Source organism: Oryzias melastigma, linkage group LG3, assembly GCF_002922805.2.
Source record: "Oryzias melastigma strain HK-1 linkage group LG3, ASM292280v2, whole genome shotgun sequence".
Classification (NCBI taxonomy): Eukaryota; Metazoa; Chordata; class Actinopteri; order Beloniformes; family Adrianichthyidae; genus Oryzias; species Oryzias melastigma.
The window spans coordinates 24706289-24758379 of NC_050514.1; the positions used below are offsets into that span (position 1 = coordinate 24706289).

The following is a 52091-nucleotide window of genomic DNA, read 5'->3' on the forward strand; positions in this document are numbered from 1 at the left end:
TTTCACTTTAGAGATTGTGATTTTAGAGCAAATGGCACAGGGGGTCAAAAGGCAAAACACACTCCGAACAGGATAAACATTTATTAAACACACTAAAACCAAATTGGGCTGCACGGTGGCGCAGTGGTTAGCGCTCTTGCCTCACAGCGAGTAGGCCCCGGTTCGACTCCCGGCTGGGACCTTTCTGTGTGGAGTTTGCATGTTCTCCCCGTGCACGCGTGGGTTTTCACCGGGGACTCCGGCTTCCTCCCACCGTCCAAAAACATGCGTCCTAGGTTAATTGGAGACTCTAAATTGCCCCTAGGTGTGGATGTGTGTGTGATTGAGGCCCTGCGACAGACTGGCAACCTGTCCAGGGTGTACCCCGCCTTCGCCCTTCAGTAGCCGGGATAGGCTCCGGCACCCCCGCGACCCCGAAAGGGAAGAAGCGGACAAGAAAATGGATGGATGGATGGATGGATAAAACTAAATTGGTAAAACTTACAAAAATGCAACTTTTTAACGCAGATCAAACCTCGGGACCCTAGCCTGGTACTGCGCCCGGTACCGTGTCCTAGACCTGTACTACATCCTAAACTTCCAGTACAACACATGTTTGACACTGAGTTAAGGTGAGGGTTAGGATACTGGTGCGGCCCACGTCCCGGAACCCGATCAGTACCGATTTTTGGCCTGGAGGTTGAGGAACTCTGATTTAATTAGAACAGCCAGCACGTCAAAAAAAAGTTGGGGACACACTAAACATACATTTTTGACACCGAGGGGCCCTTAACCAAATGTCAATATGTGACGAGTTGGGAATGAGAATGTGTTGCAATATGTTACCAGTGCATGATAACATCGGGCCGTTAATAGCAAAAAAATAAAATGATCTGGTGGGCTGGAAATAAACACCTAGTGGGCCGGATCCGGCTCCCGGGCCTTGACTTTGACACGTGTTTTAGAGCCTTCAGTTTGGTTCATCACCTGTATCTACTGGTTTGTTTTTGTCCTGCTAACAGTACCTGGTATCCTGTATTTTGGGTCCTACTCCACCAGTTTCCAACAGAATGACTTCATCAACCTGGACTCAGCAGGAGAGTCTATGCCACACCAGGATAAGGTTTTCCTACAGCAATACCAAATCCAACCAACCAACCCCTTCCTGAGCATGATTGCCAGGGCCTCACTTCTCTATGTGTCCAGTCCCTGAGGAGGGTCAACGAAGCAGCTCCTCTTCATGCTCCCTGTCCCAGAGGAGATTCACCAACAGTGCTTCCCTTGTCTCCAGTCTCTGGGGAGAGTTGTGGGGACTGCCTATCTTCCTGAGGCGGTGTTCTCCGCCTCTTTTTCTAGCCTTCCTCCAGGATTCATCCTCTCACATGTGTTAAGGTATCGATCTGCCTATTTGGGAAGGGGTTCAGTGAGGAATGTGCCCAACGGTTTGTTTGTCAGTTTTATCCTTTTCTGTTTCAGGCTTGCTTTTTCTCCTGTCAGTCACAACTAATCCTAAACCTAATTCTCCCCTTCCCCCTACCCCTACATTTAGCCCTCCATACGGACAGTAACAGAAAAATAGTATTAAGATGTTACTTCCGCTCGATGACTTTACTAGTAGTCACTGGTCAGCTAACGTTAGCGCAGAGCTTCTTGCGCTTGAATATACATCACAACAGCAGTTTATTATAGTCATTAAGTCATTACTTACATTTAAATGTAAACTTCTGTTCTTCTGAGCACGTGAGGAAAAGTGCTTCTGGGTGGGATCTTAAAAATATATATATTTCGGACACTACTTCCACTAAAAATGACCCTTCAAATTGAGCGTTAAGGAAAAGGGAAGAATTCAGATTGGGCTTAGTCTCCTGCATTTTGGGATCTACGGCACCGGCACCTGACGTCAACTAGAGTCAGGATCACCAAGATTACAGTTATGCTGCTGCAAATATGCTGAGTTAAATTTAATTCATTCATTATAGGCAGTATATACCCTGGACAGGTAACCAGTCTGTTGCAGGGCTGAGTTAAATTTAAAAAACATTTTTATAATGAATATTTATGTTGCTCTGTAATGAACTGGTAATCTGTTCAGGGTCTATTTCACCTACACCCCGAACAGGAATAAGCAGATATAGAACAACTTTCCAACGTTTTTACATAGATCATTTTTTTGTCAGTTTTGTTTGGATATGTAAAAAACTTTTAGTTGGAAATCTGAGTGAACAAGTGCATTTGTTTTGTTTGTTTTTTTAGGTTCCTTTGGGCACAGTGGGACACATCTGCTCGTTTCCACCCCACAGGTAAAACAGACAGTTTCTCCAAATATTTCAGAACACTCAGCATGATTTCTTTTTATTCACAAAGGCCAGCTTTTTTAAACAAGCTTAGTTTATGTCTTATAGTGCAAGAAGAAAAGGGAAGTGCCTAAAGGCTTTAAAAATATCAAGCTGGCTTTTATGAAAGGGATAATATTAGTGACACATCACATATGTCAAAAGCATTAAATTTGTATTAAACATCCAGAAAAAATACTGGCGAGCATGCAGGTGTGGAAAGGTGGATGATTATAAATGATCCACAGAAGAATGTTTCTGAAAGTGTACACAGTGTACTATGTCAGAGCTTCTTTATTTAAAAATAAAAATATATATATGTGATTTTTGGTTATTTGATATTAGTTGCTACAACGTAATGCACCTGCAATACACGGTTCTAAGGTTAAAATCTGGGATCTCTATGTTTCTGACTTTGATTTTCCAACAGTTATACCCATTCTCTAAAAAATTAACTCTTTCCTCTGAGCCTCTGATACCAGAAGATTTTAGATAATTGTAAGCAGTGTGTGAGTGCACACATGGGGTTGTTACATTTTCTGGTGAAATTCATAAATACGTCTGTCCTGTTGTCATGATCCAGTCTCGAAGGAGCTGCATAATGACTTACCTGTGACTGCTTTTTTAAACAGGATCTATAACCAGCAGCCAGAGACTCTTCGGATACAGGAGAGGACTAGAAAGGACTTCACTCCTCACTATCCGGAAGTACCTAGCTGTCCTCCCCTCCTTGTGTGTCCCCTTCTGGATTAAGCACACACTGTATCCATTAGACTTACTAATAAACTCTTTTTTTTTTTCTCGTGAAATCTGAGCCACGTGGATTCTGGGATCTATTTCTCTCAACCAGACACCTGCTGCTTAGAAATAGAAGAAGCCCAACTTCTTGGAATCATCACAGTTCTAAGCTATACAAGTGTGTCTTGTCAGCCATCACAGAACAGAAGCACCAATTCATCAGGGAGTGCTGCACTGTCATGAAGCCACTTACAGTAGCCTTGGAAATTCTTTGAGGAGAAGACAACTGTTTCCATGGCACCCCTCTACTCACAATGGAGGCTTTGATGTCCAAAACCCTGCCTCTATTTAGTGGCTAACAAATATTACTACCTTACTTGTCATAGAGACTAACTACTAAATCATAAAACCTAACTGAGGCAGTTGCCATGGTAAGGAAACTATATATATAAATATATATATATATATATATATATATATATATTTAGATGTTTTGAATTTAGGTGAAAATTTTAAACAAAATAATGTTTACACTACTTTACTTCATATTGCAGAAGTAGTCATAAGCAAACAACACAATTTAATAAACTAAAAACATTTTTTTTACCTTCACTATATTGCAATCAAGAATATTTTTTGATATTCAACTATAAAATGTATTTTTGACTATGCCAACAAGACTTGAACATGAATTACAAATAGACACATTGTGTATGGTATTTGTATTGTTTATTTCGAGGGAAGCGACAGAAGATTTGCAAAAGGATCTGGAAAACAGTGTTGCATCTTTGGCCTTTAGGACTTTATAAATGAATTGTAGATACGTGATATGAAAGGCAAGATCAAGACAGGTCTGCTAGCAGAGTAAAGGGAGACTTTCTTGGACCAAAACTAATAAGCAGGTACCAAAACACCGACGTGCCATCTCAGCACAGAGTGAGCCAAAGATTTGTTTATTTTTACCTTTGAGGATAATGATGATAATTCACTTACTGTTGGAAATCAAATTATAGGTTGTCTTAAATTAGAAGCACAAGGAATGGAGTATTGTAATGACTTTGCCCTAATAAAGAATGTAGTCACATCATTCAGAACCCCAATAGAAAGAGTGTTCAGCCTCAGGAAGCTAGCTTCTGCTGGTTTATTTATTGTTAAGATGCTGAATTCTTTAATGGTAGAAGTTTTTTCAAACAGATAGAAATAAATGTCTGGGGCATAAACTCAACAATATATTAAAAAACAAATAACAAAAAAACATGATTAATGTTTCCTTGAAATTAAGTAGAATTGCCACTCTTTATTTGGGCAGTTGCAATACCTTTTTTTTAAAACGCTAGATTACATTTGGAGGTCTTCTTTAAATGAGTACTCATGATTATTATGGTAACAGCTTTTTCTTCAACAGCACACGAGTATTAAAGGAAATATTTAACCCACAGTATTTCAGCTATTTTTTCCAGATATCTTTCATTTAAACTTTAACAAGAGAATTTTATTTTTTATTACTTTGATAGGAAAGAACGTCAAATATTTTAAACCGTTTATTTTTTGTTATGTGTAAAAACTTTTATTGTGGTTTGGTATTTTTCCACTGTGAACTGTGACAGTAAAACATAAGGTTTCTTTTACAACGGTATCCAACAATGGAGAACCCATAGGGTCCAAATTGACCTCCCCTTTTTTCACTTTCTATTTTTATAATGTGTTTATTTAATTTTTTCCCATTTTTATTCTTTTATTTTCATTTTTTTTAAACTACTGTTAATTGCTTCTATCTAAAATAAGCAACAACAACAAAAAAGGCAATTTTTTTTTTTTTAACATTAGCAGAAAGCTGTTTTCCGGTTCTCCAAGATTAAAATAAACATTAAAGTAGAAAACAGTGATTTCTGGGGAAAAAAAGAAAAATATAATTTACATATTTCTGATTAGTTCATGTTTTATTTGTTTTTTTATGAGACTTCTGTTCTAAAATTGGAGATGTTTAGTTGTGCATATATATTCATATTTTTTGCTGATTCAGCATTACAACTTTTTGTTCATCCCCATGACAGATGTTGGATCTCACTTTAGAGCTTTGCATTAAATGACTGTTATATAAATAAAACACGTAGGATTTCATCAGCAAAGAGCACTTGGACATGGTATCACTGCATCGGTGTCAGACATCCAGGAACTTTTGCTAAATGTTATTGAGTCGCACGCTGGAAATGCATTGGTTATGCCGGGCCTCCTTTCCAAATGTCTTTATGTTAAAAGAGGTCAGAAACCTCTTGGATTTCAAGCTGCCAAAGCTTGAATCTGCCGAATAAAATATCCAACTGTAAAAAACAACACTGTGTTCCAGGGACTAAACCTGAACTTTTGTTTAAGAGTGTTAAAAATATTAAATATACAAATTCTTTTGTGGTTCTTTGGCTTAAATATTTTATTTTTTACTACCAGCTCATGATCAACCTGTAACACAGGGTCTTATGAGAATGATTTTTTCAAATATGATATTTAATCAAGATCCAGACTTTTTCTTTAAGCATAATTTATTTAAGTGATGGAGTTGCCATTCCATGCTTGATGAAATTTATATTTACATTCATGCCTGGGCAGCAGTCTAAAAATACACCAAAAAATATTATTTTAAGAAAAAAAAGCAGATATGTCAAAAGAAAATTTAATGTTTTTACTTTTAATAAATGTTGATAATGTATTAATTTAAAGTAACTTTCCTAAAATGTTGCAAATTTCAAGTTTTCAAATTCAGCATGAAGACATTTCTTTTTCTTTTCCCCATGTGATCACTTAGAAAAACGCCCTCTAATGACTAATATCTCCGTTTTGCATCAAAGCTGAAATGTAATGAATAAACAGGGATCATCACAAACAGGTTTTGCTTTGCTTTTATTTTTGTTTATGCAGTTTATGGAAACAATACTATAACACTTTTTTTGTTTCAGTTCACTTCCAAAGTTCTCATATTTGTTGTATTGCTGACATGTTGTGCTGCTGCTGCACAACAAGTCCTTCACCAAAAAATTATATTTTAAAAAGAAAAAAAGACTCAAGTATCAGTAAACCAAGATAAGAGTCTTTCTTGAGAGAGAAGGTCAGCTTGAATTTCAGGGGGAAGCATGGCACATTATTGGGTGCAGCATAAAAATCAGTTGGGAGTTTCTGCCTGGTCATTTAATTTCCGCTATTTCTGCAAAAAAGCGTGTAAGTTCAAGTAATCTCATTTTCTATTTGGACTCAGTACTGACTCAAAACACAAGTGTTGCCTAAACGACCCAGACAGAACGCTCAAAAATACCAGATTAATGGCAGTGAATAATTGTTGGGATATTTCCAGGAAACCACAGCTTACCCAACAGGAGAGGTAGGTCGACATTGCTTTTTGTCTCTCTGCATTAATACACATCATTGCATTATTATTATTATTATTATCTGCATTTTTTTAACATACTACTTGAATAATTCAGAATAAGAAGCGGAAAAAAAAAATTACAGTAACATGAAAACGGTTGAAGAACTTACAGTCAGTTACATCAAGTTAATACCAATCGCTAATGTCATGCATCAGTGGAATATTTGAATAAACATTCTTTAAAGGTATAGATGACCTATGTGCCATCTGACCAGTGTTGGCAGCTGAGCAAGAGACAACAACACACTTAGTTTTTAAAAGCACCTTTTCCTGCCAGCTGAGCTTCTTGTTTCTGTTATACTTAAATAAGGAAATTTAGGGGTTAAACACGACTAAATTTGTCCTGCTGTCTTCCTCTTGTAGCTAACAAATCATTAAAATGGATGTGCCTGCGGAGTCACAATTTTCCAGCCTGACCAGCTAAAGAGGGGAAGTAAGAAAAAAACAACAAATACAAAACCCTCATAAAGTTGTTGTACTTGTGAGACTCTTTTACTTAAATTTTTACTACACTGCAGCTGAACTCACACTCTTGTGTGAGAGGTTAACACCTCCTTGAGAAGCCAGTGGGGTAAACTAGCATGCAATCAAATTAAACTCTTCAAATAAAAAAACAGAAGACTACTTCTGTGCAAGGCTGTGACTCATCAGTTCATTTCTGGAATAATGACATCCAGAAATACATTAGGCAACCATTTTAGAGTGTGCTTGTTTACTCTAAGCCTCTACATTCTCAGTGGAACTCAATCTGCAAGTGGGCTCAGTATCCTTAAAAGAAACCTAAAAGGGAAAAGTGGGGAAAACAGCTTGATGTGGCAAACAAAAAACACATGAATTCCATTCACATTTCAATGGAATAGCAATCAGGGTCACTCTGATGTGGCAGTCTTCCAGTGCCAGATCAAGACCTGTAAGAGAGACAAACAACAAACAGTTTCTGTCAGAGAGGCTACTGTGTTATTGCTTTAAACAGGCTCATGAGCATGTTTTTGGGATCAGATTCATACATGTTATGTGTTTTTCATATATTAGCTTATTATATACTAACTGAGAAACATGTTATGAACTATGTTCATTTTCAGCCTGAGAATAATTAAAAAAAATGTTAAAGTCTCACTCCAACCACATTTTTTCTATTGTAAAATCTTTCCCAGTGGTCTTTTAATTATGATTAGGAAGTTCTTGCCAAAATCAATAAGCCTTTGTCATTTTTTAAGGTAATATTTTACATACAGTGGGAGTAGCTCATTAGAGATACAATTCTGGGTTGTGGGTGGGACTGTTTATCCAGAGCAACCCGCCCCCTCCCCATCACTGAGAGCGCCCTCACGTGCAAGCTTTTAGCCTCAAGCTAACATTAGCGGTGCAAAAATAGTGATGAGAACTATTGGATTAATCCAGTCATGTGGTTTTGAGCCAGAATCTCAATTTGCTACAACACGAGTGTTGAACGATCATCATGTCTCGCACAGGTGTGCAGTGGGAGAGGTGTCTACGTCATTAGTCTGAACATTTTCAAGCATCCGGTTTTCTGATCCAACGTGATTTGAATTAAGAAATAATTAAAAAAGGCAGTTTTAATCGTAATAAAAGTAAGAAAATTGCTACAAGAGTATGTTTAAAGCACAATTTTCATTGAAGTGTGTCTTTAACTGGAGCTGCCAGTTCTAGCTTTTTGTACTGTAGATCTTTCTGAGTCACGACATTGCTGGAGCCAGTCCTGACTACTGTTAAGTGAAGGTGGGGTACACCAGTTTGTTGCAGGACACATAATCACTCTTACATGCACACTTGGAGACAGTTTAGAGTAACCAATTAACCTTTGAAGCATGTTTTTGGAATGTGGGAGGTAACCGCATGCATGAGGAGAACAAGCAAACTCCACTCAGAAAGCTCCCAGCCAGGGTTCACACCAGGGTCTTACAGTACGGCCCAATTAATTGCAATTTATTTCAAAATCTTCCATAACTTTTAAAAAAAAATTCAAAGTAGTTTAGTCATTAATTTACAGATGACTCTTAAATATTCAGCTTTAGAGTGGTACGGACAAAACCAGTGACAGGTTAGGTTTGCCTCAAAATTATATTGTGAGCTACAGCTTTATTGAATATATAACATAAAAAAGGAAAACACAGAAAACCTATATTGTTGACGAGTTTTTTTCTAATTAAACTAAAGGTTTTCTGTTGCTCTCTGTAACACTCTGTTCTCTTCTTTGTCTCACTGTACGGTTCAGTCCAGTCTTTTCAGAGCTCAGTGGTGTTTTTGCAGCCTAGAAACTCTGAAAGTGAGGACACACAGCAGGGGTCCTTCAGCTTCTGATGATGGCATACAAGGGGCCTTACAAACAGCACCAATAGAAGTGTTCCTTTTGGAGACAATCATTCCCACTGGTATCTCCTTCAAGCCTCGTTGCGCTGGGGTTGTTGCACCACATAATAAGGGAGACTGGCTTGAACACTTAAAGTTCTTTATAAAAACAATTTTCGACAGAGTATGATTGCAATTCAGAGCGCAGTGATATACTCCCTAATAGCAGTATTAGGAAGTTCAACACCCTTACAATTTCCCTTTGAGGGGAAAATATCAAAGTTCCAGAGGCTGTTAATCTTAATGGGAAAATGAGAACATAATTCATTAAATCGTCAAATTTTTCAGCCAGGAACCCATTAAGTCCACTAAGTGCCCCAAAACACTGTGAGGCTCTTTAGATAATTACATTTAGCCATCACCCTGTCATATGGCTGTTATGCAGCCTTGGGCAGTGAGAGAATGACACTAGTTTTTATTAACCCTACTGAAGTTTTTATTGTAAAAATGAACTGCAGGTAGAATTTAGGTCCAAACATGTTCATCTTACTTACTGTGCTAACTTGCAGTTGTTAGTTGTCACAAAGCGTCCTGTGTAGTGGATGTTACACCGAACCACATTGTTTGTGTAGTCAGATTCCCGCACCAAGTACTTGGGATTAACAGTAAGCTGGAAACAATAGAAAAAGTGCACAACTCAGTATAAATCAGCAAAAATAGCTTAGATTGACTGAAATGGCATAATAATAATAATATAAAAAAGCTTTACATCAAGTCTTTTTAGTGCTGACCAGTTTAAATATGTATGAAAAGCAGATAATAAGATAATAAGCAGTCACTGAGGAGCAACTCCTGTTAACAAGATACCTGAAAACTTTATAGCTTGGATCAATTTGTTATGATGGCCTCACTCCCGTCTACCTCCCTCAAAATATGACCTTGGAGGTGTTCACAGACCTTAACGTCCAAGTATCGTACCAGCAGTCTGGCTAAATTCTCACCTTAAGTATGTAGTTTCCAGGCTTGACATCAGTGATATCGATCCACTGGCAGTCGATATCAGCATTGTATGTATCGTAGCAGCCTGGACTCAGACCCTAAAGAAACAGTGAGGATACTCATCTGAGTCAGATGCAATTATAAAAAGAGGAAGTATCAGATATATACAGGAGAAAATGAGAGCTACAAATCCATTTGCTTTGGACTCAACTGTTGTTACAGTTTAAATAATCTATTATATGGCGAGTGAATCAATAGTAACGGAAGGTCTTCATCAGATTCTTCTCTCATGTTTGTCTGTGATGTATCACCTGAGTGTGAGAGGTGCAGGCGTAACGCTTCAAGTGGCCAAAGTCACAGGTGGTGTCCTCCAGACAGAAGCTGGCCTTGTGCCCCTCTGCCACTTTACGGCCAGTGTTGACCTCCAGTAAATCATAATGGCTGAACTCATCCATGCTGTGGAAATGCCTGTCAGAACAAGCATAAACAAGAGATGCAGTTAAACATCATCTTGGCCTAAAACCAAGGCTCTGAGGTCATTTTTAAAACAAGGTCTTTTTTAAAGGTCTTTTTGTATTTCAAGACAAATATTTCACAGTTAACCAACAGTTCTTTTTTTTTTTAAAGCTGCTTTTTTAAAGTTTACACAACCACAAGAGATCAACAACAGCATTTGGAAAGTAGTACATTGATATAATGTCTGTGTTTCATTAAATAAGCAATACACGCATAGTAACTAACATCTATAGGGGGGCCTGTCAAATCTGCTTTAAATGACAGAATAAAGTTCTCATTCTCTTTGGATAATAAATTGAGTATTTCATTGAGTATTTCATGGATAAAAGTTTAAGAGTTAGGCAACAGATTTGTATTTAAACTTCATTTTATTTTATTTTATTTTTTTTATGAAACAGACTGCATTTGAACAGAATCCAAAACAATTATTAAAAAAAAACAGAAAAAAAAGACAAAACGTTTAAATAATAATTTAAAAAGCCATTTCTATGAAAGTTTTGTCTTTGTGCTTTAGGTGAATAAACTTGTCTCTTGTTTTTCTTTTACTGTTGTACTTCAAGACTAAAAGTATGTATAAATACCCTAATTTATGTGCACTGATGTCATGCTTTTAGCTGCAATGTTGTGTCTGGAGTTTCAGGTAAGTCAATCAAGAAGACAAAGAAATGACTGAATCGCTTTAAAAGTTGAGATGGAGGGTTGGTCATGATGAGTGAAACTGCTCTGAGATGTTATAAATGCTGCAGCAATGCAAAAGTCTCGTCTATAACTTTTGTATTTTTTTTTCTATAGAAGGTGAAGAAAAAGTGGAGGTTGGTGCAAAGGGAAAGCTAGGACCTTGTGTCTGTCAGGAAGTGGCTGTGGAGGACCCAAATGCAGGAGACCGGGCAAGATGGGAGAAAAGTAAAATATTTAATAAAAAAGAAAAAACTGGAATATGACAAAAACCACAGGAGCAGCTAAAAGGTATCAGAACAAAGCAGATGACCTGAAAAGCAGACACTTAAATGGACTGAGGGTAATTAACTGAAATGAAGACAGCTGTGGATCATGAAAGACTGGAACTGATGTGACTGAAGGATGATTCAAAACAGAACATGACCAAAAACCCACAACATCACTGACAAACACCAAACCAAAGTCCACAATCCTCAAGTTGATTGCTCAGACAAAGTCAATTTGATAGTGATTCTGACCCAATTGACACAGTATGTTTTTCAGAAGGCAACAGCTTAAAAAAGATATGTTCTGCAGACAATTAAAGTGGAACCAGGTTTTTTGTCAAAGTATGAAAGAGGATTGCAGACTTTAACATTTTGTGAAAAAATGCTAAACTTAGTTAGCAATTGTTGAATATAGAGCTGGGCAATAAAACAACAACGATATATATCGCGATAGAACTTTTTCTCGATAGAAGAATGAGTCTATCGCAATAGACTTTTATTTTGAAGGGTCCAAAATTGACACTCGCTATTAACGAGCATTTTCACCTTTTTGGCAAGTAAAAGTTAGAGAGTTAGTCGCCACATGGCTAGTAAATGGTTATAATTATTTATGTTTATTAGTACTAATTTTGGTCATTTTTTGGGACCTCTCGACTTCTCCACTCTACTTAATTAAGTGGTCTATTTTATTAATGTTCTCTTTTGAAACTTGAACGTTTTTGCGTAAATTTTCTGTTTAGTTCATATATATATATATATAAATTGAAAGGAATATTTAAATCTAAACAACCTGCTGATTATTTTAAATTTCTTTTCTGAGCTGCAGTGTTTACATTTGACAAATATAGTTATTTGGTTTATATCATGATATTTGTCGTTATTTCACAATATGGAAAAAAAAAAAAAAAACAATATTTCGATATTTAAAAAATCCATATCACCCAGCCCTATTTGCATACAAATAAAGTTCTGTGCTGCTTACTTGTTAAATTACTTTATGATCCATCCATCTTGCAAACTCACTTGGACCTGTTCAGGGTCACAGGGTTGCTGGAGCCTATCCAGCTACTGTCAAGGCGATATACACCCTGGATAGTTTGACAGTCAGTCACAGGGCTTGATCAGCTATATTTCCTTATTTCTTTGCTCTTTCCTTTCTTCTAACACACCTCCCAGGCTCATAATTGTTAGGCTGTGGTCTGTCATGTCAAGCTGTGTTGACACATCTCCTCGCTTGGCCATGGAAAGGTATTAAATGTGTCTTAGCTTGGCCTTTTTTCAGTACTACATCTCTCCAAGATATTTTTTTTCAAGCTGTACAACACTAGTTAAAAAAAAAGGCAGCTTTAAATGTCATTGAAGTGTCTAAAAATACATTCTCTGCCCGTCTCTTTGCTTTAATTAACTGGATTTGCTAACCTGCAAAGCAAGGATTTATGTGGTTTATGTTGAAGCTGCTGACCTCATCTGCTGACATTTTTGTTAGCGATGATGCACCTTGACTGAACAAGCCAGGAATCATCAGTGGTTAATAGATAGGCCTGCTAATTAATAGCAACAATAAAATATTGCTGAGGCATGGAATTAACTCCCTAATGATGTATGAATATTGTTAATTAGTTTGTACTGATCAGCAAGATCAGAGTTGTTTGTGTGAGTTTGTGTGTGTGTGGGGTACAAATTTGTTTGTGTGTTTATTGCTGTGTGTTTGTATTTGTACAGCTGTAGCAGCTCAGGAAAGGCTGGATACACAAGGCCACTGATCAACTAAACAGGACAATGATGCATCGGCGTCTCTTGGTGAGTGACCGTGTCAACAAACCTGTCCAATAGAAAAGCATCTGCAAAGTTTACTGCTGTATGAACTGGTCTGCTTCCAAACATGAAAGTGACCCCAGGATGCTTTTCACTTTTACAAGCCTGCTGTGCCTATAATTACGGTACATGCTGGCAAGTGCACATTTGCACAGAGAAAGATGACAACATAATTCCATGTTGATGAAGAAAGGTCTATTTTTGGTTCAATTTTAATTTATTTATGCACAGCAGAGGCAACTATGAGCTAATAGACCTCATGCACGCCACATACCTATGACTTTTCTCTGATATTTGACTTTGGCTTGAGTTGTCTTCACTTCTCCATGGTCTTTTGTCTCCATGCACTTCTTATATACTTCTAATGTAATTCTATTCTCATGAAAAAAATAGGTTTTTGGTTTAATAAAAGGTTAAAAGGACATTCAGAATACATGGATCATACATCTAGTGAATGCAATTTTAGATTTAGACATGCATTCATGCTATCAGATTATGAAAAACACACAAAAAAAGAAATTCAGTTTGGCTGGGATAACTAAATGATGATCATGAAAATGAAATAGTTTATATACATCTTTTCTAAGAAACTAACAAAAGCCAGTAACAGTTTACAAAAAAAAAGGGTTGGACATTTTTTCTTGAAGCAAGTCAGTTCACTTTAATCTAAGGGTGTATTCAGTCTGGATTGGACCGAGATTTGCCTAATTTGGTCCGGATCAAGTCCAGAACCTTGAGTTTGGTCTGTATTCAGATTGCTGTCCACCAGACATTTCAACCTCGAGCTAAAGCCTGGAAACAAAACCATGTGACTAAAGATTTCTTCAGTCATTGGTCAGGAATTACAAGGGCGGGGCAAAGCAACGAGAGAAAGAATAATGCAAGTCCTAAGCTTTGCAATCCTTCTCCAGACCACCCCGAAAGATGGCTCAGATTATCATGGAAAATAACTCTAGTTCACTTTAAGCAAAGCAATTGTACCAAGTTTGATTACACGCTTAAATTTTATTTTTACAAAAGACTTTTTTTTTTTCTTCCTTTGGTTAGATTTTAAGTTCAACATAATATCATTGTGGGTGAATTCTTATCAATCTTGTTCTTTCATTTTATCTCTGGCTTTAAAATTGCTCACAAAAATATTTATGGGCTTTTGATATATGGGTAACTGTTGCAACCTTAGTCCAACTGGAGCTTCCCATTACATTTTAAACCACTGTTGGACGTTTTATTCCAATTCCTTTTGCATTTTCTGTAATGCAGAGGTTTGGTGAGGTTAGTTCAAGGGTGGGAATATTACGACCCGGGAGCCATATGTGGCCTTTTAAACGTTGTAATTTGGCCCACCAAACTGGAATAAGTGATATTGATAATGCTTTTTTGTTTTATTTTTCTTGTAATGTTGGTATATTTCTATGGTGCACCACAAATACATTGACCTTCATTTAGGTCCAGAAGGCTATTCTGCTTTCATGTGGTATTTGAAGATTATGGATATATGTGTTTTTCAAGTCTGGCAGCCATTTTTAAATTAATTCCAACACGTGAACGAAACATTGTTTATGTTTTTCCCTGATGGACAATAACCCACTGATGCTTTTGTCAGTGAAAGGAGAACAAAAGTCACAGGTGTGGCAATGAACAAAATGACCAACAATAACCAAAATGTTGAAAACCATTCCTTGGGTTGGCTGTGTAGACATGAATTAAAAAAAATAATATAAATGCAGGTAAGTTGTTTTTCAAAGTGGTCTAAACATCAGATTTGGACTAAGAAAAAAGCAGGAAACAAAGGCAGGATCATACCAAGGTTGAATTAAAAAAAAAAATAGTTAGAGAATCAACCTCAGGTGTGTAAGTGATTGACACACCTGACTCTGATTCCCCTCCAGGTATGCCACTGAACAGATTAGATGACAAATAAGAAAGAAGAGAAAACTAAGAGCCTTAAAATCAAAATGTAAAACTCAGCTAAGATAAAACCAGAACAGAGGTAGATGATGACAAATGGGCAAAAAAAAACATATTTCCTTCACTTTTTTTTTATAGCAAAAGGAGAATCTCTTTTAATGATCGAGGAAACCTATTTCTGTATGTCATTATTTACCTTTTACATCAACAAAGAGATGTATCCTCTCTCTTTGGCTTTTTTGTTTAACAATGTTCATACACAGTTCTCTTATTGACACAGTGGATCCTTTAAATCAGGCTGTCTGGACCTCTTTTGATTCAATGCAACATTTATTTTTCTTCCACGTCTCACAGCTGCAAATCAAGCCCATTATTCTTTGAACGGCATACTTAACAGTCGGGGTGATGTGTTTGTGCTGGTGTGCTGTGTTTGGTTTTCCTCAAATGTGACACTGCCTAATTATGCTCAAATATCTCCACTTTTTTCAGAGCCCCTGTGGTTTGATGTCACTTTGAGAATCTAAACCGTGCTGCATTATCATTTTTATAGGCGAATGGCTTTCTCTTGGAAATACGGCTCCTTCACTTAACATGCTGCTTTTTAATTAGCTCGGAGTATTTGTTAATTATTATAATGATTTAACTTTGTAATTATTCTGTTGCCTTTCTCTGAAATTAAACAGAACTTATTTTGAGTTTCACTAATCTACATGAATGTTCAATGATCAATAATAAGAAGAGAACTTTGAAGCCGAAATCACAGAAACTTGATGTCAGCAGTCATATTTGGTCTTCTGATTGGAATTTTGGTATTTTACTGTGGCTTGAAAAAGTATTCATACCTCTTGAACTCTTCCACTTTTATTCACATTATGACAACAAAGATCATTTATTGGAGTTTCATGTGAAAGACTAACACAAAGTGGCATATAATTATGAAGTAGAAAATATTTGACATGATTCCCATTTATTTTTTTACTTATAAAACTGAAAAGTGCAATATGAAAAAAGTATTCAGCACACCAAAAAGATCAAGGATAAAGTTGTGGAGAAATGTAAAGGTTAGGCTATAAAGAGTATGGGGCAACATGGTGGTGGCAGCACCACCAAGTTTGACTGGTCAGCTGGTCAGTGTTGACGGAAAGATGAATGGAGCCAAATACAGGAAACTCTTAGAAGAAAACCTGTTGGACTGAAGCAGAGATTCACCTTCCAACAAGACGACGACCCTAAACATAAAGCCAAGTCTACAATAGAATGGTTTAAACGAAACATATTCATGCGCTGGGATGGCCCAGTCAACGCACAAACCTAAATCCAATCGAGAATCTGTGGGTCAAATTAAATTGGCGTTCACAAACGCTCTCCATCTAATATGACTGACTTAAAAATGAATTAAAATGTAGCCCAGTCCAAATTTTCAAAAATTAGACTAAGCCATCAAAGTAAAAATAAGTTTAAATTAAATTAAAAAAAAAGGTAATCAATAAACTTTATAAACTTTGTTAATAAAATAGCAAAAAAGTTAAAGATACTTTCATAGTTCTGAATGATAAATACTCTAACTGAAAGTCTGTTAGTTTTCCTTTCAAACTGTGTGTGTATTAATTTGTTATTACCAAAACTCAAATTAGGTTTAAATATTTAAATTCAAACTATTCTTTGTTGGAAATTTTTCATTTATACAAAATTCGTGTTGATTGGAGGCACCACCAATGTTCATCCTTTGCTGTAGTTTAAATTAAATTTGTATTTCCTGTTTACCCCATACAATAATCAAAATAGACATACCCAGGGCCCTCCCATAGTACTGAACCCATAACAACAATGGGTTGTTAACCTAGCTACATGAGATGCGTGTTACACAAAAAAGAATGGGTACAAGTTTTAGTCTGTGGAAGACTTGCAGCTGTAATTGCAGCAAAAGGGAGTTACACAAAGTCTTGACTCAGGTGGGCTGAATACTTTTGCCCTATTGCACTTTTCAGTTTTTTATTTGTTAAAAAAAATTAAATAATATATAATTTTCTCTCCACTTCACGGTTGTTAGCCACTTTGTGTTGCTCTTTCACATAAAATTTAATAAAATATATTAATGTTTGTGGTCATATTATGAAAAAATCGTAAAAGTTAAAAGGACACTTTTGCAAGCCACTGGATTTTACTATGATTTTACTAATAGAGCCTTTCCAGTCAGCAGTGAGCTCACCAGTAAATTGTATTTGATTTTCTTCCTCCCAAATTGATCCTGCATTACATTATATCCTACAGGTGGTAATTATTTTCCAGCAAAATTCTTTGTTTGCTCTCTTTTCTGAAGTGGTGTTGACTTGAAGTGGATGAGGTAAGCACTGGATCCTATTCAGTCGGTCTAACTCAAGACTATAAAAACACTGCTGCCCCTTCGCTCTCCTTCACAGGCCATGCTTCAGCACAACGGCGGCCTTTACTGGAAGAGTCATTAAAGACTGACGAATGACTTGAAGGGGGAAACTTTCCAGTAATGGAGCAAGTGACCATTTAAACACTCATTTATTTCATAAGAGAAAGGAGCTGTTCTCAGGTAAAAAACCTCTCCGATGTTATCTCAAGTCGAACACTATCTTCCTTGTAACTTTGAGCAAACATGCTTTTCACTCTGAGTTGTTATCTAGGCTTCTTTGCCAGGGCTGCACATGTTCGCCTTCAGAGTCCCATTTGTGTTCTTGGGGATCTTTGTGTTCTCAAAAAACAAAAAAGAATTCATTTCAAGGCAGCCTTGAGATGATTATGTTTAGAAAAAAAAAAACGTGTTTGTGTGTGGAAAAGCAGGAGGGGCTTAAGACCACAAGATGCCTGGAAGGGTTTCCTTGTCTCCTTGGGTCTTTTCACTATGTCAACTTTAGAGAATGTACTGTTGGAAGGACACATGCAGATTTCACAAGAAAAGCTTCTCCCAGTTTTGAGTCATTTTCAGTTCTGCTGCAGCAAACAAGGCTTTAAGGATTTCAGTGATTAAATTTAACAGTAGGTTTGGTGAAAGTTTGTTTTCAGTGTTTGACTGTAAGCCACTAAGACAGCAACTGTCTACAAACAGCAACTGTCTACTTCAAACTCAAACACCACAAATCTTTAAAGTTTGTGAATGAATAAATCGCAAGTTACACAACTCCCTTTAACCTATAAAAATGTTTGGTTAATGACATGTTATCTTTATCTACAGCAAAACAGTTTCCTGTTTGTGTTTAAAAAGCTCAAAAAATATGAAATACAAAAGAGAGTTTGATACTCAAGTGTAAAAAACAAAAAAAGGGAATGTGTCACTTCTCTTTTTTTGACAACAATATAGGGCAAAAAAGTTTATAGTGAGATTTTTTTTTATAAAACAATACACTGCCAGACTAACCAGCATCTCTCTCACTGTTGGTAAGTGTTCTAGTGTGACAGATTGAAAAAAAAAATGGATTGATTTGACATTCTGATCACACAGCTGCTGGAATGATGTCTTTGGCGCTGTGCCTCCTGGGAACTGCCGTGCAAATGTAGACTGAAGTCAAGCAGCAACAACACTGTCAGTCTTCTGACGGCCAGTCGACATTCCTTCAACATGAGAACAGCTGCACCGTCTGGATCTTGTGTAAAAAGGCAGACTTTTTAGAAGTTATGTTCAAAGGCCAGGCTATATGAAATATAATGAACGATAATGACGCTGCCAGAATGTGATCATTCTTATCTCTCTGTGGTAGTTCACCCTAAAAGAGTGCACTTATACACATAAAAAAGTTATTTTCTTTTTTTTTAAACACTGACCTTCACATTGAAAACCCGTAAATGGTAAAAAACATGAAAACCCAGAGCATGGTTTCATAGCGTTAGTCCAGCGAGTGATACTATGCTTGCAATTTCTTAAAAAATCCGTATATTTAATAACACTTAAAAGCACATAACCAGCAAACAGTATTGACCTTATTTGATAAAAGAACTCTAGAAATATTTCTCAGATCTCTAGCAATTGTTACAAATGAGACAGTACATCTTGTTTCTAACCATAAAACACAATCAATATTGCTTTCATCATCATGTGGCATCCGCCATTGTTAAAAACATATTTTAATCATTTTTTTGCTGATTGCTGAGATACTTTATGCTTAATAATGCTACAAATCAAACAGATAATACAGTAGTTTCTTAGTTTTTATTGTTTTTTTGTGTTCAGTTTTGTTTCATTATTATAGCCTTCTTTTAGACTACAGTAATTATTAGGTATCATGCATGGTACCTGCAGTATACCTACTGGGTATTTACACGATACTTACGTTGGTATTTATGTGACACATAAACTTACCATATAAATTCAAGGTACTTTAAAGGTAGTTTCTGTGTACCTACTGCCGTCTTACACATTGTCAGTACCATGAAACATACAAACTTACCACATGAATTCAAGTACTCAAAAGCTACTTTTTGTGTACCTACTCTCTTAATTCACATAGAAATTACCATAAAACACACGTAAATGTATCACGTGAATTCAAGTACTGAAAAGCTACTTTTTGCGTACCTACTCTCTTCTTACATATAGTAAGAACCATAAAACACACAAACTTATCAAGTGAATTTAAGTATTTAAAAGCTACTTTTTGTGTACCCACTCTCTTCTTACATATGGTAAGTAGCATAAATCACACATAAATTTACAGCATAAATTAAAGTACTCAAAAGGTACTTTCTGCGTACCGACTCTCTTCTTTCACATGGTAATCACCATGAAACACGTGAATTTACCACATACATTCAATTACTCGAGGTACTTTCTGTGTATAGTCTTTTTGTGTATAGTCTGGTAAGTAAGTACAATAAAACACACATAATAAGGAATCACAAAAGTAGCACATAATTGCCAACAATCAAGAGACACATCAACTTACCATGTAAATATCTTATAAAAACTCAACAGGTACCATGTAAGTAGCATGTAGGAACAGTTAAGTATTTAAATACACAGTAGGTAAAATCAAGAACCTTGTAAGTACCATAAAGGTAACATATGATACCCAGTAAGTACCATACCGTTAAAGGAACTGTTAGCTTTTTGATTTTACTTATTTTAGTAAAAAAAATAAAAATAAAAAAAAAACACCCACCCACAGAGTGTGTAAGTTTCGACTTCATCTGCATACTACTTTAGGAGCTCGATTGCCTTCAGCATCTTATGAGGTCTCAAATGTAAAAATAACATTGAGCTAGTTAAAAACAAGAATTCATATTTATTTATAAAATTTCTTTGCAGTTTTTTGGTATTTGTTTAATATATTTGCATCTGCCTGTATTAACATCAGGAAATATCACTTTTTGTTCCAGTTCAATCTTTGACTGCATAAGAGAACTGGACTGAGAAACCCCTCCCCCTCATGTTCCAAACAGGAAGTACCCGCTGGTCTCAAAAAGCTGAAATCCCATAGACTTCTATTGAGAAAAAAAAAACTCCTATTACTCAGTTGTTATTTTTGTCAGATTAACCAGTCCTGATTTGATACTCTCTTTAACATGTTCTTTCAAATCATACATATTTCATATTTATTTTCAGAGTCCATCTAGTTATAAACTGACCAACCAGATAAAAGTAGGTGGTCTTGTGTCAGATGTTCGAAGCGTTTGATTGACAGATTCTTCTGAGCCTACTTTCAGTGTTAGGGGTGTGGCCTTCTAACAAGCTCACTCCTGATTGGAGAGATTGGTTGCCATGATAATGTAGACTTGCGGCGATGCGGGCCAATTACTGCTTAATGACGACGTCTGGTTCCAACATGGCTTGAAAAAATGGCAACTGAATTAATGCGATTTTGTTGGAACTGGAAGCAAGTCGTTTTCTAAGGGTGACATCACACTCACTCAGTCCAGTTATCTTATACAGTCAAGGATTTTAATATAGCTTAGGCCTAATTCATTTTCTATAATCTTTGTCTTTTATGTACCACACTTTGAAACCACAAATGTTAGTGTTTCCTTACAGTCCAGCTTAGAGTTGGAACTCTGTACAGCGAGCTTGAATCTGATCCAGTAACGTCTGCCATGGGTCAAAGGAAAAGGACTTACTGATGACAGCTGTGCCATTCCCAGGTATGACGTGGTCTGTTAGGCATGAAGTCTGCTGTGCCCTTGTTCTTCACCCTCTGTGGAAACCTCAGCAGGACCCTCACGCTTAGGTCGGTGATGTCAGGGCCGTATGCAGAGCTGAATGCCAGACACGTGGACACAAATACATCAGAAAAACATGCTTAGCTGCCTGCTTAAAGAATGCCGGCACGTCTGTTTTTCATAAGTAAAACAAAAGCAGCAAGACATGACAAAATATACGGTCGGACGGCTCAAATGTAGCTGCTAAATAATTCATTGTAGAGAAAATAGCCATCACTCCAGACACACTGTTTCAACAGGGAGCGGAGACAGAACAGATCTGTGTTGCACGATTCACATTTTTTGTGAGAAGATGGCATAACCTCGAGTTCACCACCACTAAAGATCTAAGCCATTCATCCTGTGAGTGTTGTTGACTTTGGAGTGTATGGCAAATTACAGCAGCCCATCTGTGGGTGATTGCAGCAAACCCAGGCAGGATATGAAAGGGCTTTAAGGCACGGGTGTGCTGGTGATGGGAAGAAGGCAAACACAGCAGCCACACACTTCCATCATTTTGCTGCTGTTCAGTGCAGATGCAGTCAGAAAGATCCTGCTGAGTCTGGATGCTTCCCACTAAGACAGACAAGGAACTTAACAAAGTCTTTGCTACTTTACAACCATTTTCATTTGTATTAAAATGATTTAGTGATAGAAATGGTATGAAGGGCAAACTAATGAGAGGGAATGTTTAAATGAAAGGTTTAAAAAGAAAAGTTGACCTTTTAGAAAACAGAAAGTCTGTTTGGCACTAAACTCTTCTAAAAAGTTCAGAGGGAAACTCTTAGAAGTTTGTGAAACTGTTTCAAACCTGAGGCAAAAAATTGATTTTGGGAAGACCAAGGGAGCAACAAGACACATGATACCACAGATGACTCAATACTCTCAACACTATTTCACTTTTAATCAGCTTTTTTTTATGTTCTGTGCTTCTAAACTTGTTCTCAGCGAGCAATAGAAGAGTTCAGACATCAAACATATCTCCTTGTAAACTTTATCACTTATTGTGTCTTTAAGGTATGCAAAACTGTTCTGTGTGGTCTTTTAATTATGGTTATCCCAATTTGGGGCAAAATTAAGAGAAAACAACCTTGTGTTTATAGGAAATAGTTACTATAGAGAAAGTTTTTCTTTGAAAATTTCCCTCTGAGTTGTGAGCAGATTGTTTGGCACGGAGCAACCCCGCCCCCTTTCCTCTCAGTTCTCTTTTGGACATTCTCTACTACTAACCAACCAACCACAAACTTTTTCAAAAGACATTTTTTTGTTTGCTCCTGATTCACAAAAATGTGAATAAAGCTTAATGTTCTTCATTTAAGTCCTTTATCATGGGAAAAATGCCACATGAAAATGTTAAAAACACCCAAACACAATTTTCTTTGGAGTGAGTCTTTATAAAAGAGTTCTTTTGTCTTCTGCTCCTTTTCATTTATTACCTGTTATAATTTTATTTTGTATTTTGATACTATGTATTGCTCTGATATCAAAGAATGAAAGAAAGAAATCCAATACTTATGAAGTTATTTCTCTTTAGATATAAGATCTGGTGGTAACATTTTTAACATACACGTGATTGGAGGAATCAAACACTTAAAAGTTGTCTTCTATAGTAAAAATGTCAATTTTAGTGAGAGACAAATTGTAACCCAAATAAATTTTCTTTTTTTTTACTTTTGCAATACCTCCATCTCCATAAGAGGAATGATTTTGATGTTTAGCCAAAACGAAAATGAAAGTAGTTCTCTCATCCCAGTGAACATTTCAATGTGGGGCCCCCATTTTAATGTTTACCTTTAGGCTGAACTGGTGGGCCCCAGGTGGGTCTGTCCGCGGGTTCCATGGTAGTCCCACCTGTGTTTACCCACACTGGCTTGAGTGGGCGCTCAGTAGTCTGGCTTTCCCCCTGGCGGCTGGTTTTTGTAGGGACCAAGACCACTGCATTCCCATCTAAGCCATTGTGGGCAAACATAGATGGGGCCTCCATGGAACCTGCGGACAAACTCACCTAGGGCCCACCAATTAAGCCCTAAGGTAAACCAAATGGGGCCCACATTGAAAAGTTCTTTCGGATGGGAAGTAATTTGTGAGATTATTGGCTTCAGCAAGAAAGAAACATTTAAAATATTTTTTTTCTTCCCCTCAAACATAATATCTTCAGAAGCAAAAACAATTACGGAAACAACACAACTGAAATAATTTTTAAAAAGTGTCCAGACATGAGTTTACCTTGACAAGCATTTTTCTTCAGCAGCACAACGCAGAGCATACATGAAGGATGTCTGGATGTATGTGGACGCTTGAACATAGTTGGGATCAGGAACCAGGTCAGGCAAACCTAAAAGGAAGGGAATACTGCTTTTAAACATTCTTATTGCACCACTGGTCCAGTGTTACATCAAATTCGATTTGTTAGTTGTTCCCAATTCAGAATGAAGTTTTAAAACTTCTTAAACTTTGATTTTTCCAATTTGAATTCAGATTTTCCACAAAAATGAGATGGGTTTACCTTCTAAAAGTTGCATTTTCCCCCAAAAAGGTGAAAAGGAAACCTGTACAGTATAATATTTACATAAGAAAATGTAAATTTCAAGGCTGGCGAGGAAAACATTGAGAGATGATAACCCAAAGAGTGTTGATGAAGATGATTGCTGCCAAAATGGCCTCATCTGGACTGTATGTGTCATGGAAGATTGCAGAAAGTCCTTATGGCCTTCAAATCATCACCCAAGAAAAGTAGAAATCCCACAAAAGCCAGACTGTGCTCACTCAAATGTTTTCATAATCTCACATTTTCTTGAAAATCTATTACTGCTGATGGACAATGATGAAGGGACTACTGAGTGACAAGACCAGCAAGTCAAGAACGGGTCACAGTGGGAAGACTTATTAATTAATGTGCCATCCAAATTACTTTTAATTTTAAATGAAACCTGTGGTTGGGTGAGGATGGAAGGGGACGTTTAGAGGAATTTATGTGCAGAAAATCCCTTAAATAAAACAACTTTGGGTTTCTTGCAACTCCGCCTCTGTTTTTAAAGCTTCGGTTCCTGAAAGCGAGCGACAAGCTTGAGGTTTGCCAAGAAAGAGAAGGCCTTGTCAGATGAATGTTTGTACAAAACATTCCCAGAAAAAAAACATGTCAGCTACCCTCGGAGGCACCGTTAAATCTGAACTTTTTTCCACCATATGACCGGTAAGTGAATGCAAAAACTTGAGCTCACCCTTTAATTCTTGACAGACTAATTTAAAGCCATAAAATAAACTTCCTCCTTTATATTTACCCAGCATTTAACACCCAGATGACTCTTCCCTCCCCACCTGCAAGTTTAAATACAGGTCCTATCTTTGTGGACAGAGTGTCAACATCCAATCTGACATCTGAATCTGAGACAGACATACAGACCAGGAGAAAGCTTCTTTGAGTAGACAATGCAAACACTGTAAACCACTGTGAAACTGAGGTTTCCCAGTAGTACTTTCAATCCAATTTTTCCTCTAACCCCTCAGAAGGCTTTGTTCTCCGTGCTCTAATCTGTTAAAATGTGAAAGTGGGTCTCTTTCAGAGGGATAAAGTGTATTGAGAAGCCAAAGCTGATCGGCTCTCAGCAGCATGTGACAAAGCCACACATTACACTCTAAGTGGGGCATGGAGAAGAGAAACCCAGACTTGCCAGGCTTTTTGGGCCATCTTGTATGGCATAACAAGAGACAAGGGGGGATACAGTGAGCTGAACACAGATTAAAATACTTGAAATTCAGTGAGCTCAGCTTAAAACTCTATCTGGTGATCAAGTAACTTCTTAATTCCGGATTCCGAGCTTCTCTTGTCGATTTTCTTCCGTCCATTTTTTTTACATAAGTCTCTCAGAAATGTTACCCTTTGATAAGGAAAGCATTAGTTTCTATTCTCATTTAAAGTCCCACTCCAATCATCTTTTGATCTCTTTTAAAAGTGTTCCTTGTGGCCTTTTAATTATAATTGTGCCATGTTTGGCCAAAATAATAAAAAAACATGTCATTTTCTAGGACATACAGTAATTTTTGCAGGTGGCAGGAGTTCATTAGAAATTTGTCTGAGTTGTGGGCAAGACTGTTTGCAGGAAGTAAGCCTGCACTTTGTTCCCATCATCCCTTTGCTCACACACTGTCCCGCTAGCTTACAGCCCCTTACAACTTCAATCTAACATAATAGGTGCCACAAAATATCCAGTTGTACAGTTTTAAGCCAGATGTCAACTCGGACGAGGAAGAAGAAGACATACATGGATCTATAAGTTTGGCCAGCCTGTTGGAATTTGTAAGTGTCGGCATGTCAGGGTTCTGTCTCACCGTCTGATTAACTGAATTTTTTTCACAACCCCTTCTTCATAAATGCAGTTTTAATCTTAGTTTTTGTTTATATATGTCCTCTATAATGAGAAATAATGTTACTAAAACAACTTAAAACCCCCAAAAGATGATTTCCATTTAAGTGGGTCTTTAAAAGTGCTGTTAGATATTCAAAAAATAGTCAAAGTATTGAAAAAGATGAGGCTGAGTCAACATACAGACTAATAGTCTTCAAATCAGCATTCCAAAAAGCCTGCGCCTGTTGAGGAAACTATGTGAGTCAGAGTTGTTCTATCCCATTAAGTCAGTTTTGCAAATCAACCCCAGTGTAATCGCAATACTTTCTGTGTTGTCCTGTAAAACATTGCACCAACACACATACACACACGCAAAAAACAATGTCAAAAATGTAAAAAGAAATAATGCGCTGCAAAAACCAGCACTTAATGCTTTGTAGGCAACAGTTTAAAAGCTTTGAATTTGTCACAAGAGGCACTGTGCATGATGACAGCTTGACACAAGAAGAGTTAATTATAACAAGAAACATCAACTAAGTCGATCCTTTAACTCCGACTGGCCAAAATCATTTCATATATAAAACTGCCTTTTGTGTTAGTTATTAGTGAATAAAATATGAATATTCAATTATGTGTTTTTTTCCCCAACGGTGCATAATGGCAGAATCTAAACAGCTGTGGTTATTGAGTGCCATCAACCCATGTTGACCTTTTGTGCTGAATGGTAGAAATGGCTCCCGGCTCTAATGCTACTGAACCATATTTGGAAAGCACACAGAACAGCAGAGAAAGGAAAGCAAAATGTCTTCTGAAAAAAATACTAAACCTGCACAAAAATGTCTGATAGACTAGTTGAAAGTCCCAGTCTTTCCCCAGCTCAGAGCAGCAGACACATCCTCTGGCACTCTGAGCTTCGACATGTTTGCAGTGAGTCTTCCTCTCACTCATCGTCTTTCTGTCTTATCTTTAAACCTCCTTTGAGCAATAATAAACTCAACAGAGGTGACTGGTATCCACCAGATTGGAAGGAAAAACTGTCTGCTTAGTCAAATAAACATTTTAAGAAAGTGCACCGCATTCTTTTACTCTCCACACCCCCTTAGTGCTCCGCCTAAATATTTATTTGATTTCCTGCAGCCGAGGCAATGGACCCCATGTGTTACGGGGACTTTCCACCGTCTCCTTTCCCCCCTCAGGGTGTGGCTAAGTACTGTATCTACGTCCTTTGCCCCCACACTCTGCTCTTCCTCCCCCGAGTGTGCTACCAACACCCTTTGACACCAACCCCACCACCCCAATGAGGTCACCGCCACCATTGCCAAACGCTAAATACCTATTGAACCAGTCTGTTTTTTGTAGCACTAACTAACTGACTGCCCCCACAAAAACAAAGTGGGCCTTGTATCTGGACACTGGCAGAGTTTGCACAGCACCTGGATCCAATAATTTTTTTTTTTTTTGGAGGGGGGGGTTGCACTGCTTGCGATCAAAGATTTTAAACAAAGGCTTCAGCTTCAGAACCTCACAGTCTTTACAATGACTGGAAGTTTTTTTAGACATTAGATTTATTTATTTAGGGGGGAGGATGTACCAACTCAGAACGAAATGTAGAAAATTCACAGTTTTTTGTTTGTTTGTTTTGTTGCAATATGACAGTTCTTTTAATACCTTGAAACCTACATTTATTTCCAGCAATGAAGTTTTCTGATGCATATTTTCATTAGTTGGGGTGAAGGGGTTAATCTTGTGTTATTAATTTTAGATCATAATCTGAATAAAATTCAAATATTCTAAATACCAACAGGACAAAAGCTTTTCATAATTCCCTCATACCCTAATAAAAAAGCATACTGCACCTCTTTGTCCCCTCCGGTACACACTCCCAGCGTTTGTGTTGGAGCTCTCAGGGGCAGAGTTTGCAGAATTCCTGCTCTGAGAACCTGACTGCATAAAGGGAGGCTGGGGTCTTCCAAATGGGGGGAACTGCTCATACTGAGGGCTTCGGACTTGTGGCTGACTGGCAGGTCCTGGTCTGTCCATTACAAGGCCCTGGCTCGCATCAGGGACAGGGACAGCAGGAACTGATTCCTCATTGTAGATGCTGTGAGTGTATCGGTGGTCCAGACCATCTCTGAACGGGGGCTGGGCAGGGGCCACAGGATTGGGTCCATACCCATAAGACTGGAAGTAATAGTAGCTGCTGTCAGGAACGTCGGCTGGAGATCCTGGGAGAACAGGGCCGAAGCTTCCTCCATATCCACCTCCATTGTAGCCTGTCCCATAGCCTCCACCACCATACGCACCACCGATGGGCTGAAAGGGGGGCTCAAAACTTCGAACTGGTACATCTGGATAATTAGGGTCAAAAGTTTGAAAAGGAGGCTGTTGTGGAAGTGGAAGCTGTGGATATGATGGTACGTTGTATGAAGATGAGGAGAAGGACGACGATGATGATGAGGAGCCTGTAGATGGACGGAGGCGACTGCTTGAGGATCCCTGAAACCGACTGCCACTTGAGCGACCTGTGGTTTGCCTCCAGTTGTCAGGTACATGTCCAAAGCCAAACGGATGCCTGGTCTGCCCGCGGACGGTTTCAGAGGATCCGCTGGACGGAGCCTGCCTGCGAACAAAGCCTCCCTGAGGTCTGCGTGAAGAGCGTGGACGGGATTCTGCTAAAACCACACTGGGGCCTCTGTCTTGAACCCCCGTCCCCGCAGGGACATATTCACCTCCACTGTTCAGCAGGCTGTACACCTGCCCATTGTTCTCCCACTGTATCACCTGTCTCCAAGGGTTGTCGGAGCTGTCCTGCCCCTGACCCTGACTCTGCTCCGGAGTTTGAGCAGCAACCTGAGCCTCCCCAGATCCCAGCAGGAAGAATATCGCACATAGCACTCCAACATATGACATACTGGTTCCAAAGAGGCAGCAGCTCACTCCAAAAGAGAGGGAGAGAAGTGGAAAAAAATTCCAGTCAACCAGCAACTCGCTTGAAACACCTGTAGTTCGGTCAATAAAACATGTGTATCCTTTTCCCGTGGGTACGGCTTTGGCTTGTGCGTGGAGACAGATGCAGAGTTGCAAAGTAAGCGTGCAGTTGAGTGCATCTGTGGCTCTTCACTGCCTGCAGTAGAGAAGCTTGAATGTGCATTCAGGAGCAATCACACCCAAGTGACTGGAAATAAGCTTCAGAAGACCCGCTGGTGCTTTAGCCCTCTGCCAGTGCTATAAGAATATATCCTTGTGGGTCTGTTTCCTCTTCTGTCAGTACCCTGAGCATTGCTCTCTACCTTCTGAAAAGAAGTGCACTGCACAACTGCAAGCTTCTATTTGCCTGATTGCTTACAATGGGCTGTGAAAAAATGTCAAACTTTTTTTTCCTCCTTTTTGTAAGGAGAGGTCCCACATGGCCCTAGTGCTAGTGATGTTTCCTGGCCCGAAGCAGCCAAGACTGCATGACTCTTCCAGAGTCAACATTACCATCTGTAAAAGGCATTTGAGCATACTGTACAACTCACCTCACTCTCTGTGACTTTTCTTAGCTTGTGTAACATTGAGAGAAAATGATCTTGATCTCTCCACAGATGCTTCAAAGAGCTGTGGTGCTGCTGCTCTGCCTGTAAAACCTGAAACCAGAACAACCGTGTGCAGACGGTTAATCTCTTTACTGTTGAACATTCATTTCTGTCAAAAGGAACCATATGTGCGCCGAGCACAGTCAAGAAATGGATGTTGTAACTGCGTTCGGCGAAACAGAACGCACTGTCTAAACCTAGTATCAAACATATGCAGTTTCCTTTGATACATGTTAGAAAAAATGTATTTGTTACCCTTACAAACAGAAAATCAGAGTTCAAAACCCTCCTTTTATAAAAAAACATGCACACATTTTCTCACAAATACAACTCCCTTCTCCACCCCTCATTCCCTTCGCATCTTGTAATACACTGAATGAACAAAAAAACAAGCATGCAGAGCTCCCAGACCAGCCATGGATGTGTGTCTGTGTGTGTGCATTGTTATTTATAAAAACTTCAAACCGCCTCTGAGACACCTTTACACAAATGTTCTGTAACACCAGCCATTAGAAAACACACACACATGGGACCTGAAACTGCTCAGTTAATGCATGCCTTGATGGAGTGCGTGCAGAAGGGATCTGATTTCCAGCTGTTATCAAAGTCAGCAGTTTGTCAGTATGTTTCTTGGCACTGCTCTTGAAGGCAGGGACTGACTGCACTGTGCCTCAGTGCAAAGAAAGGACAACATTGTTGCAGATCTGAAACAGCAAATTCTCAGTTTGTCTAAAAAAAGGACCTGATGCTTATTTTAACATTACTTACATATGTTTATAGAGAAAAGAGCTTTACTATGTCAGCCTGGATTTGGATTAATTAGTATTAACAATACAATATTGAATACCAAGTCTGTATATAGTACATTTATTTAAAAAAATGTATTTTTTAAGACTGAAGTTAAAGGTTTCTGAAATTGCCATTAATTGACACGCACGTAGGTGAGTGACATTTGTTTACATTTGACCAATCCTCTGGGGGAGCAGTGAGCTGCAGTCACAATCGGACTTGGGAACCATTTGGTGGTTTAACCCCCCAAATCCATCACCTTAATGCTGAGTGTCAATCAGGGAGGCACCGTGGCCTATTTTTAGAGTCTTTAGTATGACTCGGCTGGGGGGATCAGCGCAGACACTCTTTCACAGGGCCACTAGACTATTAATTCAGTTGTCCCACTAAAACAATAAAAGGTAGGAACTTGCATCGCAAATCATACTGCTTAAGTACAATAGTGTATTGAAATAAAACAGGAAGTACCCTTTGGACAAATAAATATTTTGTCCACTGTTAAACCCTTTGGACATCCTTAAATTTGTCCTTTAATGAAGGCCACGGGCAGCATTTTTGTCCTTTTCCCCACAACTGCCATAAAGATATTACAAACAACAACAACCTACTTCTGCTTGATGTACACACAGGGGGGAAATTCTAGTACCACTACTTTAGGGCATCTTAGCCCCCCTTCTTCCCACCACACACACAATTATGGGTGGTTAGTGGTTTTTCCAAGTCTGAATCTCTCTTTTGTACCATCCTCCCTCACTTCAGCACTGAGACTCATGTAAAAACAAATAGTTATAAACTAGAAACTATTTCAGCAGCAGAACAGGAGACTATTTATTAGTGAAACACACAAATTGGAGGATATGATACATTCATCAATATATGATCACACTGCTAGTAAAATATTAAGCTTAAATCTCACAATATCTTTTAACATAACCAATTCAACTACACATTAAAATTTGATTTAAAAAAGTATGTATTACATCTATAAATACATTCCCCTGACCATCAGATTGTCCTATGCTTTATTCTCTCTAGTTACTTTAATTGTCATGTATCTGTTCCATCAACTAAAAAAATATAACTAAATACAATATTGATACACAATGAACTGGTTATGTTATTTAAAGATCATTTATACAATTACCTGAACTCCTTCAGAAATAAATTAACATCCATCTGAGGAGAGGATAGAAAGGGGCTTGTTTGCATTTGGTATAAAACAAAAAGAAATTCATTATCCAAATAAATAGGGTGCTGTTAAGGTATCATTATGCTGAGCTAAACCTAGAATTGTTATGTGTACAAAATAAAAAAGGATCTCCACTTTTATTATAGATCAAACGAAAGGAAAAAAAGATGTTTATGCCATCTTAACCAGCAGTTAGATGAGGAAAAGAAAAAAAAAATCTTAAAGAGTTGTAAATTGACAACCCATTTGTCTCGCCCAATGACTCCTGTAGTAAACTGTTTCTTTTGATATTATCATTAATTTTTAATTTTTAGGTTGTCAAGCACCCCAAATTAAAGTATTACTCCTGCACAGGGCAATTTTAAGTTTGCTTTTCTTTTTTATACTACATGCCAGGTCTTTGGACTCTGCTATTTTATTATATGTTTAGATCTAGTTATACAGGCAACATTTCTACCAAAGTAAAGTAAGGCTAAAATGTCTTAACTTAGGACAGAATATCGCTTGAGATTTGAACCCCTAACCTGAGCTGGAGAACATATGATGAGGCCCTTGTGAGTTTAATGTCTGCATACATTCTAACAAATAAAAACAAGCAATAAACCTGGGAAAACTAAATCAACTTTCTTTAAATACATTTCATAGGTTAGCATACATTTCCAGAGAAAAATATTGAGGAATTCAAAGTACTGAATCTAGTGAAGACTTACAAATGAATATCAGTGCTCTGTAATGAACCTTGTTGCCATGAATTTGACATTTTCAGGTTAAAGTACAATTGGCATTTTGATTGCCTTTAATAAAACTCAAATTTCTTTTTAAGGTAGAAAAAAATAATCCGTTTTGTGTAAAACTGCTTTTTTAGACTTTCTATACCATTAAACTGACCCATGCTTGGTAGTTTCCTTAAGGTCCCATTCTAGAGGTTTGCCTCCTCCTCATCTGGTGGATGGGGAGGTGGTCTACCATCTTCCAGCTTCTGGTCTCCCGTAGTCTGGTGCGGTCTACAGTACTAAGGTCTTATGGATCACAAGTGAACTCTGGTTTGTGACATTCTGGACCGGTCAATTATCACATAATTTCATCTGGATCAGTGGGGTTAGCCAGGTTGCCAGTTTGGTTTAGGGAGTCGCATGTTTTGGTGTCCGTGTTTGCTGCAGGCAGTTTTGGCTGATTGGGTGCAGCTGTTTTCAGTTTGTAACTACACATGTTTTAGGTGCCCTGCTGGTGTTGAAAAATTGTGTTTGTCTTTTCGTGCTTACCTCTGTTTTGGATTATTAAAGTCCCACTCCAATAATATTTTGATCTGTTGTAAAAGAGTTTCTAGTGGTCTTTTAATTTTATGCCATTATTTTTTTAGCCAAAATAATAAAAAAAAAAAAAAAATTTTTTTTTTTTTTTTTTTTTTTTTTTTCTAGGAAAGAGTCTGTGTAGCATAGCAGAAGTTCATAAGACATTTGTCTCTGAGTTTGGGGTGGGACTGTCGGTGCAAAAATAAGCTTCCACTGAAATCCCATCATCCCTTGTTTTTTTACACTCTCTCCCGCTAGCTTACAGCCCCTCACAACCCAACCTAATATTAGCAGTGCAACACGAATGGTGAGCAATATCAGAGCTATCCAGCCGTACAGTTTAGAGCCAGATACCAGCTCAGACAAGGAAAATGAAGCTGCTAATGGATCTATCTGTCTGCAAGTGGATGCATCGGAATGGAGCAGAGCAATGAGATTTTGGCCCGGCAATTTTACTCATTGTTAACAGGTTTTCCAAACGGCATTTTTTTTTTCCCATCAGCTTCTGATCCGTCATGGCTTGAATAAAGAAATACTCACAAAAAAAATGCAGTTTTAATCTTAAATTCCTTTATGTATGTCTTTCATCATGAGAAAAAAATGCTACAAGAACATGTTAAAAACACAATTTTCATGGAAGTGGGTCTTTAACCTTCTTTGGTCCATGGGATGTTCTATAGTTTAAGATAACTTTCTAATTAACCATAACAAATAGGAGGGAATACTGTCGGGAGCTCTGAACCTTAATGTTTTAAAATGTTGTCACTGAAATATTCCACAGATCCCACATGTCTAACTACAGAATCTGGGTGGGTTGTTTTTGCTTGAATACTCTGTCTCTTGTCTGCTGAAAACACCATGTACCCTGGAAGTGAAGTAAGGTGAAAGAACGTATTGATCTCATTCAAAATGCAGCACAGCAACAAAGTCGAGAGCAGGCATCCTGCAGAGAGCAACCTTCAGCTGCAAAACATCAGAGCCAAGGGATGCTCCAGTACTGTACGTCTACAGAGCTACAAATGTGCAGATATTTGCAGAGCTTGCTCATATGTTGTTGAAACAAACTTGTCAGGGCTTTAATGCTTTTGTGATAGTGACAGCTGTGTTTCTGTGTCTTTCTATTTTTTGGTTGTTCACCCACTTCTGGTGGCCTTTTGGGGATTATTATTTTTTTTCAAACAACAAACAAGCACTCGCTTGAAACCAAAGAAGAGCTGACTGGGGTTTATTGATCGATACCTGTCTTCTGCTTTGTTCACAATACAAAAGCAGCATCCATGACAGAAGAACACAGACATGATAAAGAGGATGCAACATGTAATTTTAAGAGTCAAGAGGTTGAAATTTGACTTTTTTGAGACACCAACAGATTTAGCAAAACACATTCCAGTCCATTCTTGATGAGACAAGTTAGGACAAAAGAGATAGTCAAACATTTATAGACATAGAATGAAGTTTTCAATTAAAGTTTGAACCTTTATGTTGCAGATATGAAAATGTGATTTTGAAGACTGTAAGGCTTCAAAGAAGATTCATTTAGATGTTATTTTTGCATCTCTAACACTGATTTTGCACTGCACCCGGAAGTGTCACAAACCAGAGTCTACGCGGAATTCGCTTTACCTCCAGTTCACACAAACACGTTTTTTTTCGCGACAGTCGACAGGTTCTTCTGCTCAGCTGTGGTTATTTAGAGCTTGTACAATTAATTTAGTCTATTTTGATTTGTCACCAACTGCTCTCTGTTGATTGTGTTTTTAGACATCCAGAACCACACCCCCGCTCTGTAGTCGGTCCACTAGATCGATCTTTGTTTTTTCAGTCATTTGACTCCCCCGATTGTCACAAAAACATAGACAACTCAGGATGCTTGTATGAAAATTTTGCTTTCAAAGGAGCTTCGGGAATTTCCCAGGAGGGGAGCGCAGTTGAAGAGCACGCCAGCCTATCCACTACACACATACACAGCAACTCTGCATGGAGAAATGACATCAGCTGACTCCGAAGCAGCTCGAAATATCCTGATAACCGTGGAGGGTAATTCTCACCCACAGCAGGTGTTTATTATGGATGAAACCAGCAAATTCTAGATAGATATGCCCTCTCGCACATATTTCATGAAGAAGCCACGCGGTTTTTTAACGCACAGAGACAAAGTGAGTCTTCATGAAAAGTTTGTAGTCTATTGTTCCGCAACAGACCGCGGCACTTCGCGTCTGGTGTGAACTAAACCGTGGGCTAACATGGGCGTCAAATGGTAGCAGCATCTGGAATAATTACTATTAAGGAATAAAAAAAAACACAACAAAACAAGGCTTTGCCAATACGTTTTAAGTATCTAAACTGTTGTTTCAAGCTTGTCCCATTATCATGTCACCACACTTAACACTAAGAGTGTGTATTGGCAAGAATCTGGCAGTATGATACAAATTGCAATACGGTATATATCGCAATATATCTGAACACTGCCCCAAAACAAACGTTCTCTTTTTTTAAGAGCATGACTAAGAACAAACTAAGTCATACTAAGTAGTACGTGTCTCATAAGAATAAAAAAAAAACCAAGAGGTTGACTGAATATTTCACACAAACGGGTTCTCTTGTTGTTCTGGTGCGATGTAGAGCTGCTCAAAGTGTGTAGTGCTGCCAACTAGGGGTCAGGAGGTTTAGATGGAAAGCAAAATAAGACACTGAAGGACGCTCAAAAATAATTAAATAAGGTCCTGTCAGCATTTTTAATCGATACAAATTAAATATGAACTACCGCAACGAGGAGAGTTGAACATGGCACCGAAGAAAAATCTTGAAGCTGATCTGGCAGAGCTTAAAACCGCATTAGCCGACATCAGTCTAAGCTAACCCCTATTCTTCTGCATGATGCTAAGCTAGCAGCTCAGCTAGAGCTTGAAGCTAAGCTAACACCACTGCTCCAACTCTTGAAACTTGATTGCATTAATGATATTGATGATCCTCAATAGCCTGATTTTATTAATATTTGATATTAAGTCATGAACCGGATATTGATAATTCGTGTAGAGAAAATGGTATGGTCGAGTCGGGGTGGGATTATATAAGTTTGTTTCCTTCCACTCCCTTTCAAGTGATCTACTTGTGATTTATTAAGTGAGATGTTATGTATGTATTATGACCTGATTGCTTGAAATAAACCATTTCATTCATTCATTCATTCAAATATCATGATACATCGTCAAACAAATTTTTCCCCGCACCCTTACTTAACACCATGCATTCAAATATTAGGCTTCAGAATGAAAGTTTTTATGAACAAGTTCCTAATTAAATGTAAAGTTTAACTAGGCACTGACCAGGCTGGTGGATCACAGTTTCTATTTTTTTTTTGGACAGCTGGTAATTTGTTTGAAATATTGATCATGTAGAAAAATTACATATATTCCCGCCCCAGAAGAAAGTAAGCAGAACGTAGTAATTAGATTTTAGAAAGGATTAACTCAACGTTTTTCTTAGCTTATAGTTTGCCACACAGCACATGGTAGAAGTATCAAGAGTCTTTTTGTCAGGTTTTAATCAATCAGAACACATTGGATGAGCTGATAACATCAGTGGGATCTTTTTATTAAGTTGTTGGGCACAGGCTGAGTTTTATCCAATCTCCTGTTCAGTAAAAACATCAAAAACAGCATTTCCTGTCGAGGATCTTAGATGGAGAATTTATGCTCAACCATTCTGAACTTGGCTCCGAGCCAAACTGACACTGTGGAACTGGAACGCCATTTTTCAGGCTGTTGTCTTGATGAGGGAGAAGGCTTGTTGTGACAGCTGTGATTTGCAAAGTTATTTCAAAGAGTTCCACCTTTTAAATTTGAACATTTTTTTACTACCCAGATAAAAGGTACTCCAGATTATGTTTTTTATTTTTTGGGCTGAAACTAAATGAATTTGGAAAAGATTTTTCCTTGGTTGTGTTCTTTTGAGCTTCATTCTACTTAAACCTGATGCAAAGCATTTTAAAATCATCTGGTCCTGGAGATTTGTACCACGTGTCTGTAATTGGTTATGAGCCTGTTGTGTAATATTTAAGAAATCCAATATGTATTTAACAGATTTAATCTTTGTTTTTTGTGTTTTTATCAGTGGACACAACAATGTCTTTTGTTAAATCACCTTTACCACTGGATTCAAGTGTGTATCCCTTCCTATAGCCAGATCTGTCCACTCAGTTTCTGCTTTAAACTGGGGTGTCAGACTTCAAGCCTTGAGGTCCGACATCCTGCTGGTTTTTCAGAAATCCTGCGTTATCCGCTGCCGATTACCTGGAGTGGTGTGTTTAGCCAATAAGGAGATTCAATGGCAGATTAGTTGGAAAACATGTAGGATTGGCATTTGACACCTGTGCTTTTGATGGCTTTGCAGCTCTGCCAGGTTGTTACCCTCAGCTTTAAGTGTCCCAGTGTTAGATTTCTGACTCATTCCTGGACCAGGAAGTGAGTTTTTTCTCAATCTGAGTATTAATGTTGTTGCAGCTGATTACAAGAGGGGTCTGTGTCCTTTAAAGTTGACGTTCAGAACTCTCTGTACTACAAGCTGCTACAGACTGCTACAGACTAATTATCCACTACAGGTAAATCTAGTCTTACAATGTGCAGACTTGATCCTTTTTTTTCATACCAGTATCTACACAAGTGTCTGTTTTACCCTTCAAAAGCAAATGAGTAATTAAAAAAAAAGAATAACAAATCAAACTTTCACGTATGGGTTTACACTCAAACTTATTGTCCTACATTTGTATTTAAAGCTTGAGAAAAAAAAACACAATACAGTTTTTTTATAGGGTCAGCACACCTGTAAAAACAATGCAAACATTTCCTTAATGGTAAAAAAAATAGATATTTTTTTTATTGTCAGACATGATGATGAACCACGTCCTAAAGTTGCCTTAGAATATGACCCATTCAGCACTTTGCTGTCCTGCAGCTTTCATTCCCAGCTGTAATCTGTTGGAGAAACATAAAAGATTGCAGCGACTGCATTTTCTATGGAAATGGGTCATGTTGGGGATTTTTTTATTATCAAACCAAAACATTAAAGAATGCTTCGCCTTTGTTGTTTAGGAGCATTGATTTGATCTGTAACGTAGGTGTTAAAATAGGTCAGTGAAACTGTTTAAACATTGCAGCAATAAAATAGCTTTTATTAATGCAGTGAACACAGAAAGAGCACAGTCAGTGACAATAGCATGGAAATTACAAGGCCATAAATGCTTGGCATCAATGTTCAACCACCAACTGTATCTGCAGTTTGACCCTGTATTGACCACTCCAGTGAAGCTCATCAAATCTGCTCCTTTATCTTCACTCACAGGATTTCCAATGATAAGTAATTACTTCCACCTAAGTCTTCTTCAGCATGGAGGAAACACAACAGCTGAGGTATGCCATTGCACGCACATTTGGTAATACCACTGGACCAGTGTGCCTTTGAAGTGCCCACCTGCTTTCCATTAATTTCATTTGAATTCAAGGAGAGTCATCAGACACCTGCACTCTTCTCCTGGCTCACCATCAGATACCAAGAGACAAAAACTGTGACATTGCCTTCAGTCATAGGATAACCAAAATTAGTATTTTTCCCCCCTTCTTATGCAAGATCAAATTAAACTGCGATTCTCCAGTTTAAAAAAAAGGCTCTTGCCATTGACTCTCGCCTTCATTTTCAGCCTGCTGCTGCAGCAAATAACTTTTCATGGAGAATACTTCTTTGTTTATGTAGCCGATGTAACTGGGGAATTTGTTTCACTTTTGAAATGTAATCGCACAACAATAGTAGTTATGAGGTCCCATACGGTGCATCTGATTACTGTACGGTTGGCATTGAGAATGGCTTGCTGTTATAGAGAGATATGGATCTTTGTTTAAGTTTTTGGAATCTCTGTGCATACCGATGCATAACTTCTTGCAATCATTTTGCAGAAAAATCACTTTTTTAAAAATGTCTAAGTCCTATGTAAATCACAAAACAAATAGGAGTTTTTGATATGATTATTTTGGGTCAATCCCTCTCTTTTTTTATTAAAATGTCACATTTAAACCTGTATTTCCACCATGGATGTTACAATTAATCCACTTAATTGATGAGGCGATTTACATTCTTATGATTCAACTAGATCAAACTGTCAAACTCAAGACTCACACTGCATCCAGTCCGGCTCTGGTGCAGAGGTCGGAGTCTTTACTTAACTTGAAAAGTGCAAGAGGAACTCACACTGCATCCAGTGGCCTCTCTGGCAGTCCTAATCCCTTTTGCTGGCTTCAAATATTTGCCAGATGCCGGAGCACTTTTTTTGTGAAATTGGGGCTATTAACGACCTAAAACGGAAATCATGTGAGCGAGTGTTTAGTGCATCCAATATATTTTTCAAAATAAAGCCTATGTTCTGCTGTACTCTGTGTTCTCACCGTATTGTAAACACTACATAATTGTGACAACCAACCTTGGTTTCCCCCACTTGTTACACAACACATGTAACACTGTCAAATGTGTACATCTAAGCCTATATAAGACAAAAATATCAATAAAAATTCTGTGCTCATCCATTGTATGAAGTCAAGTTACACAGAAAAAACAGTGTTGTAAATATAATTCAAAACCACGGCGGAATGAGGGTTTGTTTACTAGTACTTCCTATATAAATGGCAGGTTATCACGTGAACCTACATGAGTTTGGAGTTTCTTGAGGTTGACAGCAGAGCCCATGGCTGCAGCAGGACCGCAGCCATTCGTAGTCAAAGTGATCACTCTGGCGTCTATACTTGAGCTGGACCGGATACAGTGTGAGCCCGGGTCAGGCATATTGTTGATCAGATTGACCTATACCACAAAAAAAAATAATGTTTCAAAATGAAGGAAATCTATTTAAATCGATTTTGGAAAATACAATTTGGTTTGAGAGTTTTTTTTAAAATGTTTTTTTTTTTTTTTTTACTTTTAAGTCAAAATAATCAAATGTCATCACTGCGGACAACACACATGTGATGGCAGCAAAAAATGATCAAGCTATTATTACAGTCTAAATACAGCCTAATACAGTGTGGAAACACTTAATTTGCAAAGACATGTGACCATTCAGTGTGGTATATTGTTCTAATAATGTTTCATTCATATTATTCTTACGTGGAAAAACAAAAGATGACAACACTTTTTGTTATTGTTTACTTATTTGTCTGTACACATATTTCATTTACATTGTATTATCTTGCAAGAAATACGACTGGTCTGGAAAACTCCACCTATACTGTTCAGTTCCCAGTTATTTATCTATCACTTTTGGCTAAAAATGTGATGGATCGATTTTAGGTCAGTGAATCGGATCGTTCAAAATGAACCAATAAATACTATGAACCGTATCAATAAGCTAAAAAATTATCATATAAATCAAGTCATTGTTAAAATGAATCATTACACACCTAATTCCCACCATAAATGTTTCCTTTTTTTATTAACCTTGGTCTTACACGAGCTAAAAGGACTGAGCAGGATGGATAAAGAGTTAATTGTCCGACAGGCCGATCATTTGACAGCAGCTGCCACCCCCACATTACAAGAGAGTGATGGGATTGAAGTGAAACTCTAGTTGAGGTTAACCACAGGAACCCGCAACTGCATCAACCTCAAACCATGAATAGAAAAATCTATCACATTATACTGAAATGGACTCTGTTAAGTAAAGCATTGATATGACTCTCCACACATGCAACCTACCAGGCTCCAGTAGCAACAGAAAGGTAATAGAAAAGCAAGAATGCATCCAAGGATCCCTAAATCTTCGGCATTCGCCTCACGCTCTCTCCATAAATAAGCCAGATTCAATGAGTTATGAGCACTTTCACTTTCCTCGTTACCATACAAATGTCCAGATGGACCGTTAGATGGTGGTTTTCACTCTTCACACAATGTCAGAGAACTCAGGGGGATATTAATCTACTCAGCTGTTCTGTATTTTTAGTTGCGAGTCTCTGACCTGTAACTTAGTGTTTCAGACGGAGACCCCCTCCCCATCCCCTTCCAATGGTGACCTTTTACACACAAATCCCAACCTGGAGGGAAGGACACTGAGGCAACACACAATCTAAATCAAAGATTATAATGCAAACAGCCCTGTGGGGCTCACTAATGACTAAGGTGAGCCTGAGATGCAGCTTCAGCTCCGCTTTGGAATATCAATTAGGTCTCTGAGGGATGTGGAGATGGAAGGAAGTGACTGGCATAGTAAGCGCCTACTGCTTGTCTCAGGGCGCCTCTGCACACACTATGCACCAACATCGCCTGGCAATTTTGAGCGGAAAGGAAAGGACAAAAAAGAAAAGTCAAGAATTATAAAAAAAGGTTTGGGCAAGTGATGCAAGAGGAAGGATTCCATTGTCATGTGGTTTCCAAAGAAACAGGAGTCTGTACGTTTGGAACAGCCTACTCAATTAGCTCCAGATTTGTTCACAGCTGGTCCCCGGAGAATGAGCTCCACAGATGTGTCTTGGGCTGTTGTCTTCACACCCCAGATCAGCACTATTCCTCTGTTCTTCACTTCTCAACTCTCTCCTCATTTTTGCCCCAAGACAACACAGCAAGGTCCTGAGAAACAGACTGGTTAAATGGATATTCACAGCCTGGACGCAATCTGAAATCATCTCACACCATCGCTTGATATTGTTCAAGGAGAAAGAGTCACCCAAGGTCTTGTTTAGTTCAAACACAAAGACAGGCACGCTTAAATACTCCCAAAATACAATGGGAGAGAGCTAGCACCCACTGAAGGCAGAGACTTGTAGCCTCCCCTCAAAAAAAAAAAAAAATACCACTGTGTCTTTGATGTCATTCTAGCTGTAACCAAAAGGGATATAAAAAAGTAGGTTTACTCGGAATTATCCGTTATTTTATCTAATATATTTTTAATCAGATCTTACAAGTTTAATCTAAAAGTTCCAGTACAAGAAAAATATTTTACCTTCTCCATTCTCATTTTTAAATTGTAAAGAAAAGTCTAAAATAAAAATCAAATTAATTGTCATCTCAATTATAAAGAAGTAAAAATGGTCACAAACAGACAGGACAACCGGCGTGTAGCACAGCTAAAAGTCCCCATAGCTGAATCAGGCAGAGGTCAAACACAAGCATGATGGATCAGGGTCATGGCAGGGGTTGAGGCAGAGTCAAAGATGAAGCAGGATCAGATGAAATGGAAGATCAGGTCAGAATGAGAACGTGATGCAGGCAGAGTGGCACAAACAAGACTTCGCACTGAGCAGACTGAATACTGCTGGGAGTGATTGCACTTGGAAAATGGCTGTGGGGATTCTAGGAGTGACGACAGGGGGTGATGGCAAGTGTAGTGAGGAGAGACCCAGGAAGTGCTAGTACTTAAGTATAGGGTTGGGCACTGATTGGGTTTTATGCAGTTCCGGTGCCAAAGCGGTACTTTGGTTTCGGTTCCTAATCTGCGCCAATTTTGGTACTTCAGTAACAAAAATAATGCCTACATCTTCTCAAACCAACACATTTTTATTCCCATGTCACATATTGACACATGGTTAAGACCTCTGCGCCAAAAACTGGCGTTTTGACTGTCGTCGTTTTTTGACGTGCTGACTGTTCTCATTAAATCAGAGCTCCACAACCTCCGAGTCGCAAACCGGTGGTCTGCCCCTCTTTCAACGCACAGAAAATTCACTGCTCGCCATCTGTCAAACATGTGATCCTCAGCTAGTCTGAGGGGTTACCGGGGCTTTATCTCACTCTGGGGTGTGTCTGGATGAAAGCCGCTTCCGCTGTGTTTCTGTGTCTCTGTGACTGAGATTGGCGGCTGTCTCGCATTAACCCGAGAGAGGGGGAAAATAGGGGACTTTTTTTAAATTATTGTCTAGACGAAAATAAGAATAATACCACAGTTCAGGAGAGCCAAGCAGAGTGCCCGCACTCCCCACTGCGGTTGTCTCTCTACCGCCGTTCCAGACATTTGAGCGCTGCGCGGCATGTGCTCACTCTCGTATTCGCCCCGTCAGCGGTTTTATATGAGCCCGCTCACTATTGGCTAGTACTTTAGAGTACTGAACGGAGTAGGTGTAAATGACATTTCCTAAGACAAATAGACCTTCAATGAATCTTAGCACCAAAATGTGGCACTGTTTTTGCAGCAGCTTCTTTCGGTTTCGGTAGAAACATGAAACATCTATCATTCCACTGAGTTTAGCTTCCTGAACTTAACTGAGTTCAGTGTAGTGAAGTAGAAATACTTTAACTTTAAGTACAATCAATTCTTTTAAAAAATCGTAACACTTCTCTAAAATGTAGTTATTTTAGTTTATTTAACCTTATGAATGTTGATTTATTGCTTCATGTCATAGATTAATGACCCAATGTGTTATTTTTTTTTTTTTTTTTTTTTTTTGTATTTGTGGTTTCACAGCATTAATGTTTTTTATGTGATAGCTTAAATTTAATGAATCTGTGAGTGTTTCACATATTAAACGGTTAAATTTCAAATAGTTTAAAGGGTTTTATAATCTTAAAGGAAAAGGAAACAATTGCTTTTTAATAAACCTTTGTTGTGGGTCTATAATGGATGTCTAGTTTGATGTGTGGATAAAGAACACAACCCCACTACACACACAAACACCCTCACACACACCAACAGCCAAAAAGAGTTTTATTCTGCTTTTTTCCCCTTCCCTTTGAGGCCAGATAGGTAAGAAAAATGACCATTGATTATTGTTGAACTGAAGGTAAGCCCTCAGTGCATTTAGATGATTTCAGAAGGTTTTGTTCGATTTTATGGTTGAGTTGCTGACACGAGTTTTGAAAAATCAGCTTTATCTCACATTTTTCACTGTAGTTTTTGCTCTTACACGGAATCACTTGAGCTGGAAAAAGCATTAGCTGCTGCTCCTGCTGCAATTCCTTTTAGCTTCACAAACTACATGTCTTTGCTTCTTTTGTCAGAGACGTTTCAACTGAACAATACTTGAACAGAGGAGGGTAGTGGTCCCGATAGCAAGTTATCATTGTCATTTGAAAGCTTCATTTTTAATTTTAACACATTACACTCAGAATTGACTCAGATGTTTTTCAAACATTTCACAAAATAATGAAGTAAAAATGTATGGATTAAAATTTTTGAGATTTTTTTTTATGGGAAATAGTCTCATCTGATTAGTGTGTGCGTAATTCTTGATTTGTGACTTATACATATGTAACTTTATGTACTTCCGATTGTATATTTACATGCACAAAAATGACAAAATACAATTTACGCACTCACAACTTTAAAATGCAACAGCGTGAAACTAAATACACACACATTTTAAAAAGTACACCCCAATCACCTGATACACACACACACACAAAACCTCATCTACGCACAATCTACTCTCTCTCCATTAGTGCTTGTATACAGAAGTGCAAAATACTAAAAAAAAAAAAATCTTAAAAAAAAATAAAAACAAGTTTTTATTGTTGTTTTTTAGTTAGCGTTATATATATATATTCAATCCTTTAATTCTCAATTTAAAACTGTCACTCATGTTTATGTCTTCAGGTCACTGCTTTGGTTTGTTTCCCACATTTATTTAGAAAGTTGTGACGGTCATCCTGCCACCTAACCTAACTTTTATTTCAAAAATAAAATAACTTCTTTAATTTGATTTATAATTTTATTTTTAATTTGCACAAGTATTCAGTCTGTTGCTTTAACTTGTGCAGCTTTTTTGTAAATTTCTGCAGTCTTTGTGGAGTTTTGTTGGATGAGTGAAGTCCAGAAAGGGCAGGTTTAACTTGCCTTTAAGGTCATATAAAGAAAAGAGTCATAAAGAAACTGAGGTTGTGTCAGAATTTCCTTATTTGTCACTACCAAGTCTAGCTATCTGGAAAAAAAAAAAACTAGTGCCCTAGAAATTTCCCAGAAGTCTCTCACAAAATAACAATGTTTATCAGTGCTCACTTTACGTGCAAATATAGAGGCATTGAATTTCAACGATTTGTCAGTCAAGTTTTCATCCTCAGAACACAGTGGGTTCATAAATAGTCTTGTACATTTATCAAATGTATAATGTTTTTTCTTAATCAAATAGGCGATGTCGTATTTAGCCTTAAAAAAGAAAAAAAGTTCCACACTATGTATATTGTAGGGTAAAGAATTCCAACATAAAGTATCTAACTGATATAAAACCAGGAGCAATGCAATATGTATCAATAGTAACAATAATACATTATTTTTTTTTTTTATTTGATTAGAAAAAGTACATATTTTTGCAGATGGAATTTTCTTATTAAGACAATAAACAGACAAATAAACAAACAAGAAAACATAATTATAATCATTTGAAGACAGTCATGCTGTTGTGACATTTTCCTATTAAAACTGTCACACATGAGATAGAAAATGTGACTTCTAACCATTGTCATAATCAATCAATCAAAACACATTTATACTGCACTTCACTCACAATAATGATTCACAGGTGGAAAAACAAACAACGGAACAATCCTCTTTGCCTTTTGGCTGTTCCTTCTAGGAGTCGCCAGAGCGACTCATTTGCTTTAATCTATCTTCATTCTCTGCATTTTCTTTGCTCAGAACAATCATCCTCATGTCCTTTCGTAAAGCAGCTATTAACCCCATCTTTGGCCTTCATCTGTGATTTTTTTTTTCCTGGTAGCTCCAACATCAGCATCCTTTCAATCTCAACGTGTCCATCTCAACTCAGCTTCCCTGCATTAACAGTATTTCAGGAACATCTAACATGAGCTCTCCTCATAAGAAATAAAAAAGAATACCTCTAGGATAATCTATGTTACCCCAATTTCTGCTAATTCAACCGGTTCTTACACATTTTCCAACAACTTTGTACAATTATTGCAACTTTTGCCAGTTGCTTTTAATTTAAAAAGTTTCACCAGTCAAACTGGATAACAGATTTAAGCATGTTAAATGTCACAGATTTGTTGTTTTTGTCAAGGTTTGTTCCTCAAGTTCCATCAAAACATTATAAACATTTAAGGTTATATCGACTTTAATAATTCCAAAATGCAGCACTGAACTGTATCCATTGTTAAAATATAGAGTTTTTATTTATTAGACAATTATAATTCATTGTTATAGTGCAACACAAAGCAAACATTTAAGTGGAAACTATTAAGAATTTGTCTGTGTTTCAAAATACATTTTTAATAGAAGCAAAAACCTGTTTTTCTCCCACCCCCCTTCCTTTTCTCCCAATTCACCCAGAGACAGAGTGATTGATCTGATACGCCACAGAGTCAGATTACATTATGCAGTTCTCTCTGATAAGACAAGAGTGAAACAACTATTTTCTTTCCCCTTATCTCCTCCAAGAGGCTGTGTCTCTAAAAGAAGAACCAGCCTTAGCGGCCAGATATCATTATTCATTTTGAGCCTTTGCCTTCATTGCTCTGATTACATTTTATAGCCCTGCATATTTTACAGCAGTGGTCAGCAGCATCTCTGATGCGTTTTTTTTTTTTTTTTTTCTCCCAAAAAAATGAAAACCAAAGGATCACATGAACTCAGTTTACAGGATGGTGCCAAAAATGTAAGGCATCTTAATCATTTCCGTCCCGTGTTGAATGTGGAGCTTCGAACAGAAATTCCACCTTAAAAGCTGGGTTCAGATTTATGGGGATAGAGGGTGGACACGGAAACTTGAAGCTTAACACATTCTCTAAACAACCGAATGGTTTGTGGGGTGACTTATCATGTGAGGAACAGAATAAAAAATCGAAGACGATCACAAAGATTTCTTTCTGTAAACCCTGGATTTTCTGCAAACAACATGTGCTTTTCCCTTCAACTGTCAGAGTCACATGTATCCTTTTTGAAAACACCAGCTCTGATATAAGCATCATCTGCTGAAACCTGGTAAAACTTCACTGAAAGGATCAGTGACTTGCTCAGGAGCCCATTTAATGGGTTTTTCACAAATGTATGCTACCTTGGACCAGTGCACGCTTACTAGCATGGGGAGAAAAAAGAAGAAGAAGGAAAAAAAAAAACACCCCAAACTGTTTTTAAGAAAAAAAAAAAAAACTCTTGAGTGTTGTGCAAACGTGCTGAAGAGTCCAAACCAAATAGAATACTTGATGTGGAATGCCTGAAATATTGTTCTGGTATTTCAGATGAAGACTGGCAGGTTAAAATACATTCCAGATATTTCCTGCTGATTACACTGCGGGAAGACAAATGTCGGCTGTCACAAAAACCTAATCACATGACCTAATAGATGTGAAGAAATTACATCATGCTCCCTCCTCCTTCTCTGTATGGAGGGTCTTAAAAAAAAGTTGCACGTGTGTTCATAGTGTCATGCAGTGATCGTTTCTCATGGTTATTCTCGCACGTGTGTGACAGCAGCATTTGTGTGTGCGATGAGGAACATGACAGACTTTTTTAACTTGATGTTTGACTTTTGCCAAAAGAGTGCAGATAAATGCCACCTCGTGAAGAAACAGGATGCGTGCAGACTAATGCTCGGTGTTCACTGATGGTTTCTTGTTCCTGAACATTTATTGTGCTTGTACAGAACAGAATAGCAAAATGTCTGCTTCCATTAAACTATTATCTAACAGTGCACATCCTCTCATAATGGTTTTACACACAGCTATATTTCTGGCATCTACTGTTGTCAGAGCAAAAAAAAAAATGTTTGTTATCCTGGGGATTATGGCATGTTAAAGACATTTCTCTCACTTTGAAAACCTGAAGCAGAGGTCTTATCTCCTTCAGAGAGACGTTTATAAATTGCATGGTATGTTTAAGGACAATGAGCTAACACTTTGCTTTTGTTAGTGGAAGATAAGCAAGTCGCTGCGATGGGGCGATAGTGTGCTTCTTCCTTCAGGCCCCTCAGGAGAACAGGCTGACAGTGAGGCTTTTTACTGTCACCGGACCCTCGTCTTTTATGTGTTAGATACTAAAAGTACTGCAGTTTGCAGGTTACTGCTGCACATAAAAAGTAAGCATGGAGATGCCGTGCTACTTAAGACCTTCTCTACACCTTTATCTTGAAATTTTTATAGTAAAAGAGGCTCCCCTTGGCAGGCATTATTCCTCTGCAATGCTGGCTGGAGGTGTGTTTTCCCACACCGCCACTCTCACTAACTGTTTTAGGTGTTGTACGAAAGTAGTTTCTATTTGACATTAAAGCAGTTCATACATAAAAACAGACCTTGAGTATGATAGTTACTAAGTCAAACTAAGGTTGACATTGCGTTTCTGCTCACACGTTACGCACACATGCACATACTGCTGCGCTGCTAATCAAAATCTTAATATCATTTAAGCAAATGTCAGAGCTGGACCTTATCAAGGTGCAAAAAGGAGCAAGAGAACAAATACTTTTTGGCTGACAATTTAAAAAAAATCAAAATCTTTGTCTATGATCAAAGGTTTAAGACCATAGCATTTAAAAGGCAGGATTTGCATCAAAATGTGCATTTAACGACATTTTCTAATAACTAAAGCCTTGTTTCCACTGAGCAGTCCTGTCTGGTAAGGAGTAGAACAGCATGGACCAGTTCATTCTGGCGAGCGTTTTTACTCAGTTAAGCCTCGCTTCCACTGAGCGGTTTGTTTTCACGGCGTATGCGTGGTGCAGACTGCTAGTGTGTCATCTAGTGTAACCACTAGAAAAGCAACAACAATGGAGGCAGTGGCGGTTCTACACTGAATTACTCCATGGACAGCGTACAGCTGTCAATGCAACTAAAGATAGTCCTAAAGCTAAGTTTCAGGAGAAAATGAAAGTTTAAAAAATAAACAATGATGTTGATTGCAATGTTTAGGCTTACTTCAGTTTTGGTCATCATCTGCCCCAAAAAAAGAAAAAAAGTTGTAGCAGGTAGCACTAGAAACATGCATCTTGAACTATGAGGACATAGCCTTTTCTTTATCTCATCTTCTTCATTTCTCTTTTTCTAAATTGGCACCAGATGACTGTTTTTTGTCAATTTTTCTGGCGTTTTGGCACTTGGCAATAAATTTCCCCACCAAAGGCGTCGACTGAACCAATTCTTCACTTGGTGATGACATGTGCCATGTCACACAAACATTAACAAAAAATTCATGAATTCTATATACCTGTATTAAGATGTTGGTCATAGAATGTCACGGTATGACAGACTTTTAAGAATGTTATAAAATAGATTCTGCCCCATGCCCCTTTCCACTTAATTTGGGAGAGACCCGCAGTTGAACTTATTCCCTCCACCCCTCCCGTTTTCTTCACACACCTTTCCAGCACCTTTTTAGCCGACAGGAGAGCGTGCACCTGCAGGGGGCGCCAATTTGCTGTTTTCAGGTTACCCAAACATGTTGTCATATAACAGGTAATAAAAAACTAGAACAGTTTTTTTTTCCCCAGCTGCTGACCCGGCGCCCCCTTTGAATTGCCGCCCCGGGCGGCCGCCCATACTGCTGGTACTTAAAACAGTTACTGAATGGAGGTCCCCCGAGAGGTACAGATTGGAACTGTTTAATGATTCCATTTTACAATGGAAATGCTCAAAATACCGGATGGAACTGGACCATACTGGTCTATAGGAGTCATTTTTTTAAATTAAAAATTTTTTCACCTTCATAGTTGAAGAACTTGTCGCAAAACTGGAACATTTTATATGGGGGGTTCGGTAGGGGGCCAAAAGAACTTTAAGGATGGCAAATGAGAACAGCAGAGTGGACGGCCCCCTGGAAATAAAAGGATCAAAAATATATATGTAATTTATATGTCATAACATTTTTTTAACATTAAAACAGCAGTCCTTTTACTGATGCATAAAGAAGCTTGTAATGTTTTTTCTTAATCTTGGTCAATAAAGATACTTCTGTAATTCTGATATGAAAAAAGAAAAATATTTTTTTTTTGGTTGTTTGCTTTTTGCTTGCCCCTCTTATAGCTCCACTTCTCTTAATGACAGCAGCATTAATTTCATTAAAAAAAATAAAAAATAAAACGGACGCAGTTTTTTGTGACAAAAATAGGGCAAAAATTACTATTGAAAATTATAGAAGTGTCAAAAAAAAAACACAATTGTACAATATTTGCACTAAACCATTACTATGTGAATAAACACAAACTAACTCATGCAATAAGTCAATCAAAAACATGGCAACGGATGTGAACAATTGATTGACAACAGATGCAGCTGTGCAATAATTGTTGGTCAGGTTATTCAATTAATTAGAGCAAAAACGATTTTCCATTGCAATTTTGTGAAACATGTACATTTCCACCTCCTCCAAGTGCAAAAACCTTTTCAATAAATATGTTTTCAATGAATACATTTTTTCAAAATTGTTGTGTTTCCATTGGGCAAATTTGTTATTGCAAATCCATTTTTTTCTATTTTATAATCAATAGAAAGGCAGCTATGTACAACATTTTTATTCCATCAACGAACAAAAACAAAAAAAATATGAAATGTAAATGAAAACACAAGACAATTTACGTAATTTTATCTAAATAATGTGAACACCAACAGTAAAAATAACACCTCGCTTTGTGGCGTTAGACACAGCTTTCAAGAATTAATACTTGTTTACTGACCAACATTGCTTTGTTTCTGTCTCTCAAAACAGATTTAATTTTGGAAAAAACCTTAAACTGGCTATCGGATCGGGACCAAGACCTGCTAACTGCATGGACAATGAAGGAAAAAAGTAAAGTAATACAAAGGCAGGTAGTGTACATACCGTTTTGTGTACTTTTACTAGGGGGTGGGAATTTTCACACCTTTCACGTCTTTCAGTGCAAGTGGCTGAATTTTTGTAAGACGAACAGATTCTCTCTCTCTCTCTCTCTCACACACACATGCACACACCCCCACCCACCCCCACACGCGCACACCCCCCCCACACACACAAAAAATGATCAAGAGAGACCCTGGTTGCTGCTGAAAATGTCATTTTGACCCTGCAATAAATAACATGGAGTTGTGACGTGTTTACAGTGAGGTGCGTCACTGTTATCCACGCTCCCTCATGTGTTTAGACACTTTTCTATCTCTACAACTCACAAAATATTGTCTTTCTGTTACTAACTGTATCTTCCCACATACTGTCTGTAAAACATCATCGTCCTGAGCACACACTCCAGTGAAAGTAGAGTTAGAGACAGAATTTTGCCTTCATTAGGTGACAGTGGCATTTCCATTCTGATGATCTTTTGATCTGTTGTAAAAGTGTTCCTAATGGTCCTTTAACTGAGTTTATGCTGTTTTAGCCAAAATCCTAAAAACCGTCATTTTCATGAGACATTTGTCTCTGAGTTTTGGATGTTACTCTTGGCGGGTAGTGAGGCTGCCCCCATTTCCCATCATCCCTTTTGTTTACATTCTCTCCCTACACCGCCTCACAAAACCAATTTAACAATACGGGTGCTAATGTCTGAAGACACGGATGATGTTTAAGGATCAGATTTTTTTATGTTTAAGGGTCAATAAAAACACATTTTGGTTCAGGAGATCAATTAGAGACTCTCCAGTACGGTGAGCTTCACTCCTGCTGCCGTAGCTGGGTCTGGAAGACAGCTGCTTTTTGCTGTGTCTCTTAGGGACGCTGTTCGAAAGCTTCCTGACTCACGTCAGTCCAAGAGGGGAAAAAAGAAAAATAAGAAATAAATTGGAGGACTTTTTTTTTCAATTATCTTCTCGATGAAAATAGAAAGAATGTCAGAAGTCTCAGGAAAAGAACAACATGTTGGATTCGAACTACACCCACTGATGGAGTCACTGAACATGCCACTTGCTCAAAGCCGAGTCCTCTGAATGGTCCATGTGAAGCTGTACTAAGTAAGTAAATCTTTATTTACAAGCACCTTTCACAGAGGAGAACTCAAAAAGTACTTTGCAAAACCTAAAATACAAGACAAATCAAAAGCTTTTCTTTAAAAAATAGCACACACATCACCACTACAAGCTTTTTCATTTTTTTCGTCTGCTTTGTTTCAAAATGATTTGAATAAATGCATATTCAGAACAACTATTTCAATTTAAATTGACTTAATATATATCCTCTATCATGAGAAAAATGCCACAATAATATGTTAAAAATAGGGCTGGGTATCACCAATAATTTAACAGAATCAATTCGATTTTGATTTTGTTCCTTTATTTATTCCTCAATTCTTTTGATCCTCTCAATTCAATTCGATTAAATTCAATTTAGAGTTTACATGGTTTACACATTTAGACACATTTGTTTTGTTTAGAAATACATTAATAATAATCTATATGTATGTTTATGTGTTAGATCGATCTCTACTTGTATGGATCGATTATTAATCTATAAATTTAGATAGATTAATCGATTTTATCAACCTAGTATTAGTTAAAGACAGCAAAAACAATTTTCATTGGAGTGGGTCTTTAAATAAATATACGGTGTATAATTTTAATTCTGTAATCACAAAATCCTGGGGTTAAAACTTGGCGTTTGTTCACATCTTACATATTTATTGATCCGTTGTAGTTATTAATTTTTATGTCTCTTTGCTTTAAACAAATGTGTTTTTTTTTTTTTTTTTGCTTGTTTCTTTTCTTCCAGCTCTCACAACCAATCGCATGAAATTTGTACATTTCCTTATTGCGTTATGGTTGTTGCAGTTACTAACATCTACGTTGTTTTCTAACAGAAATTCGAGTGGTCTCAACATTGTTTATTTTACGTTTTCTCATTACTGTATGTTTGTGTGCGTATTTTATTTATTTATTTATTTTTGACATGTTAGAGTTTTCTAAAGTGGTTA

The 52091-nt window shown here is 37.7% G+C and overlaps 1 protein-coding gene across 1 annotated transcript; it reads right to left on the reverse strand.

Annotated features, from left to right (window-relative positions):
• Nucleotides 1–5926: 5926 nt before the first annotated feature.
• Nucleotides 5927–28804, reverse strand: loxl1 (lysyl oxidase-like 1). The gene is made up of 7 exons (XM_024295144.2): nucleotides 27319–28804; nucleotides 23343–23451; nucleotides 21036–21173; nucleotides 10089–10245; nucleotides 9780–9875; nucleotides 9333–9448; nucleotides 5927–7376 (listed from the first exon to the last, which is right to left on the reverse strand). Exons 1-7 carry the CDS (start codon nucleotides 28370–28372, stop codon nucleotides 7370–7372), a joined length of 1677 nt encoding a protein of 558 aa, XP_024150912.1. The 5' UTR covers nucleotides 28373–28804; the 3' UTR covers nucleotides 5927–7369.
• Between the last annotated feature and the right edge of the window lie 23287 nt (nucleotides 28805–52091).

Bases quoted from the DNA above. Each gene is read 5' to 3' on its own strand.
- loxl1 (XM_024295144.2), bottom strand. From the start codon at position 28,372: ATGTCATATGTTGGAGTGCTATGTGCGATATTCTTCCTGCTGGGATCT. The intron at 21,174-23,342 runs GTAAACTCATGT...TCTGGCATTCAG, and splicing joins GAAGAAAAATGCTTGTCAAG to CTCTGCATACGGCCCTGACA. The intron at 9,876-10,088 runs GTGATACATCAC...CTGTTTCTTTAG, and splicing joins CCTGCACCTCTCACACTCAG to GGTCTGAGTCCAGGCTGCTA.